General features: G+C 35.9%; 5 protein-coding genes, 2 long non-coding RNA genes and 1 pseudogene across 8 annotated transcripts; 3 read left to right on the forward strand and 5 right to left on the reverse strand.

Moving 5' to 3' along the window:
• The first annotated feature begins 3,303 nt into the window (after positions 1 to 3,303).
• Positions 3,304 to 5,792, forward strand: LOC113299861. Its single transcript, XR_003335228.1, has 2 exons — positions 3,304 to 4,986; positions 5,603 to 5,792. It is a non-coding gene; the product is annotated as an uncharacterized LOC113299861 (long non-coding RNA).
• Positions 5,793 to 21,472: 15,680 nt separating this feature from the next.
• LOC113296128 (zinc finger BED domain-containing protein RICESLEEPER 2-like) lies at positions 21,473 to 23,139 on the reverse strand. The gene is made up of 3 exons (XM_026544460.1): positions 23,003 to 23,139; positions 21,740 to 22,929; positions 21,473 to 21,558 (listed from the first exon to the last, which is right to left on the reverse strand). The coding sequence occupies exons 1-3, from the start codon at positions 23,137 to 23,139 to the stop codon at positions 21,473 to 21,475; spliced, it is 1,413 nt and encodes a 470-aa protein (XP_026400245.1).
• Positions 23,140 to 24,457: 1,318 nt separating this feature from the next.
• Positions 24,458 to 26,287, forward strand: LOC113299862. Its single transcript, XM_026548960.1, has 5 exons — positions 24,458 to 24,530; positions 24,818 to 24,957; positions 25,072 to 25,212; positions 25,307 to 25,439; positions 25,755 to 26,287. The coding sequence occupies exons 1-5, from the start codon at positions 24,524 to 24,526 to the stop codon at positions 25,946 to 25,948; spliced, it is 615 nt and encodes a 204-aa protein (XP_026404745.1). The 5' UTR covers positions 24,458 to 24,523; the 3' UTR covers positions 25,949 to 26,287.
• A 2,203-nt stretch (positions 26,288 to 28,490) lies between these two features.
• LOC113299863 (SNF1-related protein kinase catalytic subunit alpha KIN10-like) lies at positions 28,491 to 30,086 on the reverse strand. 2 transcript variants are annotated; one of them, XM_026548961.1, is made up of 4 exons: positions 29,925 to 30,083; positions 29,769 to 29,838; positions 29,058 to 29,249; positions 28,491 to 28,764 (listed from the first exon to the last, which is right to left on the reverse strand). In XM_026548961.1, exons 3-4 carry the CDS (start codon positions 29,242 to 29,244, stop codon positions 28,511 to 28,513), a joined length of 441 nt encoding a protein of 146 aa, XP_026404746.1. In that variant the 5' UTR covers positions 29,245 to 29,249; positions 29,769 to 29,838; positions 29,925 to 30,083; the 3' UTR covers positions 28,491 to 28,510. The 2 variants fall into 2 exon arrangements, with proteins under 2 accessions (XP_026404746.1, XP_026404747.1); XM_026548962.1 differs by lacking the exon at positions 29,769 to 29,838 and having other exon boundaries at positions 29,925 to 30,086.
• Positions 30,087 to 31,789: 1,703 nt separating this feature from the next.
• Positions 31,790 to 35,953, reverse strand: LOC113293501 (annotated as a pseudogene).
• A 6,782-nt stretch (positions 35,954 to 42,735) lies between these two features.
• Positions 42,736 to 44,518, reverse strand: LOC113296130 (pentatricopeptide repeat-containing protein At4g21300-like). Its single transcript, XM_026544461.1, has 2 exons — positions 43,069 to 44,518; positions 42,736 to 42,923 (listed from the first exon to the last, which is right to left on the reverse strand). The coding sequence occupies exons 1-2, from the start codon at positions 44,516 to 44,518 to the stop codon at positions 42,736 to 42,738; spliced, it is 1,638 nt and encodes a 545-aa protein (XP_026400246.1).
• Positions 44,519 to 44,533: 15 nt separating this feature from the next.
• LOC113296131 (putative pentatricopeptide repeat-containing protein At3g13770, mitochondrial) lies at positions 44,534 to 45,430 on the reverse strand. Its single transcript, XM_026544462.1, has one exon. It carries the CDS (start codon positions 45,428 to 45,430, stop codon positions 44,534 to 44,536), a length of 897 nt encoding a protein of 298 aa, XP_026400247.1.
• Positions 45,431 to 65,940: 20,510 nt separating this feature from the next.
• LOC113293502 lies at positions 65,941 to 71,112 on the forward strand. The gene is made up of 12 exons (XR_003332334.1): positions 65,941 to 66,209; positions 66,658 to 66,803; positions 66,985 to 67,034; positions 67,129 to 67,257; positions 67,378 to 67,416; positions 67,507 to 67,812; positions 68,339 to 70,140; positions 70,241 to 70,391; positions 70,466 to 70,539; positions 70,654 to 70,669; positions 70,803 to 70,908; positions 71,014 to 71,112. It is a non-coding gene; the product is annotated as an uncharacterized LOC113293502 (long non-coding RNA).
• The last annotated feature ends 977 nt before the right edge of the window (positions 71,113 to 72,089 follow it).

The raw sequence follows: 72,089 nt of genomic DNA on the forward strand, positions 1-72,089 counted from the left end.
TACAATGTTCATGAGCCAATTCAATCGAATCGAATCATCTTTGCTTCAACACAGACTTCTAAGGTCTGTCCATAGAGTCAGATCGCTACAAAACACAGACTTGTGAGGTCTTGAACGTGTTTGCCTGATCTGATACCAATTGAAAAAGCGGGGGTCTAACATCACCACCCAATATTTCGGTTAGCAATCTGTATGGACAAACTCCAATATACTTTTTATGATAATCAACTTGACAGTCAGACTCAATCAATAAAAAGATATATCAAAGAGTTTATATCTCAATCTCTCGATTTAATCTTACTCAAGCAAACTGCGAGTCTCGATTAAAGAAAGATAGACTTGGATGGTACCAAATACCAATATCCAAGGATCAATCAATATCAATCAAATCGTTAGGTCAGACTATCCAATTGATTGATCTAACGCACAACCTGTATTATTTCTATTATATAAACTAATATAATACGGAAAGACACCAGAAGTTTTGTTAACGAGGAAACCGCAAATGCAGAAAACCCCCGGGACCTAGTCTAGATTGAATACACACTGTATTAAGCCGCTACAGACACTAGCCTACTCCACGCTAACTTCAGACTGGACTGTAGTTGAACCCAAATCAGTCTCCATTGATCCAAGGTATAGTTGCACCCCTACGCCTCTGATCCCAGCATGATACTACCCACTTGATTACCTTAGCTGATCTCACCCACAATTAAGAGTTGCTACGACCCAAAATTGCAGGCTTTAGCAATAAACAAATCTGCTTCCCACAGAAAAGTCTATCAAAGGATAAATCTGTCTCCCACAGAAAAACCCTAAAGTTTTGTTTCGTCTTCTGATATGAAACCAAGGTGAACAGAAACCAATTGATAATCCAGTCTTATATTCCCGAAGAACAACCTAGATTAATCAATCACCTCACAACAATCTTAATCTATGGTAGCGAAACAAGATGTTGCGGAATCACAACTATGAGACGAAGATGTTTGTGATTACTCTATCGGAGAACTCTCACAATCCCAAGCCAATCAATCTGATTGTACTCGTATGATAGAAGATGCAAGATCAGATCACACAACTACGATAAAAGTAGTATTGGTTTGGCTTCACAATCCCAATGAAGTCTTTAAGTCGTTTAACCCGGTTTGAGAAAACAAAAACAGAAGGTTAAAAAAGAACCGACTCTAGCTTACAAACTAGTATCACACGAAAGGTGTGGGGATTAGTTTTGCACAATACTAGATGTCTCCTATATATAGTCTTCAAATCAGGGTTTGCAATCAATGTTAGCTTAGTAACAAAGCATTCAATATCCACCATTAGATGAAAACCTGATTTAGATTCAAGCTAATATTTCTCAACCGTTAGATCGAAAACTTAGCTTGTTATACGCTATTGGATTGAACTCTTCTAGGTTTGTTAACCGTACCCAAACGTGTGCATTGTTGGTTTGAACAGAATCAACCAAAAGGTTAGCCATATGAGAATTTCATATCAACCATGTTCTTCTTCACCATAACTAGTTCAAATGACTCAATTGAACTAGTTAAGAGGGTTGTTCAATTGCAAGGAATATCATGTACTACACAAGACACAATTGAAGCAAAGATGATTTGATTCACTCGAATCAGTTTATGAACTTTATAGGCACGGTTTGCAAACTGCATTCCTTAGTCTTATAAGTTTAAGTTCAGAAATCATCTTCAGATATATAACCTTCTCAAGTTCGCAGACTAGGTTCGCGGACTTAATCAATCGGGTAGAGTTCACAAACTCCAGCAGAAATTCTCGGGATGAGAACTACGCCGGTTCGCGGAATGGGTTCACGAACTTGGCTCACGCAAGTAGTTTGTCAACTCTAACAGAAATTCTCGGGTTTGAGAACTTCGGAAATTCACGGACCGAGTTCGCGGACTTGGCACTTGCCATCCGATTTCTCTTGATCTACAAAGTTCGCAAACTTTGGTTCAAGAAATAGGACTTATACATAAATGTGTTTCCACAACAATGTTTATGTCCACCATTGGTTATGTAATCTAAACTCTCATTTCAATCATTGAAACATTCTCAGAGAACGTTATATAGTTGTTATTATTTTTCGTCAGAGCAATTTTCAAAGTGATTGAAACATATCATGACTTTCATCACTCGGTAAAGATAAACTTGATTGAAGCAAAAATCTTACCAACACTTATTTCGAGATAGATAGGCGAGGTATACTCAGCTCGAAATACTAAATGTGTATGATTCAGTCTATATATATAGCATACGACTTCTTGTCTCAAAGAGTAGGAGATAGAGTAGATATACTTTTGAGTGATAGATAAGCTCAAGTCTTCACATACATTTTTGTCGAGAAGCTCCACCGGTTCCTTGAGTAGCTCTTATTCTTGTATGATGAATTGCCATGAAGTCCTTGAGCTCAACTACACTTTTTATCCTAGTCTGAGACTTAATTATAAAGGACTAGAAATCAAGACTTATAGCTTTGATCACTAACATTGACAAACTCTAACAGGTATATCTTACACTTTTGATACTAACATCGACCTTTCTGCTTATTCAGATGCTGATTGGGCGTGATGTGTAGAGGACAGAAAAAGTATATCAGGGGGGTTCTACTATGTAGGACTGAATCTTCTAGCTTGGCATGGCAAGAATTCTCAATCCCTGTACACATGTGAGGCAAAATATATTGTTGTTGGTTCATGTTGTACTCAACTTCTATGGATGAAACAAATGTTAGCTGATTATGGAGTTGATACTGGAATAATGAAAATCTTTTGTGATAACTCTAGTGTGATTCGAATCACTGAGAATCCCGTTGAGCACTCAAGAACGAAGCACATTGACATAAGGTACCATTTTATTCGTGATCTCTATGAAAATGGTATCATAAGTATGAAATTTGTGTCTTCCGAACAACATGTAAGGACCCTCGAGATCGTCAATGCTATTAGACCGGTCAAGTCTCAATTTAGCCGATAATAATTCTATTAGTTTAACACGAACGATAATTAGTAGGAAGTAATCTAAAAACGATCTAGTTACGAGACTAGTACCATCGGCTAGATCTCGAAAATTTATGCGAAATGGACTACTCGATCGTGCCAATCGGACACCGGGCGAAGAAGATATCATCGGATTTGTTTAAAGGGAAAAATAATCATTTTGCATCTCAGTCGACCTGGGATTCCCCTTAGCAAAGCAAGTTGGTGAAAACAGTGTTATCCTTGGTCTTATCCTCACCGACCGAGAAGATAAATTCATTCCCTTCTTCTTATCTCTTTATTTCTTCTTCTCCTCTTTCATTTTCTTATTCTCTCCTCGTCTGTTGCTGCCCGAGAGATGATTTGAGAATTTCATTGAGAAAATCAGTTTATGAGAAGGAGTAGATTAAGCAGTAGATGTTACTGATGTTATGAGGAGATGATGCTGATGTTTATCAAGTTTGGGAAAGAAGAAGCTGATGTTATTGATCAGAAATTAGGGTTTATAGAGGTGATTCAGGTTCTGAAGATTTATGAGAGGAAATTACAGCTATGATTGAATGAATAAACAAGGGTTAAGGTTTAAATTGAAGTTTTGGGGTTGTTCTGTAGTTGATTCGAGGATGAATAAATGAGTTAGGGTTCTTATGAACTGGAAGTTCGATTAGTGATGAATAAAAAGATTTAAGGAGTGGGTTTAGTCAATTGAGGAACTGGGTGAAGTTAATTGGATGTTACAGAGCTGTTTATGAAGAAATGAAGAATTAGGGTTACATGAGAAGAATTCTGAGAAGATTTAGAAGATGAAATTGAAGCTTTAAAATTTTGATTAGAGGTGGGTTTGACGTTAATTGGAGTATAGGTTGAAGAATACTTGAAGATTTACAGTTAAGGTTTTGAAATTGAGGTTTGAAGTTGTTGATGGAACTTAGGGTTTGGATTTAACTTCGGGGATTAGTTGATGAAAACAGAATGAGAAATATTGATGATTTGATCAATAGAACGAGGAGATTGTGGTTATTGGAAGATGAAGTAGTTATGATAATGAATTAGGAAATTAGGTTTGGTGTTGAAGAATAGGAATTGAGTTACTGAGAACAAAGGATGTGATGAAGGTTGTTGAGTGTTTGTTGAGTTGAATTGATGAGATGAGGATGGTTTTGAGATGATCTGCTGAATTGAATCAGAAACAAAGAAGGGTTTGATACAATTGTGGAGTGAATCTATTTTGAGGTAATAGTTCTTCTGATTTGATTATTGAAGTTATTTAACCTTTTCCATTGTATATAGAAGTAGACTTTGAAATTAAGATATGAGATGAACATTATGGTTATATAATGAGTTGTACTTGCGTTTTAAGATCATGCTAGTCATAGAGAATTGGTAAGTGCAGGAATGATACATGGAATGAGCTTTTAGTGATGAAATGATGTTGTTAAATCTGGTGGTGATGATATCAATGTTACAGGGGAGTAGATTATATTGGTGGTGGTTCTGTGGTTTTAAGTTTGAACTAAAGTTTGTATTGTGTCAGTGTTGAAGTTATAGGGATGAGTTGGTAATGGTGGCTGTAGATGTATGCTGAAGATGATGTTGTTCTATGGAGGTGCAGTTGACTGGATGAAGTTGTAGTTGTTGGAGTTGCTTGTGAGATGATGAAGTTGTAATGAGTTCAGCTGAAGTTAATTGTGCTGGAAGGAGCTGTAATATGTGAGGGTATATGGAATTATGTTGGGTATCAAGGATTGCTTGCAATGGTGGTGGTGTCGTTGCTAAATCTGGTGGTGGTAGTGAATCGGAATACTATTGAAGTGGTGGATGGTTTGGGTTTGGTAATGAAACTGAGTTTGAGTTCAGTTTGGTGAGTGTGTAGTCATTGAAATATTGTAAGTGATGATGTGGTAATTCATGGAAACAGTATGAGATGTGTAGTAAGTGATGATGATTGTAAGGAATAGCTATTAGCTCCAGTGGAGGCTTGCTACTGCATTTGCAGGTAGACTTTAGTTGTATTTGTTAATTGACTTTGAAGTTTGTTTGAAAGAAATTGTAGTTGTTGAATTGTATGAACTTGTGCAACCTTGAGTTTAGGCCTATTAATCATCCTAGTCAGTTTAGCTGACTCAATTGGTTAGCTTGACTCAATGAATCTTGACTGAGCTGAATCCTTTGACTGAGTTGACCATTGACCTAGACATTGACCTGACCTTGGACGCCGACTGTTAGTGGACCTTTGACCGTCAACGACTGTTAGTTGACCCAATTGGGCCATACCTTGTATAATGGGCTTGAGCTTGGGTTTAATTTTCCAACTTTGAGGTATTAGATACTTATTGTCTGAATTAGCTTTCGATTCCTTCTACAAGTCGTAGATGTTCATAAGACTTAGATATTTGACTATAGCGATTCCTTCTACAAGTCGTAGATGTTCATAAGACTTAGATATTTGACTATAGGACCAATTTAAATGAGTTAGTAACTATTAGATATGCTAAAAATAGAAAATGAAAAGGTATAGAATCGTAAATGGGCCTTGAACCGTTAGATAGCACTATATGATTTTTGTATGAGACATTTTGGGTAGAATCTTAGAATTCTTGTGTGATTAACAGTTAGTCTATATTAACAACGATCGATTCAAAGGATGAACCAATGGATCGTGGATCTCGAGGCAGGCTTGGCTTGTCATCAAAAGAGGTGGGAATACATTTGACTCTTTGTAATCATTGTTGTTTCTTTTACAAAAGTCTTTGTTTAATAAACTTATGCATTGTCAGTTTATGCATTCCATGTTTTATTTAAGTTGCACTATGATTATTCTGTTGATTCTGTTAAACTTTCCACGCTTTGAAAAGGACTTGAGTTTGTTTATCATATGAATTGTTATGGGAAATGAGAATTTCCACGTGTGATATATAGGATACACTCCTTCACATTTATATCTACATGAATTCAGCTTTTATTTCTTAGAGTGGGTCACCATGGTCTTGGTGATATCAATAGCTATTGAGTGTGGTTAACACGAATATTATACATTGTTTGGTGAAGGAGTTTGTTCATATACATGTTTGTTTATTTCGGTGCGGATAGGCTCTTTCACATTTATACCTACATGAATTCAGCTTTTATTTCTTAGAGTGGGTCACCATGGTCTTGGTGATATCAATATCTAATGAGTGTGGTTAGTACGAATATTATACATTGTTTGAAGAAAGAGCCTGTCCATATTCGTGTTTGTGTATCTCAGTGACTTGGTCACTATTAATGTCTGGGAAAACATTATTGTTTTTCTTAACCTTGCTTATGGTTACTTAGAAGTTAAATGTTAATTATTTCCACTTTCAGATTTCAGAGACAGATCAGAGTTGCGCAACGAAAGCTTCAAGTGTTAACTTCGTTAGATAGTTAACTTTGGCTATGTTTATTATGTTGCGTATTATAATTACAAACCAAATGAATATCGTATGTGTATCATTTGAGAGGATCTATTGTTGTATATATTTCTGAGCGGGGCTAGTTATTGGGTTAAGTTTTTGTAGCAGATTACTTAATTGAATGCTTAAGTAAATGATTAGATTCGTGGTGCCTCCTTAATTAGTTAATCTCTTGGATTAGTTAGCTGCTAGCTTAGGGGGCACTACACAACAATTGGCCGATATTCTTACTGAACCACTAGTGCTACGTTTCAACACTTGCGGCAGTCTATTGGTGTTGTTTTGGTTCATTAAAACGTTTTTATAACTCTTGCCCCTATGCTTATCTCTATCTTTTGGGCAGTTGAGTTTGAAACTCCAGTAGGTTTCGTCCAATTCAGTTTCTGTAGAGTTGTTTTTGTCTTCTCGTTGTCCTTTTGTTTCAAAATCCTTATTTACGATCGCTTTTGTTGATCTTTCGGGAATGACATCAAATGGGGGAGAGCTTTTGAACTTGTGCTTAATGGTAATATCTTGACGGGAGTGCGGTTGTGGAATATTAGAAGGGTTATCTTGTATCTTTAAACTCCTTGATGAATGCTATTAGCTTCGTCTATATGATTGCATCTAAATTAGATGGTATGTATATTTTCTTTATCTTTACCTTGTGACGAAAGTCGTGATATGTTTCAATCATCTTGAAAATTTCTCTGACGAAAAATGGTTTGTGAATAACAACTGTATAACATCCTCTGAGAATGTTTCAATGATTGAAATGAGAATTTAGATTACATAAACAATGATGGACATAAACATTATTGTGGAAACACATTTATGTATAAGTCCTATTTCTTGAACCAAAGTTTGCGAACTTTGTTGATCAAGAGAAACCGGAGAATGGCGTGAGCCAAGTCCGCGAACTGCCGAACTTCTCATCCCGAAAAATTCTGCTAGAGTTGACGAATTGTTGCGTCCGAGAACCCAGTCCGCGAACCGGCGGAAGGTCTTTGCCGAGATTATTTGCTGGAGTTTGTAAACTCTACTGGTTGCTTAAGTCCACGAACCTAGTCTGCAAACTTGAGAAAGGTTATATATCTGAAGATGATTTCTGAACTTAAACTTATAATGACTAAGGAATGCAATTTGCAAATCATGGCTATAAAGTTCATTAACCGATTCGAGTGAATCAAATCATCTTTGCTTCAATTGTGTCTTGTTTAGTACATGATATTTCCTTGCAATTGAACAACTCTCTTAACTAGTTCATCGGAGTCAGTTGAACTAGTTATAGTGAAGAAGAACATGGTTGATATGAAATCCTCATATTACTAACCTTTTGGTTGACTATTATTGAACCAACAATGCACACGTTTGGGTACGGTTAACAAACCTAGAAGCGTGCAGTTCAAGTATGTATAACAAGATAAGTTTTCGATCTAACGGTTGAGAAGTATTAGCTTGAATCTAAATCAGGTTTTCATCTAACGGTGGATATTGTTTGCTTTGTAACCAAGGCAAAACCTTGAAAGACTATGTATAGGAGACATATGGTATTGTGCAAAACTAATCCCCACACCTTACGTGTGATACTAGTTTGCATACTAGAGTCGATTCTCCTTTAACCCTCTGGTTTTCTTTTCTCAAACCGGGTTAACGACTTAAAGACTTCGTTGGGATTGTGAAGCCAGACCGATACTACTTTTATCGTAGTTATGTGATTTGATCTTGCATCTTCTATCGTACGAGTACAATCAGATTGATTGGCTTGAGATTTGATATCTCCGAGAGGCAAGATATAAAAAGTAATCACAAACACTTAGTCTCATCGTTTGTGATTCCGCAACATCTTGTTTCGCTACCATACAATAAAGATTTTTGTGAGGTGATTGATTAATCTAGGTTGTTATTCGGGAATATAATACCGGATTATCAATTGATTCATGTTCACTTTGATTATTATCAAAAGACGGAACAAAACTTTTAGGGTTTATCTGTGGGAGACAGATTGATCCTTTGATTGACTTGTCTGTGGGAGACAAATTTGTTTATTGTTAAAGCCTACGATTTTGGGTCGTACCAACTCTTAGTTGTGGGTGAGATCAGCTAAGGGAATCAAGTGCGCAGTATCCTGGTGGGATCAGAGGCGTAGGAGCATAACTGTACCTTGGATCAGTGGGAGATTGATTGAGGTTCAACTACAGTCCAGTCCGAAGTTAGCTTGGAGTAGGCTAGAGTCTGTAGCAGCTTAATATAGCGTGTGTTCAATCTGGACTAGGTCCCGGGGTTTTTTTGCATTTGCGGTTTCCAATATTTGTTACCTACTAAAAGTTGTTTTAAGCTACAAAGGGGAGGAGATGTTATCCATTATACTATTGAATTTAAAGGTCTAACAATGTACATATGAGTACATAAACTGAGTACGATTGGCGAACCCAGTTCGCGAACAATGTACATCTGAGTTTCTGAGTCAAGTAGGGTTGGCGAACCTGGTTCACAAACCGTAGCTTCATGTAAATGTACCTGTTACATTTTGTTCTATTTTTATATATTTTTTTTTGACATTACATGCGATTATAATCTGACTTACGCGGATATTATCAAATATTTTTGAGCACTAACTTTCCATAAGTGTCAGGCCATGAAACTAATAGTTCCAGACACAACCAAGTCATGTATTGTATTTGTTTACACTAAAGAAAATAGTCAACCAATTGTAGAAATTAAATTTAATGTGCATAATATGAAAATTAGGGAATGCAAAATAGCTTTAGAAACATCACACTCTACCATAATGTGTTGACAAATTTACTGCAATTACCACATAAAGCACAAAGGTTACTTTGGTGATTAGTAAACTTCACAATTCGATCAATATTTGGTGAGCACCTATGCAGGCGTTTTCATATGAAAATGTTGAATTTTCAGTTTACATTTGAGTCATTGGTGGAAGGATAAAGAGAAAGCTCACTATCTATAATAACTTTATAAGCTGACTTAACACTGAAACAATCATCTCTATTTTCTTTTTATCTTAATTTGTCTACTCCATATATCAGAAATCTGGTTAAAAATTACATTGTACATTTGAGAGTGTTTATTTTCCAAGATTTAGACTCATCATCAATGAGTTGATCAACTATTTGGATACTCATAGAATAGAATTTAAATTTAAATGATGAAGGAGAATCTCTTTCTGGAATCCCATTGTATTTCCAAGTTGAAATACATTTCCCATCGCATACTTCCAAACATAATGTTTTTGACTAGTTTTCGTACCTTTGACATATGCGGCTCCATATCCATAAACCATTGTTATTGCTATAAACATGTAAAGGATTAGAACTTTCGATGTACTTGGTAGCAAAATTCTTACCCATAACATCCCGTCGTTCACAAATTTTCAAACCAGTATAGCAAGGAGTTAGAATTTCCAACTCTCCTAGTAACAAGACTCTTGTCGGCTAGTTTCCTAGGCATGACAGCCTCACCATATCCATATATGTTTGCCCGAAAATGCTAAGTGTATCGAGGCCCGTAAAATCGGTGCTCGGTGTAAAACGTTCCGCCCAACACAGCTCGGCACACGAATTCGGCGTACTTCAGTGTCATGTGCCCTGTTGTGATTTGCCAACGATTTAAACGTGTTGTGCCGTGTTGTGTTTTACTAGTCAAAAATTAGGAACAACACACGAATAAATGTGTCGTGTTGTGCCGTGCTGGCACACGTGTTATAAACAATTTGAAACCACTTAATGGTATACATTAAGTCGGACATTATCACGAGAATCTAAATAGACAACACATCATTTAAATTTACTTCAGAAATTATTTCAAGTAAAGTTAACAAGTCTAAATAACAAGAAATAACTCATTAAATATAGAATTGGGCCTCTGTCATGTAAAGTAAATGATCTAGTCAAATATAAGTAACGACATTATAGCAACGGTATTGAAATATATTTTCCAAATGTTTAGGTATTATATGTGTTGTTATAAAAATAGGCCATTATAACAGCGATAAAATGTCAAAAACTAACTAGAATATATATTCTTTTGTGATATATACACAAAATGTAGCGTATTGTGCCGTGTTATATGGTGTACTTGTGCGTGCTATGAGGTGTTGTGCTGGGCCACATGTTTATCCGTGCCGCATACTGTGATGTGCTATTGTACCTCTTAGGCTAACCCAACACAACCCATGAAACTAACATGTTGGGTCATGCTGTGCTGAATCACGTGCTGGTCTGGGTTGTGCTCAGATTTTAGCGTGCTAGGCTGGATTGTGCTCGTGCTGGCACAACCCAATTTACACCTCTACTCTCACGTTATGACAAGCCTCGCCACCAAAATGTGGCCTTCGTGGGTGGTAGAGCCCTCATCCTATGTTTACCCCCTAATTACATCTTCTGTGAACGAACACCACCACTCATGGTCCCATTACTCCATGACTCGTCTTCTATTCTTCATCCACAACTGCTCTAATTTCTCTAAGTTTGTTAAACCCCTGATTTTGCGATTCGGTGCCCAAAAAAATGGTTTAGGGTTTTCAATCTCATCGAAGATCGCCACTCAATATATCCAAAGTCCCTCTAGGTGATTTTCTAAGGTTTTCTCTCTCTCTCTTTTTCTACGAAGCAATCAAACTGATAAAGAACAGTATTTGATTTTGTGATTAAATTTCGTTACTGAAATCGTGCTTTCTGACTTGGTTTTTTTATTTTTACGTTTTTAGTTGAGTTAAGGTAAGGAGTCCGTTTTAATTTCTTCCAATTTAGTTTTAATTAAGATTTTTCCATTGGACTAATATTTCTGTGGATTTTCCTAAAATTTTCAATTGATATGTGCAGTACAATTGATGATTACTAAATTGGATGCATTGTTCTTCTTAAGGGTTCTCCAGACCAGTTGCAGAAATATTTAATCCTTTGTGATGGCGTATCAAGTACAAGTAACTGATGCACTATCAGTAACATTTCCAAAACCTTGCCTGACCAATAATTTATATGTTGACAACACGTAACCACATGAGGTCCTATACCTCGTGTGGTTACAACTGAAGGAAATATTGCTGATGCTAAACTCGCCAAGTACTGTGTTGAGATTGAAAATTTGTTACAACCGAAGGAATAACACGAAACTGAAACAATAGTCCTAAGTTCTGCAACAGTTCACATCTACTTTAAATTAAATGTGGGTAGGTTAATGTTTAGTTTATCAATCTGTAGACTTTTGTTGCAATATAATTTTGTAGACATTTTCGATAATAAATGGAATTAGGTCTTTGTTTCTTTTCGATAGTTGATGGTTGATTTTCTTTTATTTTATTTTCAGGTTATGACTCGAACTGGAAATGCTAATTATTGGTCCAGCTGAATGAAATCCTTTGTGGTACGAGAACTGTCTCTCCGAATGATTAGTTAGCTGCTAGCTTATTTAGTTAATCTCTTGGATTAGTTAGCTGCTAGCTTAGGGGGCACTACACAACAATTGGCCGATATTCTTACCGAACCACTAGTGCTACGTTTCAACACTTGCGGCAGTCTATTGGTGTTGTTTTGGTTCATTAAAACGTTTTTATAACTCTTGCCCCTATGCTTATCTCTATCTTTTGGGCAGTTGAGTTTGAAACTCCAGTAGGTTTCGTCCAATTCAGTTTCTGTAGAGTTGTTTTTGTCTTCTCGGTGTCCTTTTGTTTCAAAATCCTTATTTAAGATCGCTTTTGTTGATCTTTCGGGAATGACATCGAATGGGGGAGAGCTTTTGAACTTGTGCTTAATGGTAATATCTTGACGGGAGTGCGGTTGTGGAATATTAGAAGGGTTATCTTGTATCTTTAAACTCCTTGATGAATGCTATTAGCTTCGTCTATATGATTGCATCTAAATTAGATGGTATGTATATTTTCTTTTAGTCATGAAATGTCTCTTACGAAAATTTCATTATGATCCCGTTCTTGTACCTTTGCCAATTTTATTGACAAAAAGGGGGAGAATTAATATGTAGTTCACACTACAAATACATATGGTTTTCGGATCATTGTATAAGGGGGAGTGGTTTCCATGTGAGATGGAGTATTGACTAAGGGAGAGTGATACATATCACCATAGTATTATTGTTGAAATTCTGATACAATTGGACTTTGACACTATGTAATAATACTATGACACTGTATAACAATGATCGAGACCGATGCTTTCTCATTGTTAAAGCTACGGATCTTCAACAACGGTGATATTAAACTTACGACCTTTGGCATCATTGGAGTACTTGGAAGTGACGAAGATTTCGAGGAATGTTGAAGATTAGACTATGGAATAGGAGCCACTAAAGTTTCTTTATCTTTTTTGTATTCCATATGTATTGATAGTTTTGTCACTAAAATCGAAAAAGAGGGAGATTGTTAGAGCATCGCTCGGTCAACCTCGCATGCGTTGCTATCTCAAGCATGTTTGTCTGATCAAAACTATAAGTCTTGATTTCTAGTCTATTATAGCTAAGTCTCGGACTAGGATAGAAAGTGTAGTTGAGCTCAAGGACTTCATGGCGGTTCATCATACAAGAAGAAGAACTACTCAAGGAATCGGAGGAACTTCTCGACAAAAAGGTATGTGAAGACTTGAACTTATCTGTCACTCAAAAGTCTATCTACTCTATCTCCTACTCTTTGAGACAAGAAGTCGTATGCTATATATACATAGACTTGGATTATACATATTTGGTATTTCGAGCCGAGTATACCTCGCTTATCTATATCTCGAAATATGTATTGGTAAGCTTTTCGCTTCGATCAAATTTATCTTTACCTTGTGACGAAAGTCATGATATGTTTCAATCATCTTGAAAATTTCTCTGACGAAAAATGGTTTGTGAATAACAACTGTATAACATCCTCTGAGAATGTTTCAATGATTGAAATAAGAATTTAGATTACATAAACAATGATGGACATAAACATTATTGTGGAAACACATTTATGTATAAGTCATATTTCTTGAACCAAAGTTTGCGAACTTTGTTGATCAAGAGAAACCGGAGAATGGCGTGAGCCAAGTCCGCGAACTGCCGAACTTCTCATCCCGAAAAATTCTGCTAGAGTTGACGAATTGCTGCGTCCGAGAACCCAGTCCGCGAACCGGCGGAAGGTCTTTGCCGAGATTATTTGCTGGAGTTTGTAAACTCTACTGGTTGCTTAAGTCCACGAACCTAGTCTGCGAACTTGAGAAAGGTTATATATCTGAAGATGATTTCTGAACTTAAACTTATAATGACTAAGGAATGCAGTTTGAAAATCATGGCTATAAAGTTCATTAACCGATTCGAGTGAATCAAATCATCTTTGCTTCAATTGTGTCTTGTTTAGTACATGATATTTCCTTGCAATTGAACAACTCTCTTAACTAGTTCATCTGAGTCATTTGAACTAGTTATGGTGAAGAAGAACATGGTTGATATGAAATGCTCATATTACTAACCTTTTGGTTGACTATTATTGAACCAACAATGCATACGTTTGGGTACGGTTAACAAACCTAGAAGCGTGCAGTTCAAGTATGTATAACAAGATAAGTTTTCGATCTAACGGTTGAGAAATATTAGCTTGAATCTAAATCAGGTTTTCATCTAACGGTGGATATTGTTTGCTTTGTAACCAAGGCAAAACCTTGAAAGACTATGTATAGGAGACATATGGTATTGTGCAAAACTAATCCCCACACCTTACGTGTGATACTAGTTTTCATACTAGAGTCGATTCTCCTTTAACCCTCTGGTTTTCTTTTCTCAAACCGGGTTAACGACTTAAAGACTTCGTTGGGATTGTGAAGCCAGACCGATACTACTTTTATCGTAGTTATGTGATTTGATCTTGCATCTTCTATCGTACGAGTACAATCAGATTGATGGCTGAGATTTGATATCTCGAGAGCAAGATATAAAAGTAATCACAAACACTTGTCTCATCGTTTGTGATTCCGCAACATCTTGTTTCGCTACCATACAATAAAGATTTTTGTGAGGGTGATGATTAATCTAGGTTGTTATTCGGGAATATAATACCGGATTATCAATTGATTCATGTTCACTTTGATTATTATCAAAAGACGGAACAAACTTTTAGGGTTTATCTGTGGGAGACAGATTGATCCTTGATTGACTTGTCTGTGGGAGACAAATTTGTCTATTGTTAAAGCCTACGATTTTGGGTCGTACCAACTCTTAGTTGTGGGTGAGATCAGCTAAGGGAATCAAGTGCGCAGTATCCTGTGGGATCAGAGGCGTAGGAGCATAACTGTACCTTGGATCAGTGGGAAGATTGAGAGTTCAACTACAGTCCAGTCCGAAGTTAGTTTGGAGTAGGCTAGAGTCTGTAGCAGCTTAATATAGCGTGTGTTCAATCTGGACTAGGTCCCGGGTTTTTTTTGCATTTGCGGTTTCCAATATTTGTTACCTACTAAAAGTTGTTTTAAGCTACAAAGGGGAGGAGATGTTTTCCATTATACTATTGAATTTAAAGGTCTAACAATGTACATATGAGTACATAAACTGAGTACGATTGGCGAACCCAGTTCGCGAACAATGTACATCTGAGTTTCTGAGTCAAGTAGGGTTGGCGAACCTGGTTCACAAACCGTAGCTTCCTGTAAATGTACCTGTTACATTTTGTTCTATTTATATATATTTTTTTTTGACATTACATGCGATTATAATCTGACTTACGCGGATATTATCAAATATTTTTGAGCACCTAACTTTCCATAAGTGTCAGGCCATGAAACTAATAGTTCCAGACACAACCAAGTCATGTATTGTATTTGTTTACACTAAAGAAAGTAGTCAACCAATTGTAGAAATTAAATTTAATGTGCATAATATGAAAATTAGGGAATGCAAAATAGATTTAGAAACATCACACTCTACCATAATGTGTTGACAAATTTACTGCAATTACCACATAAAGCACAAAGGTTACTTTGGTGATTAGTAAACTTTCACAATTCGATCAAGAGTTGGTGAGCACCTATGCAGGCGTTTTCATATGAAAATGTTGAATTTTCAGTTTACATTTGAGTCATTGGTGGAAGGATAAAGAGAAAGCTCACTATCTATAATAACTTTATAAGCTGACTTAACACTGAAACAATCATCTCTATTTTCTTTTTATCTTAATTTGTCTACTCCATATATCAGAAATCTGGTTAAAAATTACATTGTACATTTGAGAGTGTTTATTTTCCAAGATTTAGACTCATCATCAATGAGTTGATCAACTATTTGGATACTCATAGAATAGAATTTAAATTTAAATGATGAAGGAGAATCTCTTTCTGGAATCCCATTGTATTTCCAAGTTGAAATACATTTCCCATCGCATACTTCCAAACATAATGTTTTTGACTAGTTTTCGTACCTTTGACATATGCGGCTCCATATCCATAAACCATTGTTATTGCTATAAACATGTAAAGGATTAGAACTTTCGATGTACTTGGTAGCAAAATTCTTACCCATAACATCCCGTCGTTCACAAATTTTCAAACCAGTATAGCAAGGAGTTAGAATTTCCAACTCTCCTAGTAACAAGACTCTTGTCGGCTAGTTTCCTAGGCATGACAGCCTCACCATATCCATATATGTTTTCCCGAAAATTCTAAGTGTATCGAGGCCCGTAAAATCGGTGCTCGGTGTAAAACGTTCCGCCCAACACAGCTCGGCACACGAATTCGGCGTACTTCAGTGTCATGTGCCCTGTTGTGATTTGCCAACGATTTAAACGTGTTGTGCCGTGTTGTGTTTTACTAGTCAAAAATTAGGAACAACACACGAATAAATGTGTCGTGTTGTGCCGTGCTGGCACACGTGTTATAAACAATTTGAAACCACTTAATGGTATACATTAAGTCGGACATTATCACGAGAATCTAAATAGACAACACATCATTAAATTTACTTCAGAAATTATTTCAAGTAAAGTTAACAAGTCTAAATAACAAGAAATAACTGATTAAATATAGAATTGGGCCTCTGTCATGTAAAGTAAATGATCTAGTCAAATATAGGTAACGACATTATAGCAACGGTATTGAAATATATTTTCCAAATATTTAAGTATTATATGTGTTGTTATAAAAATAGGCCATTATAACAGCGATAAAATGTCAAAAACTAACTAGAATATATATTCTTTTGTGATATATACACAAAATATAGCGTATTGTGCCGTGTTATATGGTGTACTTGTGCGTGCTATGAGGTGTTGTGCTGGGCCACGTGTTTATCCGTGTCGCATACTGTGATGTGCTATTGTACCTCTTAGGCTAACCCAACACAACCCACGAAACTAACATGTTGGGTCATGCTGTGCTGAATCACGTGATGGTCTGGGTTGTGCTCAGATTTTAGCGTGCTAGGCAGGACTGTGCTCGTGCTGGCACGACCCAATTTACACCTCTACTCTCACGTTATGACAAGCCCCGCCACCAAAATGTGGCCTTCGTGGGTGGTAGAGCCCTCATCCTATGTTTACCCCCTAATTACATCTTCTGTGAACGAACACCACCACTCATGGTCCCATTACTCCATGACTCGTCTTCTATTCTTCATCCACAACTGCTCTAATTTCTCTAAGTTTGTTAAACCCCAGATTTTGCGATTCGGTGCCCAAAAAAATGGTTTAGGGTTTTCAATCTCATCGAAGATCGCCACTCAATATATCCAAAGTCCCTCTAGGTGATTTTCTAAGGTTTTCTCTCTCTCTCTTTTTCTACGAAGCAATCAAACTGATACAGAACAGTATTTGATTTTGTGATTAAATTTCGTTACTGAAATCGTGCTTTCTGACTTGGTTTTTTTATTTTTACGTTTTTAGTTGAGTTAAGGTAAGGAGTCCGTTTTAATTTCTTCCAATTTAGTTTTAATTAAGATTTTTCCATTGGACTAATATTTCTGTGGATTTTCCTAAAATTTTCAATTGATATGTGCAGTACAACTGATGATTACTAAATTGGATGCATTGTTCTTCTTAAGGGTTCTCCAGACCAGTTGCAGAAATATTTAATCCTTTGTGATGGCGTATCAAGTACAAGTAACTGATGCACTATCAGTAACATTTCCAAAACCTTGCCTGACCAATAATTTATATGTTGACAACACGTAACCACATGAGGTCCTACACCTCATGTGGTTACAACTGAAGGAAATATTGCTGATGCTAAACTCGCCAAGTACTGTGTTGAGATTGAAAATTTGTTACAACCGAAGGAATAACACGAAACTGAAACAATAGTCCTAAGTTTTGCAACAGTTCACATCTACTTTAAAGTAAATGTGGATAGGTTAATGTTTAGTTTATCAATCTGTAGACTTTTGTTGCAATATAATTTTGTAGACATTTTCGATAATAAATTGAATTAGGTCTTTGTTTCTTTTCGATAGTTGATGGTTGATTTTCTTTTATTTTATTTTCAGGTTATGACTCGAACTGGAAATGCTAATTATTGGTCCAGCTGAATGAAATCCTTTGTGGTACGAGAACTGTGTCTCCGAAATATAAGTATTGTTTGTTGATACTGGTTAAACTTAGTGTGGATGCCAAATTGTTAAGTATTACGTTTAGCAACATTAGATTGTTTTTTGAATATTTTATACTTCAATGACCAATGTTTTGTATGTTTCTAATGCAAGGCAATAGACCTTCGATGGTGTTTATGAATGCTCCGTTTATGGTAAAGAATCATTGGTTAATTAAAGATGTAAATGTGACAACAGATACTTTAAGATTAAATTTGACTGATTAAACATCATCAACATTTGGTGGAATCACGAGAAAACCTACATTTTAAGACGCTTAGCTAAATTCAGTTTTTACAGGTTAGTTTGTGATCTCTCTTTCAACCCAAGTGTCACCAGAACCTTGAATGGGTTAGCATTTCTCTTTGTTGTCACTTCCGGTAGTAACATTATTTTCGATCAAAAAACCCTAAAAACATTGATGGGAACTTGCTGAAAAGTGAAAAATTGGTTTATTCTTTTAAACTATGAATTAGATTAACATAGTAGTAGTCTTTGACGGGAACTTACTTTAACACACATAAGTTATAGATAAGCGTAACAATTGAGTAGTATATAGGATGGACAAATAGGATGACAATGGCAATCAGAAGTTTGGCCTAGAAAGGAGTCTGAGCCTCAGTGGTTCATTTTGGCCTTTCTCAAGTAACAATGAGATTGTATTGTCGCCTTACCCGGGGAAAACTTGAAATCTTAGAGCTGATTCAAGACAAATGTTGAACCATTATATTTTTTTTTTCTCCTGACACTTTCTAAAACGATGTACATGGATATAGGTGCTGTAAAAAATTATAGTCTGATGAAACTATGTTATGTACTATAATTGCTTCATGATTAAACTATCGAGCAAATCATATATGTTTTGTGAAGAACAGCTGCGACGGTGTTGATGTTGATTGGAACAGGAATGGCGCAAGCACTAATGATCTATCTAAAGGATGCAAGAATTGACGAGAGCAACACTGAGCCATGGGTGCAAGATTTGATGGAAGGTAAAATATGCTGACCTTACTGTTGAGGAGCGATTTTATGCTTTGTCTGGCGTGGCAACTCCCTTCCGCCCCTGTTATGTCCCCACCTATCTTTTCTGGTTGGATGATGAATGTTGTACAGGAACGAAAACGCTCTCAAGAAGCAAATGTGTGCGGAAGGCAACTGGGTAAGGCAGCTTAAAGAAGAGTACCGTACACAATGAAGTCTCAAAGTTTGTTTTTTTAAAGGAACCAAGACTGGTTTAAATACCAAAGATCAATGAGGCATCCGTGAAGTGGAAAGGAACCCCATGAAATTATCAGCAAAAACATTCATCTGCTGCTGCGAAACAATTTCTGTCACAATTCAAGTTTTAGATTACTCAGTGAGCAGAGGAGATGTACGTATGTATGTCCCTGCTACAATATTTTTGTTTTTTGTTTTTGTTTTGATACAATCTGCTACAAAATATTCTAATGGTGTTCAACAGATTAATAAAACGGGAAGTTGTAAAGATAGATTCGAAATAGTGGATTTTGGGGTTCATGGTTTTTACGAATTTATAGAAACTATTTTAGGGTTTAGAGCAACCACAGTCATGAGACGGACCAAATACCAAAAGCCAGACTAAAAGCCAAAAAAAATTGGTATTCTGGGTGTTCAAGCGCAATGGGGGACGACCAAAATTTGGTGAAGCGTAACTTATACGAACGCTTGGTGCAGACGGAACTTATACTCACGTTTCTTGACCGAGCGTTCTTTAAAATATGCGTCTGAATGAAACGGAGTTATTACGTGCGCCTGATTGAGGCGTAGGTATAGTTCACGCCTAACATGGGACGGCGATGGGAAGTGCGTCTACTGGGACGGAGAAGTTATGTGCGTCTGATACATACGGAGATAGAAAGTGTGTATGAATCGGGCGGACATAGAAGGTGCGTCTGGGTAGGGCGGATATGGAAGGTGCGTCTGGGTAGGGCGTACTTACTATCAACGCCTGAAATGGGGCGTATTTATTATCAACGCCTGAAATGGGGCGTATTTATTATCAACGCCTGAATGCTTATGCTTGGAGTGGAGTCAGTCAGACAGAAACAAGTTAACAAACACTCTCTTATTCAAACAGCAACAAGGAAAGAAAAAAGAACCTCTAATTTCCTCTTCTCTTCTTCACATCATTTGTTTCATTAAATGGAACCACCCATGAAAAAGCAAACTAAAACAATCTCTATGTCAACATTAATTGGATTTGATCAGATCTCAACAAAATCCGATAAAATCTCATCTGAAGATGTGAAAATTCTCACTTCTAATGGACTTAGAATCTTTGCTAACTCCATTCTATTGGTAATTAATTCTTCAACTCTAGTTTCTTAATTATTACAATTTCTCTAAAACATGCGTCTCACTCATACGCCCATAAAACATGCGTCTCACACAGACGTTAATAATACGTCCGTCTCCCGCATACGGTCATAATACATGCGCCCGGACCAGGCGCTTTTAGTAACTGCGTCCAAACCAGGCGTTTTTAATAACTGCGTCTGCTATGGGGCGTAGGTTTATCTACGTATGGCCCGGCGGTGTTTATAATAACGCCTAACTCAAACGCTCTATATACATCCGCCCCATTATCATACGTTATTTATACGTACGCCCGATGTGGAGCGTCCACTATACTTCCGTCTGAAATCATACGCCCACTATACTTCCGTCCCACTATTAATCATTTTAGTCTGGGTTGGCGACCACATTTGGTCGCAAACCCTAATTAACTGGACTAAATATGGTTTTAGTCAGTACCACTGCGGCTGAATTTGGGACCAAATTTGGGTATAGTCCCCAAATTTGGTCATGACTGTGGTTGCTCTTATAACGAGCAAAGCAAAGAGCTAAATCCTGGGTAAGGATGCAGTAGAGGTAGGGAAGGACTCCAATCAGACGAAGCGTATGGATCTGGGAGTGGAATTGTTAATCCAAACTTTAGATGAATTTTATGGGGCAGCCAATTTGCGGTGGTGCCGGGCTACCAATCAATAGACTCCACGTATGTAATAAGGATAGGATAGGATCCGGACTCAATTAGGAACCAAGATGTCTTTTTGTAGCTTGGAAACGAACGCCTCCATCTTTCCATCTTTCTCCTGTGCGAAAACCCATCTACCATATACCTAGGGATGGCAATGGGGCGGGTATGGGGCGGGGACCTTGAATCCCATCCCCTACCCGTTCAAAAAACCAAAACCCATCCCCTACCCGTTCCCCATAAGAATGGGGCGGGACGGGTATGGGGAATCCCCGTAGGGGATGGGTTTCTCATGGGTTACCATAACACTATAATAAATATTTAGAATTTTATAAATAATAATAGTTTAAAAATAATTATAATGTTTCAAACAATAATAATAACCCGTGCAGTGTATCTTAAAATTTTAAGTTTATCATAACTAAGCTAAAACTGAAAAATAAAGGAAACAATTGATCCACAGTGAAGAATCATGGTTCTTTTTACTTCTTAGTTCCTCATTGTTAACCATCTTCCTCCATGTTAATAATCTCATCATGGTCTTCTTCATTATCTTCCCAAAAAGTTCCCCGTTCTGATTTTAATTCACCTGTTGAAATATAAATAAAATGTATCATATATAACCGTAAATAAGTATTTAAATGTAAAAATTGCTTTAGTAACAAATATTCTTTTACCTTCCATCTTATCCCACAACCAATCTTGAGTGCACATCAGAGCTTCCAATGTTTTTGGATGAAGTCGATTACGTTAGATACTCACAAATCTACCTCCCGTGCTAAAAGCAGATTCTGAAGCAACTATAGACACTGGAATCGCTAAGATGTCTCTAGCCATACACTGCAAGACCGGATATTTGATTCCATTTGTCTTCCACCATGCTAGTATGTCAAAATCATTCGCCCTAGGTAAAAGACTTTCCTCCAAATAACATGTTAACTCTGACTTAACAGTACTAGTCTGAGTGCTATTAGAGACAAACATATCAAATTTATCCAAAGGATCTACATCATCATCTAAACCATACATCTCTGATCGAGAAGTGGATGAAAAATCACTTTGGCCAATAGATTTATCAGCAAATACTTTCAATTCATACTCTTTAGCCAAATCATAACATAAATTGCTTACTCGAGTCATTTCGAAGTCTGCAAAAGATGGACCATAAATTTGCGGGAAGTAAAACTGAATCAATTTCATCTTAAACCTTGGATCCAACATAATTGCTACTGCCATCATCCCATTGATCACCATCCAATACTCTTGAAACTTTTCTATCATACCTGATGCCATTTTTCTTATCACATCAAATTTAGATTTACTCCACTCGTTCAATGACAATCTAATCTCACAAATACTTGGAAAAAAAAGATTGGTTGTAGGATATTTTACTCCAGAAAACTTCTCCGTGAAGTTATAAAATATCTTCAATTTATCACACATCTCCCTTGCCAACGACCAATCTTCTTCACCGGGAAAATACTTATATTGTGGCTCTCGTTGCTTTAGGCGAGTGAAGACCCTTTGATACTTAATAACAATATTAAGCATCATATATGTAGAGTTCCATCTAGTCTCACAATCAAGGACTAGCTTATTTGTACATGCAATATTTAACTGACGGGCAGCCTCTTCGAATTTTTCAACTCGTTTTGGTGTTGCTTTCCAGTAAGAAACACTATTACGAATCAACTCGATTTCCCCTTTAATCCCTTCTAATCCTTGCTTGACTATGAGAGCTAGTATGTGCGCACAACAACGCATATGAAACAAATCTCCACCCAATAGTAATGAGTTACTTGACAAATTTTCCAAGGTATTTTTGATCATAAGATCATTAGTGGTGCAATTATCAACAGTAATAGTAGATATCTTACCATCAATATTCCAATCCAACAGACATTCCATCAATGCTTCCGAGAGGACCTCAGTTGTATGTGGACATGGAACATACATAAACCTAGTACATATAACACATGTATTAGCAATAGAAAAAACATCTACATAAAATATATAGGTATATGTATTCATACCTGATAATTTGGCTTTGTAGGATCCATGAATCATCGATAAAATGAGATGTAATGACCATGTATCCCTTCTTTTGTTTACTGGTCCACATATCAGTGGTTAATGCAATTTTTCCTTGATGTTTCTCTAAAAGCTGCATTATTTTAACTTTTTCTTCATCGTATATTTTGAAAATGTCATTTTTAATGGTGTTTCGGGATACCACCTTAAACAGTGGTTGGAGTGCATTTGAATATCTTCTGAATCCTTCATGCTCGATGATGGAAAGCGGGTATTCATGTAGAATTATCATCTAAGCGAGCTCCTTCCTGGCGACAGATTGATCAAAATTATATGTTGTAAGCTGGTTTCGCACATCTTTTTTTCTACTCGGAGTAAGTACCGCTTGTCTTATGTCTGTCTGTTTAAGTCGAGGACATCTTTTCATATGATCATGTAGATTCTTTGTCCCATGGTTGCTTTTTCCTCCTAGTATCTTGTTGCAATGATCGCAAACCGCTTTGTCTTCCCCTCTTATTTTCTTTTTTTTTTAAGTGACCCCAAACTATGGACCTCTTCCTCCCTGTTCTTGTTTTGGTAGCTTCATCCTCGGCATCGTCACCATCAGCTGCATTTGGCTGCGCAGTATCATTAGATTGAAGTTGGACGTCATTAGCTGGTGGAGGCGAAGTTGGAGTTGTCCGTACATGGTTTTCATATTGAGATTCTTCAGTTTCGTTTAGGATCGGTGTAATGATCATCTTGTTACGACTTTGGAATCACTGTAACTGTATACACATAAAGAATTAAGATAAAATAAATAGTAAAAGATTCATAATCAGAAAAAGACATTTTATGTATCCATCTCTAAAGATTCACATCATGACCATATACCCACTATGAACTGTGGAGTTAATAAGAAGACGAAACAGCCAACTATTAAATCAAAAATCATTTATGTTCTTATACAGTAAGAAAGAAATTACAAAAAAGTATCACTTGTTTTTTACAAATGTCAATGAATTCAACGAAACATGTGGTCTTATTTGAACATATAGATTCGAATGAGAAAACGTCGAAGCTTCCGTATGGAAATGGATTACAACATGATTTAATTAACATTCCATGATCAGTCATCAAAAATATAAATTGTATAGATTAGGGAGTTATGAGTTATACCTTACGAGCGCCTTTAACCCTAATAAGCATGAACATCGAAATAATAAACAAAAACGATATCTATATATTTTTATTAAACCCTGGATAACAGATATATATAATAGGTGTACGGAGCGGGTATGGGGTGGGGACCTTGAATCCCATCCCCGCATCAGTACTTCGGGGATTCCCTGTATCCCGCCCCGTTTCCCGTTTATACGGATAAAACCCTAACCCATAGGGGCGGATCCCCACGGGGATGGGTTTGGGTGGGGCAAATTGCCATCCCTACATATACCCACCAGGTGATCTCTCTCTTGTCTTGGTAAACCAGGTATGCAGACGATTACGTTAAAAGTTATCTTATTTTGTATCTCGTCCGATTGATGATCGGTAACTGATTTCTTTCTTTTCTTAATCGATTTTTTTTTTTTAGAGATTAGGGTTTGTTTCGAAATTTTTTTTTGTGTGTGGGGGGATTGTTCTTACGGATCCCTTAATAGATTATTAGTTTTTAGTTTTTCCCCCTTTTTCGAGATTAGGGTTTGTTTTGAAACCTTTTATTGTTATTTAGGAATTTTTATTGGGGGTTTTGTTCTTACGGATCCATAGATGTAAAATCTCAACCTATTTTTGTATAAATTTTCTTTTTTGTTTAATTTCTTCTTGTTGTTTTACAGACGATCGATCGGGAAGAGTAATAGTGGAAAAGATGAGCCGTTTAATCAGGAACGCATATAAGACGGTGGCCTACGGCTTGAAACACCATACAGTCAACCAGCGTCTCCTGCAGTCCGCATATAAATTTGATACCCACTATGTAATTTTATGAAACCTTAGCTAAATCAAACTTTTGTATCTGCCTTTTTTTTTTTTCCTCAGAATAATAGGGTTGTACTATAAGCTCAACTTGTTGTTGATTGTGTTCACTAAGGATGAATTGTCCAAAGTCGCAGCTGAAGTCAATGAGTTGACATGTCCAAAGAAGATAGAGGAGGCCATACGAGTCCTTCAAATGGGAAATGAGTCTGGTGCATTGCTTGACAAACTCATTGATGATTATACACATTTCAAGGTCTTCTTCTCCTTCCCTCTCTCCCTCTCCTTTCATCACATCAGTTTTTCTGTAATTGTTATTCACCAACTTGCTATTCTGTTGTCTTCTTCAGCTACATGAAGAACCAAATCTCACTGCAAGCAATATGCTCAGAGATATTGCTCTACCATGTTCAGCAGGCGCTGGGCTTACTTTCCTACTTGGGGTGATTGCATATGACAAAAAGATGAAGGAGGATTGCCAAGGCAAGTTATCATCCTTTTCCAATCCTGGGGAGTTGAATTCATTTCCGCTTAAAGTAGATATTAAGAAGCTGAAATTCCAACATAGCAATCTAAAAATATTAATTATTCACTAAAGATCTTGTTTTTATTTGCATATATAATATTTATGCATATATATACATGTATATCCTGGAACCCGCAGTGAATCAGTGATCTAAGTATCTAACGTACTGTTCGACTCATGATTATTGAAATTGATCACTATTTAACATCCTTAACTTAGTAAAGCTTTTCTTTTTAATAAAAAATTTCATTCTCTTTTAATGATTATTGCAGAACTTGAAAGGCAACTGTCAACACTTGAAAGGGAACATTCAGCACTTGAAAGGGAACTAAGGGAACTGTCAACACTTGGAAGGGAACAGTCAACACTTGAAAGGGATAGATCAGCACTTGAAAGGGATATATCAGCACTTAAAAGGGATATATCAGCACTTAAAAATGAACTGTCAGCTGGAAGTGCCAACTAGCTTCAAGGTCAACTTCCGTAAGTTAAACAGAGCGGACAAACCACTTGAGAGTACTGTGATGATCCTCTTAGATAAATTGCTTGTTATGTGTGGGCATGTATCTTATAACTTTATGGCCTGTTCTGTGTGGTTTAGGATTATAAACCTATAGTTAGATTTATGAATAGCTAATGTTGAGCTTTTCTACAGAGCTTATAACTTTTTAAGTCGTGTTTCAAGTGGTTTAGAACTTAGTATGGTTGTTATTAGTTTTATATCCCGTTTATTGTGGTTTAGGGTTATAAAACTGTATTTATATCTACTAATTACTTACAGAAATTGGGTGTGTTTGTTTCAGAAGTGATTGTGAGTCTTTGTCTGCTAATTAGAACATAGTAAACACATACACTTCTTTGCGTATTTTGCATCTACACCCTTGGGTATATTCAGATGCAAAGTACATGCACTTTGGGAGACTCTGGTTAGCTAGCTAAAAACCAGCATTGTGTTATGGATTGGATTGAAATGATCCTCGGATGGTCAAGAGTCTAGCTGGAGCCTTGTGGGCTGTTTTGCTATTATGTTCAGGATGATGGCTCCTTGGTTTCAGCTTCGACTAAAAGAAATATTATATTGTAAAACGCCCTAGAGGTACAGCTGAATCTGCTTCCATATTAAGGGTAACCATCTTGATGCATTCACTTCTTTATTGGATAGATGGAGAAACGTTGTCCTTTGCAGTACAGATGTCTTTCTAGTAAAATATATGGAAAAGTTATTATCACTGTGACTTGAACCCACTAACGAACCATCTGTTACTGTATTTGAGCATTTCACTAAACTTTGCTGTCACCACTCACTTGTCATGCTACAGAACATATCTGGGTGAAAAATTAGTTTGCGATGCAATAGTTAAACCAGTTCTCAGTGTAATAATGTTTTATTTATTTATTTTGATCGGCGGTTGTATACAAGTTAACAAAAGTCTTGTCCAGGTAGATATGAATGCTTAAGATTAATTTTTGCTGCAAGTGCTTGTTTATCTGGTACTGCAGCTATTTTATTTTTGTAAAACTTTTGGTCCCCTAAATGATAGTTACGGCTGTAACTGCAAGGATAGCATCATTACGCTCCTGCAGGTCTATGCGAGTGGAAAGTAAATTTTTTGCCTATTTGGTTGTACTTAGCTGAAGTGAAGATAAGGATGTTGAATGACCTCTAGGAACGAATTCACATCTTAGCTAGCAGTGTCCTGATTGTTGTTGATAGCTCTTCCATTGATTGGGGTCTAGAATGAGAACGTGGTCAGCTTGCATTTTGGAATGCTGACTGTTGCTTTCACCAATTGCTCATTTTATGTTTAATTCGCTATTGAATGTGAAGTGCATTTACAACCAAATCTATTGAGCTTCTTTTGAAGTTTTTCAGTCGGCCTTCTGTAGGATGAAAAAATGCTTCTTGTCCGTCACGAGGAGTGTCCAGAGAATTTAAAATCAGTTTTTCAGTTTTATCAATTTCATGAAATTGATAAAACCATGGAAACAGAGAAAAACTAGGAATCGATCAACTTAATGAAAATTTTCATTCAGATATAAAAAAAATTCATTCAGATATAAAAAAATTTCATTCAGATATAAAACCATTGAATCTATCTATCATTTCTATTTTCACATTTCTATTTTCATTTCTATCCTAATACCATGGAAACAGAGAATAAACTAGGAACAAAACAGCTTCAGAATTTTGGGTGGAGAAGACAGAACCTCCGTCGGGTTTAATGAATCTAAAACTTGAACCCGATCTGTGTTACCGTATCCGAATCATCTTCAACAAGATTTCTAAGAAACACCAAGATAAAAACTAAAATCTAAACATGTAGTTCCACGCCTCCACCAAAATCACCAAAAAACAAACAAAACAGATGGTAATATTTCTTTTTCAAAATTTTGTTTAGGCACTGGCTCACTCGACAATTGTTGGGTTGGAACGAGATCTTCGGAGAAAACTAAAGATAAATGATTTTCAGTATTTATGGAGAAGAAAGAAAGAAGGGAATGTGGAGAGGACCAAAGGTAAGTTGGAGGGCAGAAGAACTAGATAAGTTTCACAAATGAAGCCACTCGTTACCAATGTGTGTGTGTGATTCTACCTTTATTTTCTTGTTGCGGTATACGTATTTAAGCTTCAATTACTGCTCTTTTTGATGTACATTGCCTTAATTTTGAGATCCACATCTAATCTAAGGAGCTATAAATATTATATATAGGGTGATCGGATCAACTTGGATGCACAAATTGACAACTTCGCGGAAACAAGACAATACATTATCTCAACTGTCAAGAATGCCAATCGTTTACCAAAGGCTTCATCCAAAAGATTACTTGGGGAAGCTCTTTTCTTTGTTGTAATGGGTTCTAATGATTTCATTATCAACTACTTCAGTCCGATTCCCTCAATACGTACGCAAAAGGTTACCCCGGAAATGTTCGTTGACTCAATGATTTCTAGATTCAGACTTCAATTAACCGAAAGATGAATGTTACTCCCTTTATTTATTTTTCGCTTTTCAATCCCGAAGTAATTCTACCAATCCCTTAATCCCAGAGTGACACAACATAAACAATTCTGAACCAAAAGTACCAGTATCTCTACCTGCTGAAAAAAGTTTCGGGCTTCATCCTCCTGCAACCTACCCTTCTCTACGATGTAATCAAACAGCTCTCCAGATTTCACATACTCCATTACAACATTTATGTCACTGGGGGTCTCTATGACCTCATAAAGTCTTATAATGTGAGGGTGCATGAACAACCTCAGTATTTTGATTTCTCGTCTAACTGCAAGGTAACAAGCACAATAGAACCATCTCAGTAGCCTCTAACAAGGAATATAACTTCAACTAAACGAAATTCATGAAGCATCCCCCTTGTTTCTGTTGCCTACAGAATTACTTCGGGAATTTTGAGTGGAATATGACACTTGATAAGCGATGAGCTATATAGCCCAAGATCTAATAAACATATGAATAACTACCAAATTGGTAGAGTTTGGCATTCAATAAAAATAAAATCTCTTGGCTATAGCAGCTAGAAGGACAAACAAGACATCAGCGCAAGTTTCTACATCTCACCTTTTTCCTCCATTTCCAAGCTCCTTATTTTCAGCCGATTAAGAATTTTAATGGCAACTTTGTGTCCAGTCAGTGCATGCTCTGCAATTTTCACTTTACCAAACAAACCAATTCCTAAAGTTTTCCCAAGTTTATAATTCGGTAAAAACACATCAGCGCCAGCGTTCCCTCTACTAGAACCATCCATTTTTCCTGTAGTAGAAACAAGACAAGTAAAACAATTTAGGACATGCATCATAGAAACATAACAAAGAAAAATCTGTATCAACTACGCAGTAGACATTTGCAGTGTCTAAGTTTCTATGTGAATCAGAAATGCCCACTCTAGCCGCACTAGTGGAACAAATGAAGAGGACTAACTTTGTCTGAAGTACGATCATTTGAAATCACATAGATATTACATATAGGCAGAAACTAGCAACCACAACAAGCTGACTTCTTATCCTAAAAACAGAAAATTCAATTCCTTCTAAGACCTAGAAATCAGTGGTGGAATAGACTCTTAATCGGAACCGAAAATCATAAGCAGAGTTAAACTTTGCTGCCAGGATGAAATCAAATTTATCACAAAAACATACAAAATTTACTCGATTAAGATCCTACTTACTTCAGCTCAAAATGAACAATCAGCTACAGTTACATTTAAATGGATACAGCTTTAATCTCTTAAAAGCGTAGACAAAATCAGAACATCGGGCTGAGGATTCTAACCTGGTTATAGTCAAGATGTTTCAATAACAGATTGGATCTTCAACTGAGTTGGCTTAAAAAGATGATAAACCTAAAATAAGTAAGATAAATTGAAGTCAATTTCAAATGTAAATATCGAATTTGAAACCCTAATTAGAGAAAGATTTGAGTATGTACCCAGTGGCGGGAATCAGAGTGATTTGGTAGTTATCGTCGTCATGGTTAAGATTCGAAGAAAGAGGGTAACCAATCACCACCAGATCGAGGAAAGAAGTTCTAGTGGAAACCAAGGGGCTTTATGATACGAGTTCGAGTTTGACAAGGACTTGCAAGCATGTAGTTACATTTTCGACTTTTTAGAAAGCAAAGAAAAATAAAAAGCAGCTTTTCTTTTTCTCTTTTCTTTTGAAGCAAAAAGCTGGAAGTTATTTTGGATGCACGAAAGAATGGCGTGAAATTCAACAACATTTAGAAGTCGGTTTGGGAATAATTAAAAATCAAAAGTCAGTTTGTGAATAATTTTTCATAATGATTTTTAGAAGTAGAAAAGTCAGTTTTGGGCGATGTAAAATAGTTTTTTCTTTTTTTTTGAAACAAAATAGTTCATCTTTTTACTTTTACTTCTGATATCCAAATGCGCTATAAAAAGATGTACAAGCAAACTTTTTGCTTCTTAGAAGTATTTCTAGTCATGTGACTGAAACACTTTTATTTCTGTTGTCAAAAAAATTATGTGTTTGGATGGATTTTAAGAAGTAATTTTTTAAAAGAACTAGTCATAAAAATCCAAGGTGACCAAACTTGTGGTACAAAAAACCCGTTTAAATGTTGGGATCCATTAAAACTCCATCTTAAACAAAATTGATACAAAAAGCCAATTTTTTAAAACTTGATACAAAAACCTCAAATTTCAAAATTGACTTCATTAAATTTTATGATTGAAACCAAATATGGTTTCATCATATTTTTTGGGTTTTTTGTGTTACTTTTGTTTTTTTTGGGTTTTTGTGGATGGATAGTGACACCTTTGAGATTGTAACTCGCGGACCGTTTTTTAAATCAAAATATTAAATAAAAAATTAGAAGTTAAGAATAAAACTTCAGAACAATTTTTAGAAGCAAAAATGTAACATTTCTATTAACAAACAATTATTTTTTGTTTCTGACTTCTGAAAACCGGATACTCTTCTGCTTCTAGTTGTCAAACTTAGGGATGAGCATGGGCCGGTATGGACCGGTTTTCGCCTCATCCGTATCCAATCCATTGCATTATGGATCTCAAATTTGGCATCCGCATCCAATCCATATCCAATGGATGCACGGATGAACGGATTGGATGCGGATAATCCAATGGATTTGTTTTAGTTAAAAAATTTAGTAAAGAAAATAAAGCTAATACAAATGACTCCTTATAAAACCTACATATCATATATCTTATATATGTATACAAATATAAAAATGTCATATACAACACACCAAGTAAACATTTTAAATATTATTAAATGATCCATGGTATTTTCTAGAACTATATAAATATCATTAATTTAACGGATATGGATGTCTAACGGATTTTCAAGGTTGCATCCGGACCCGATCCACTATCTGTTGGATTTCAAAAATTCCATCCGCATCTAACCCATTAGCCAACGGTCCGGACATACAGCCGCAGATGAACGGTTGGTCCCGGTTAAATCCGCGGATTACGGGTCAAACGCTCACCCCTAGTCAAACTACCTTCGATTATGGTGTTTTGCAACGGGTACTGTGATCACTGAGTCTAGGGCTCATGCCCAGGCCCAACCTTTTTCATTTTACAAATACATGTTTTTTTGTTTTTTTGCAAGGAGCAAAAACAAAATCCATAGCTAAAACAAGATTAAGTTCTAATAAGTCACAATTTCTCGTTAATCCAAAACATACATTTGCCAAAATGAGTGGTGGCTTAAAATTGAGCTTTCCAGTTCCCCAAAATCTGTGGGGACTGGGGAGTAGCATCCGGCTAGCTTTAGAACCAAGGTTCAGCGAAAGATAAGACAAAACAATTATAAAACGATCTGCAGAACTATTTCAAGTTTGCAGTAGATAAACACGCATTTTAGAGCAGTAAAAGAATTGCAAGCTGCCAGGGACCTGTCTTCACTGAAAGCTGAAATCAGGCCTCAACAATAAACCCTAGGTGTGGTTACAAGTGAGATTGTATAATCGAATGAATAATTATAGCTATAGGAAAATTATAAAGAGCAATTAAAAATGCAACTACGTCCTGTAATGCAGGTCCGTCCAGGAATATCAACTGAAGTCACTTGGTTTGCCAATCTTTATATTCTGTTCATTCAAGAAACTTGTAACGGCTTTTTTTTGCCAGCTCTTGAAACTCCTGCACCCAACATTCAGAATAAAAAGTGGTCAATGTATGCTTACAACATGTCATTGTCACCCAGCTGGCCAGGTTACGCTGCTGAACATTATGCGCATTTCTATATTGTCACTCGAATAAGACTGACACATATAGAGTCCCTAAGTTTGGACACAGGGTATGGCAATTCCCTTTGATTATTACAAACTGAATACCATACAGCTCCCATGAAAAGCTTCTTAGGGTCAATTCTCCCAAAATTCACATAACAATCTATTCTAGAAACTGCAGCAAAACCAGTTAAAGCAGACAGATACTTACTTTTGATCTAGATGAGCCATAATTTCTCCGCCAGGGAAAGCTGAACAAGTAGCATCATATGAGACTTTGATGGCTTGTTTCCAAGTTCCACCAATACCATTTACCTCTTTTCCTTCATTTGTTTGTTTTGGATCTTCCATTGGCAAAGAATATCCAGATAGCATCCTACCCAAACACTGTCCTCTTTCCTGAACATTTTCAATGGCACAGGCATTTCATCAGTATTAGACGATTTTTACCCTAGCTCAATAATTAGTACTATCTTCTTCTTTTTTCAATCAAAGGAGTTTATTGAGCTACATCACTAATATGAGAGTTCAATCTTTCTCAATCCATTCTGGTTTTAAAAGTACAGCAGCTTGTGCATATATAACTTACAGAACAATGTCCATATGTCTGGGTACATAATGTCCACCTCCTAGCCCAAGAAGCACCTTCTTTTTATCGTTACTTCTGTATCAGTTACCAAGAATAAGGATTTAATCTACACAATTGTTGTAACTTTAAAACAGGAAGGAATCCTAGAGAGAGTAAAGAAACGGAGCTGTAACCCAATTCCGGAAAGTGTAAAGTTCAGTCTCATAGTAAACAAGGACCCAACAAAAGCACGAAAGTACAAGTTTTCCCATACTTGTTCCAATTTCCAATATCACCAGCTCCACCAAGGCCCAGTCCTTCCCACACTAACTAAAAGCACAAAAGAAATTTATTAGTTTCAGAAATGGTCAAAGACTTCAATAGCTAGTAGGAGAGCTGTGGGAAACATAAAGGCTTGACTGAAGATGTGACAAATGATAATGTTCAAAAACCATCCAGATCAGTGCTTATAAAAAGGAAACTATTGGAGTCCAAAAAGAGCGCTGATGGAAACATAGGCCAGTGAACCTGCTCATAGTGTAGACACTACATAAACTAAAAATAGATACTCAACTTGAGCAATGGCCTGAGCAGCATCTTGCCTCTTCCAGTACTCCTCCGTACTACCTTTCAATCAAATGAAACAGGAATCAGGCAATCAGTTAAACTGGTAGAGCTTTAAATCAGTTCATTTGTAAGCCATTTGTTCACATTTCCAACAAGTTACTAATGTTCTACTGTATAGACATACAATAAGAGTTGTCAATTACCATCATATAGATAGTAAAGGTTGGAAATTCAAAGAAGATTACGCAAACACAACTACACAGAAAGAAAGTGACCAATCTAGACCCCAATATGATAGATAAACAATAACAAAACAAAAAAATGGATCAGCAAGAATTTGTAGAAAAGAACAAAATGAATATGGTGATGACAAGGAGAGGTTACCAATCTCCACGAACATGGTTGGCGAATTGATCTCAGGTCCATGATGAGTAGCCTCCATAGTGATCTACAACCAAGGAAACAACAATAAGAAGAATGATGCATAATGCTGCAAACAAATTTCAGTACATTACAATGAAGTTTGAAATAGATTTAAGCAGAAAGTGTGTCCCCTGTCACATTATCAGATTATCTACAGGTGAGAAAATTAAGCACCTTCTGTAGATTGGTTATAGGCAATATAACAAGAAGGGTTACATTTTAAAGAGATCCCCATTATTTAGCTTGCAACTAAAATTGAGATTCAAATTAGTTTTACTTAAAGGCTAGAGCTATTTTCTGCACACAATACTGAAGTATCCTAGTAGTAATCTGTTCACATCTCGTTGAATCAAGTTAATATAGAGCCGTAATCTATTTAGTTCTCAGAAAGAGCTAACCAATTAAATTTTTCTACTACAAGTGCCAAAAGTAAGGTGTTTGGATTCCTATGTCACTGAACAACAAAAGTAAACACAGAAGAGAGTATCCAACAGCATTAATACTAACATAATGTTTGAATGACGAGTTATAGTGTTAGAGGACAATATAGAAATGATCAGTAATACACCAGTCAATGTATACAACTAATATAGTGTTATTTCATGCCCATGCCTTAAGGTTAAGCCCTAGTAAAAACAGAAATGCTTGACATTTAAATTTGATAATCCTACAGCTCTACCACCACCAAGATTTGATGTGCTGACATTTGGTGTAATGAGTAAGTAACATTACAGTCTCCCCCTCCATGGAATAAGTCTGGGACAACACCAAACAATCTTTCAAGTATTTAAAGCAGACGATAAAGACCGCGGGAGCCTCTACAGGTTGCACCATATTGAAATCCTCGGGTTGGAACTACTCGAATCCCTTCCGAGTCCCCATATATTGACGAGAATTTGTGTGCGGCATATTCTTGTTATATGATATGCACCTGAGCCTAGCTGTCATATAAACATCTTCTTCATACTAATTTAGCTTTCTCCAACATCTCAATTTTTTCAATCCCACGTTCAAATACTAGCTCCGCAACTATTTGTGTTTTACAATCTTAACTGATCCTTTTCAAGAAAAAGACCCCTCAAGAAGAATCGTAAATAGTTTGGAATCATTTGAAGACAGTTTATAAAGACTTGATCTCATGACAGATAGATCATGCATCTCTCACGAAAAACCAACACCCCGTGATCCAACAATAACTGGCTCACAAACTTTTAAGTTTTAACCATGCTCCGCAGATTATCCGCACATTCCTGATGTCATGTTTCTATTGACAAGGTTCAGCTACATTAAATGCATGTGATGTTCGGGTTAACTACTTACTCATATTTACTGGCATAAAACTGAGTTCTGGGTTATGTTCCAGGCAATTGATAAAATTTAAGACATTGTTTAAGACATATATGTATGTAAGCAGTCAGATACCTCAAATTCAGGAATTAGATTATGCTCCTGTGCAATTTTCTTCAAAAGCCTCAACCACGAAGCAATCCGTGGATTCGGAGGTGCCGCCCATCCTGGCCTACCTCCAGAATTCGACACTTCACCTTCGCGTAAATGCGGTATGCCTACATTCATCCAATACATTTTCAATCAGTATCTACAAATTCTACATAACAATAGAATCAAAATTGAAAAACGAATTACATAAATACACATTACCAATGGTATGAACAGTTAGGGCAGGACGATTAGAAACAGCAGTATGTTTACTAAGAAATATAACGTCGTCGACAACTTCCCCAGTCGATTCTTCCCAACGCTTATCGAAATGATCCTCAGATACAATGCTATTATCATGTTTTAATAATCTCACTTGCCCATTTACATAACTCGGAATATCCTACACAAAATTTTCTAAACGCAATTGATTATTATTGCATCATCAGAGTTTATAAACTGAAATTATACGAAATACAAAATCAAAGATTGGGATTACGAAACCTGCCTTTAAGGGAGGACCAGGATGCCAACCGGGCATGGATAACAAAGCAGAAGCAGGGCCAATGGAAGCTGGATCAATCGTTGTCGCTACTACCAGTGTCACCATGTTCCTGCTTCTACTTGACGATAACTGGCGAAAGAAACCGACAAACGCCAGGATGATTTGCTAATTTAGTTTAGAAATTGAGAACTAATAACTGACAGAATCAACTGAAAGAATCTGAGAATACCATCAAGGTCTAAAAGACAACTAAACTAATCTAATCTGCGGGTGGATTTGGGTTTAACAATTAGAGTCTGTTGGTGGGCGAGTTGGGCTTAGAAAAGAGGTCAAGCGTTGGGAGATTGGGAGATAGTCTAGGGATGAACATTTTATCCGTAAATCCGTGGATTTAATCGGGACCAACCGTATTTTTGCGGATGGATGTGCGGACCGTTTGCTAATGGGTTGGACGCGGATGAGATTTTTGAAATCCAACGGATAATGGATTGGGATCGGATGCAACTTTGAAAATCCGTTGGACATCCATATCCGTTAGATTAAACGCATTTATATAATTTCTGGAAAATATATAGATAGTTTTGAAATTTTTAAGGTGTTTACTTGGAATGTTGTCCTTGGCACTTCATCTATATTTATATACATGCATAAAATGTGTAGCTTCTATAAGAAGTCATCTATATATGATTTATTTTTTCATTATAAACTTTAACTTACACAAATCCATTGGATTATCTGCACCCAATCCGTTCATCCGTGCATCCATTGGATGCAAATCCGTTGGATGTTGGATTGGATGTGGATGCCAAATTTGAAATCCGTAGTGAATTGGATTGGATGCGGATAAGACAAAAATCGGTTCATACCGGCCCATGCTCACCCCTAGATAGAGAGGGAGAAAAAAACCTCCTGCCTTTGGATACCAGAAGCAAAAAAAAGTTCGAAGTAACAAAATTTTGTTTCGTAAAAAGTTAAGTTTTTTGCTTTTAGAAATCATTTTAAAATCGTATAAAATCGTATATCCAATCTAATTTCTGAAATTTTTGCTTCCAAAAGCCAAAAAACAGTTCCGTATGAAGTAACTTTTTAGCTTCTAAAAGCAGAAAAATCGTAGGTCATACACTTCTAAACTTCTTCTTCTATAAGTGAGAAAAAGAAAAGTACTAAAGTGACATCAATCATTTTAGGGATTTAAACATGTATGTAAAGAACCAAAAAATTTATTCACCCCAAGATAAAATTCACAGTCTATCTGATAGTAATATGGTTGTAGCGCAAATATTGTCAAACTGAGTTGGGAATAGTTACTCTCCCAAAAATCCAAAACCACATGACATGATCCTTTGCTTAAAGAGCATATAAATAAATAAAATGATATTAATCATGTCTTAAAATCATATTTAAAAAATGTTTTCTAGGAAAACCTATTATACGGGCTCCAAGAATATGGTTTTGAGAGCTCTTGTGGATTCAACTATCCTAAATATGGATAAGGGGGACCTAATTTATTATCAAAAATACAAAAATTGTAGAAGTTTGTTGTATGAAGAGACAAAACACTAAAGCATAAAAGAGACAAAAGAAAATGAGGAGAATGAGATGTATTTTCTCATTAGCTTTTACTCTTTAAATACATGGGATAAAGAGAAGGTAGAAGCACATGTGTTGATTGAGTTAGAGGAAATGCTATATGTGTCTAGCATGGAAAGAAGTTGCACATGCATAGTGACACATGGGGGTGGTCAACCACACCACCAATAATATTCCTACAACGCTTCCCCTTGGATGACCACCATTGTAAACTAACTGCTTTGTCAAAACCTTTCCAGAAAACATATGTTGATGAAAAACTGGTCAAAGGAGAAAGACACTTGAGCTTCTGAAATGGCGTCGCTTGTCAGGACTCTTCTCCTTTGTAGAACCGTGTCAGGAAAAATATTTCGCACAAAAACCTGAACACTTGTAAGGAGAAGAATAACCTCAAACGAAGTTGTATCTCTAGTGTTTTTGTTGTCTCATCAAAAACCTTGTCGAGTAACAAAACCCTGTGGGAAAAAGTAACGTCGGTGAAGGAAAATAGTACAACACACTTTGATGTCATCAGTGCATCGTTAGATATCCCCCTGATGTCGACATCTCCCCATGATTTACATTTATGGTATTATTGTTGTCTCATTAAAAACCTTGTCGAGTAACGAAACCATGTGGGGAAAAATAACCTCGAAAAAGGGAAAAAAGAGTTCAACATACCATTAAAAGCTCCCCCGGCCCTGATGTAGGACAATTTCTTTAGTCTATAACGGTCATGGGAGTTTTAGAAAATTCCTTTAGTCTTACGCATGCAATTACGGGATTCAGACAATTCCTTTAGTCATGTACTTTTCACATGTAGTCATGGAAGTTCGGACAATTTCTTTAGCCCTATACTTCTCACATGTTTTTCAAATGTGGACTTAGGTAATGACTTAGTAAATAAGTCTCCTACATTTTCTTCAGAATTTACTTTACTGACTTGAATGTTTAGAAGACATTGTTGTTGCTGATTGTAAAAGAACTTCGGTGACATATGTTTCGTATTATCACCCTCAATGTACCCTTGCATCATATATTCGATGCAAGCTGCATTATCTTCATAAATGAAAGTTGGATTTTCTTTGGTAGAACTCAAACCACATGTACCTCGAATATGTGTAATGATATACCTTAACCAAATACATTCACGAACCGACTCATGTAGGGCAATGATCTCATAGTGGTTCGTGGAGTTAGCCACAAGGGTTTGCTTGTTCGATATCCAGGATATCGTTGTATTCCCTATGGTGAACACATATCCAGTTTGGGATCGACTTTTGTGTGGGTCTGAGGGGTACCCAACATCAGCAAAACCAACCAAAACTTTAGTTGAGTTCGATGTAAGGAGTCGCAATTACATTAGTAGATCTTCGTTCGTCTTCATAGGGATAAAACAAACCCAAGTCAATGGTTCCCTTTAGGTATCTAAAGATATTATTTATACCGTTCCAATGACTCTGCATTGGCCCTGAGCTATATCTAGCTAACAATTTCACTGAGAACGATATATCTAGTCGAGTACATTGTGCATATTGTACTTAGATAGGGATATTCAGCTCCTAATACATCTTCGTCATCTTACTTTGGAAGAAATGGATCTTTATGTACATATAAAGTTCGACCAACCATGGGAGTGCTAGCATGGTGCACTTTGTCCTATTAAATTTTATGAGTATCTTTTGGACTTATGCAGACTGGTGGATTAATATTCCTCAAGCTCGATGTTCTAGTTCAAGTCCTAGACACATCCGAATTTTCCCAAGATCTTTCATCTCAAATTCGGATTTCAAATAGCTTGCGGTTTCTCTTATTTCATATAGAGTACCTACTATGTTCATGTCGTCGACATAGACAGCTATAATTGCAAATACGGAACTTGTTTTCTTTATAAACACTCAGGGGCACAATTCATTATTTGTATATCCCTTCCCAATCAAATAATCACTTAAACGGGTATACCACATCCGCCCGGATTGCTTTAATCCGTAAAGTGAGCGTTTCAACTGAATTGCAAACGCACTCCATGGTTTAGACTTACTTGATTTGGGCAATGAAAGTCCATATGGCACTTTCATGAATATCTCTGTATCAAGATCCCCATAAAGATATGCGGTAACCATATCCATAAGTTGCATTTCAAGTCCTTCTGAAACTACTAAGCTGACTAAATAATGGAACGCTATGACGTCCATTACAAGAGAGTACGTTTCTTCGTAATCAATCCCAGGGCGTTGTGAGAAACCTTGCGCCACAAGGCGAGCATTATATCTCAAGACTTCGTTCTTCTCATTACACTTTCTGACAAATACCCATCTATGTCCTACAGGATTTACACCTGGTGGGGTTAGCACTACCGCACCAAATACCTGTTTTTTTGCCAGTGGGTTTAGTTCATCCTGGATTGCATCTCTCCATTGATGCCAATCTGCTATCTTTTGGAATTCTGCAATAGAGCGTGGTTCGATATCATCGTGCTCTATAATCTCTCGAGCAACAATATCTGCGAATATATCATCAATATGCGTGGATGATCTTTCCATTAACACATATGCGCTTTCACAATCCATAGAGACTTCTTTGTTCTCTGGAATCAATTCAAACTTCGGGTCGCCCCCCAATAATGATTCATGGACATAACTGTAATCAGAGACAATCTCATGATATGGATTATCTGTATTGATGATATATGGATCAGTTTGTGCCTTACTCGCCCTTTTCTTCCTTGGCTGAGTATCGATCGAACCAAGTGGTCACCCCCTCTTCCTTTTAGGGGACGCGGCCAACCTTGGTACCTATATCTACGGTACCTTTTCCCTTGTCGGGAATTTCCAACCTTGCAGACACGTTTGCAGCTGGTATATGTGATCTCGTCACTTTAGCGATATCAGTAAATGAATTAGGCATTGAATCTGCCACATTCTGAAAATCGATAATTTTTTTCACTTCACTTTCACATTGTGAAGTGCGGGGATCAAGATGAGACAACATGGGAACACACCACGACAATTCATGTCGTTCTCTTTGGAAGTCGCTTTCCATACCTCCCCCTAACGACGGGAAGTTTGTCTCATCAAAGTGACAATCCGAAAATCTAGCGGTACAGAGATCGCCTGTTAAAGGTTCTAAGTAGCGGATAATTGTTGGGGATTCATATCCAACATAAATACCTACTCGTCTTTGTGGACCCATCTTAGTACGTTGTGGGGGCGTAATAGGCACGTATACGGCACAACCAAATATGTGTAAATGTGAAATATCAAGCTCATATCCAGTTACAGAATACGGGAAGATATAATTCACTTTATTCATGCAATTTTGATTACTACATTGATTGAAACATAAAATAACATGCCGGCTAATAACAACTATGAACACAGTAGATACAAGAATTTCCACATAATTAGTCGGCAAGGTCCATAACCCATACAATTTCGGCTAAAAAACAGCCGGCAGGGTGGTATTCAAATACCATTCCGACTTTAGGCATCATGAACCACTATTTTCAAAACAAACCGCCGGCATGGTATTTGAATTATAACCCACCGACTAAAAAATAACATATATCGCCGACAAACTCTTAGATTGAAAACCTTGCCAACTCTGTAAAAATCAGTTACAGGTATTCAAAAGCCGGCAAGATCTTCAACTTAAGAGCTTGCCGACAAACCCTACATATGAAAAGTCGGAATGGTCGTGGAACAAACACCTTGCCAACTAAATAACTGCAAATTCACAAATTTGATTTTTCTGACCTATTTTGACATGCAAACATGAAATTGAAGTACCGGAGGGAGTTTAAGTAGGCCCTTACTTTCTTAATCGCGTCATTTCTTCGGTTTCAGCGGGGTTGATTTCTTCTTCTTCGACTGTTTTTTTCTTCACTTTCTTTTGAACTTAATTTGCAATTCCAAGGTTATATTCATTGGGTTTTCTATTTGCTCCTTTCATACGACTAGGCCTCGGCCGTGGTGGCTCCATGTTTGAAGATTGATCGGAATTTTTGAATCGACGATGACGACGAATTAATCGACGAGTTTTCAATGGTCGGGGTGGAGAAGCTGATAAGGTAGAGGTGGAGGAGAAGAAGATGAAACTAAAAAAAAATGGAAACTGATTTAGGATAATAAAAATTATAATGAGTAAGCGTAGTTTAGTAACTTCACCCATTAAGACTCCTCGTTGGCCCTTAAAAAAATCCACTTAAAATTGGGTATACCCCAATTAATTTAGGTATACCCTAATCAAGCCAGGTTCTAAAAACTGGGCCAAGATTGTCAAATTGAATTAGGAAGAGAACTCTTCCCAACATAATAGACATGAACCACGACTTGTTGGACTCACAGCACATGCTCATTTTCAGTAAAATCACATTTTTATAAAATATTCATTGTTTATTTTATAAAATATTCACCTACATTGACATTTCTTCAAAATTCATTGCATCGATCAGGATAGAGAGTGACACAGAGAGAGCTTGACTTGAGAGACTGTCAAAAAGGTATTGGCTTTTCATTCTCTTTTATAATGCTACGAAATATTAGTCGCACGTCGACCAAAATCTAAACTTGGACTTGGTGTATATAAACGGGAACATTGTGCTGATTGGCATCGACCTACTCGTACAGGCTCTGTAGTATAGTGTGCTCAAGGGGGTTAGCCCTTAGCCTTACCCGCCAATTGCCATCCGGACGATTTTTATTGTTCTACTATGCGCACGTCGAATGTGAACCTTTTTAATCATGTTGCTGATTCCATATCAAAACAACTAGGAAAAATAAGCAGGAATTCAGCCATGATGTTAGGCATGTTGAGCTGTTGTTATTCAGGCTTATTGAGTCAGACAATTTTTGGTAATAAAATTCTTTGTTATCCAAAAAAAAAAAAAAAAAATTGGAGCGAACTGAAAATCGATAAATTATGAAGGATCACCCAAAGCTATGCACAAAAGTAGTAAAATCTATAAATAATTAGACCAGGAGAAAAAAGCGGATGATTCTTAACGAGGCAACCCCAGGTCTTGCACACGCTCCTAAACCTTACCCTGGATTTCATTGGTAACCTTTCGATGATACATATCGTAGCCTTTTGTGGAAGTCTACCGAGCCACTTGTTTGTAAATCTAGGCTCAGAAAGTTTGGTACACCAGATCCAGCACACGCACCTGCAGATTCACATGGAATTAAGCGGTAATTTCATAAAGATCTCATCTCTAATCTCTTCTGGAAGACTTGAGATCGACATGGCCTGAAGACTGGATTTTTGCTCTTCTTCTTGTATGGAATTAGGCTTTGCTGCAGCAACACGATACCTTTTGTGCTCCATCACCAAAAATAGTTAATCAAGGAAGGTAGAATCCAACTCAAAACGTTTCAAACTGAGACAGCAAACCGAGGGGTTGATGAGTTTTATATAACCGGGGTTCCCCGTAAAATGTCCAGAAGATCACCAAATCAACCATAAGCAAGCTCGAGACGGCAAAGACTTGGCATTGTATCAGCTACAACCATCGCTTCTCCATAATTAATCTTTGCAGCAGGTAGTTTTCCAGCCACTCCCCACTCTGATGGTGGCATGTTCCTCCTCAAGGAAGTTAGAGACTTGCGATTACTTCCTAGAATTTCAAGTCTCTGCAAGTAACCTGCAACCGAGTTGCTGATGTCGAAGAGTGTGTCAACTTTGCAAAGGACGTGACATGCTTCTCGGCCATTTTACTCGTTACTCCCCTCAGTGGGATCTGTAGACCATTTAATTGAACAGATTCAGACTCTATCATACATTCATACTATAACCAGGTTGTCGGACCAAAGATTTTGCTTTTGCAATCTCTCTAATTCTGGCTGCTGCACCCCATTCACCAGCTTCTGCGTATAAATTTGCCAACAGAACGTACGTAGCTGAGTTATTAGGATCTAAATCCAGTAGTTCCCTCCCAACAATGTCACCGACCTCCACATTTCCGTAAATTCTGCAAGAAGATAGTAAAGCATCCAATGCAGAAGTTCTTTCTCTAGGAGGCAAATGCTGAACAAGACCATAAGCTTCTTCGAGCCGACCTGACCGACTTAATAAATAAATAGCGCAACTATAGTGTTCTGTATTTGGAGTAACAGAATGTTTCTCTGCCATGGACTGAAAAATAAGCCATCCTTCTTCCACATATCCTCCATGACTGCAAGCAGAGAGGATTGAGGTGAACGTTATATCATCCGGTTGAAAACCTTCCTTCAACATCTGATTAAACAGGTCAAGTGCTTCTAAACATTTACCATGCATCCCAAAAGCAGAAATCATGGTGTTCCATGAAATTTGACTCTTCTTTACTATAGACTTGAACAAGTATTCAGCAAAATCTATGCCTCCGCATTTTGCATAAGTTGTTAACAGGGAATTAATGATCAGTAGTTCTTTGTCCAATAGATTCCTGTATATGTGCCCATGAACCTCTTTTGCTAGCAATAAACAACCAAGCCGTGAAACGGCCTGGAGCAAACTTACTAAGGTGACTAAATCAGGCTGGAGTTTTTCTTCTTGCATTAACCGGAATAACATCAGTGCATCGCTGGCATACGCATTTTGTGCGTAACTCGTAATCATCCACGTCCATGAAATCAAGTCTCTCCTTGTTATCCTGTTGAAGATTTTCCTAGCAATCTCAATTAGCCCGAATTTCGCGTACATGGAAAGAAGCTGATTTGCTATATCGACATTTGATCCCATCCCTCGCCTGACTATGTAAGCATGGACTTCCTTGCCGATTCTGATTTCTCTAAGGTCCGCAGACAGAGAAAGAAGATTAAGAATGGTCGCAGTGTCAGGTTTTATACCTGCTTTAATCATCCCACAGATTGTTTCTAAAGCTTTGTCAGTAAACCCAGCTTGGAGATACCCTGAAACCATCACATTAAACATAATTACGTCCTGTGCTTCAATCTCATCAAACAGTATCCTTCCCTGGTTTGTTCTATTGCACTTGGAATACATTTCAATCAATGCAGTGGTTGCAACTAAATCCAGTTGAACTTCTCTTCGGATTATATATGCATGGATGCTTTTGCCTTGACGGAGGAACTTCATATCACCACAACTCGAAAGCAAGTTCGCAAGGGTGATCCTATCAGGCAATATATCCTCCTTCGACATCGTCTGAAACAGCTCGAAAGCTTCCAACAGTTGACCCATTTGAACATGAGCAGCAATCAACACATTCCAGGAACCAACACATCTCTTATTCATTCTATTAAACACGGATCACGACATTTTCAAATCTCTGCATTTACTATACATGTCCATAAGACTAGTCTCAAGTATCTCATCAAAAGAATCAATTTTCCTTCTAATAGCATACCCATGAACCGCTCGACCCTCTTTGTACGCTTCTACATTAGCCGCAGCTTGCAGCAAACTAACCAAAGTCACCTTGTTAGGATCCAACCCATCTTCTTTCTGCATAAGTCTAGCAACTTCAAAAGCTTCATAACCATAATAACTATCAGAAACTTGTGCAGCATACCCGGTAACCATTGCTGTATAAACAACAACATCTCTTTCAGATATTTCATCAAACACTTGTCTCGCATCCGTAATACATCCATACTTCGAGTAAAACCCAATCAGTGTAGAACCCACAAATCCATTTCTTTGTAAATTATATTTCACAGCATCCACATGAATCCCTCTACCAAATTGTAATGATCCAATCACAATACAAGTTTTCAAACCAAATGTGATTGATGAACTATCTATACTAGAATGTTTCTTGAAATCACAATACAACTTCAAAACTTCATTATGATGACCAGTTCTGAAATACCCAACTAAGGTTGAATTCCAAAGAGATTGGCTTTTGTTTGCAATTGTGTTGAAAACCCTTTTTGATTCAGTTAAGTTATCAAACTTTGCATAACAAACTAATAGTTTAGAACTCAAGAAGACATGGTTTTTTAAACCTGAAGTTATAATGTGAGCATGAACTTTTTTCAGAGAATTTATATCTTTACAGGATTCTCCTTTTAAGTATGAGACAAGTTTATCTGAAAGCAAGCGTTCTGGATGATGTTTTTCGGTAGAAGAATAATGGAGAACTTTGATCAGAGTAGATGCGAAATTGGATAACCAAATGACAAAATAAGCATCTTCGTTTTTCATGAACGCACTTTTGGGGACTTCTCGGGGAGTAGACCATTTATGGTCATGGGATATAGGGTGCCCTCTTAGGGCATCACTATTTTACTTTTTGATATGTGCCGTGTTGCCCTCACACATATGAGCCTAATTTTTTAGATTTTTGTTAGAGAGAGCAAAATATGATCGGACAAGAGTAAAAATGGTACTCAATTGGACCGATCCAAACTATTTGAGTGAGTTGGACTATAATATTCTTGCTTAAACGCCAACTTTCTACGATGACAATCATTTTTTTCAGTTATTTATCAGGAATTATCCTTGCTAGTATTAATTTTGGGATTAATTCGCATCACTCTTTTTCTTTTTTGAAGGGAGAGTTGCGAAACGAGAAAGAAATCATCGTCGCCTTATCTCGTTGTATGATAGTTATTTTTATGATTTTGGAAGATCTATTGGAGATGTATGCTTTGTTTAATTTGGCATCATTTTTTATTTATTTAAGTTAACGGTTTGACGATGTTTGTATCACCAACAATTGACAATAGTAATTAGGTTACTCATTTATCTATCAGCCTTAATTTCTCAGTAAATAGAATGATGGTATAGTGAGTAAAATACAATGATTCAGTCTTCGAGGGTGATCTCTGATACTCAACTATAATTCTAACCTAGTCCGAGATTTGACTTAGTAGACTAGAAATCAAGATATAGTTTTGACCATCTAAGACTTACAACAAGCTTGAGATAACAATACTTGTGGGTTCAACCGAGTAACGCTCTACAATCTCCCCCTTTGTCAAATTTAGTGACAAAACTATTCAACACATATGGATAAAATAAATAAACTTTTCAGTTTAACACACTATACTGGATTTCCTTGGTTCACACACGTCTTGAATTTTTCGTACTTCAAGTTCTTCTAATGTTCTGCGTGTATTCGTTCAACACTTTGTTGTTGAAGGTCTGTAGCAATAAAAACTTATGAAAATACACTTTTACAGAATGAGGTAAACACACTCTATTCAATGGTCGTTATACAGAAACATAGTATTGTTACCTTCCTCAAAATTCAATTGCACCACAATTTTGGAGCAGTATTACGGTGATATGTTCTCCCCCTTAGTAAATACATACTACTTTTGCAAAATAGGTAAAACCTATAGTTAATAATTCACTCCCCTTTACATGATGTCATATGTAACGTAGTAAATTAGTACTTATTACTTATCCCCCTTTTTGTCAACAAAATTGGCAAAGGAGAAAAATCGGGATAATCATGAATTAATCAAAAAAGTTTTAAGACTAGGGAAAAGATACCAACCTTTAGTTTAGACGATTTCAACCAAGAAATCTCGATTTGCGTCATGGAGACATAAGGCAAAAGCATCTCTTATAATTCCACATCCACACTCCCCAAAAAGATATTACCATTAAGCACAAGTTCAAAAGAACTCTCCCCGTTTATGTCATTCCCGAAAGAATGACAATGTGACCTTTACTCTAATCACAAGAGAAGGATTTTCTTGGACTTTAAATTTATTCGCCAGTTACGAACAAAATAAATTTGTACTCAATATTTTTCTCTCTTATTACCAGTTACGAACAAAGAAGTTAAAAATAACGATATTTTTGTGAGAAAAATCATCAACACAAACTATTCTCTTCTCCAGTTGCGAATAAGAGAACAATTAATGCGATATAACTCAACATAAGAATTATAACTTCTCTAGTCATGTACGAACGTAGAGATTAAAGTTCACCACTTATTCCTTGGTGGTGACACAATCAAGGAAGTAAGTCGATCCCTAAAGAACATCTTACGGAATCCTGTTGTATTTTATTCACAAAAAGTGTAATCGTGGAGAGAATAAAATTAAACTGCAATTCTCAAAATAGTTTACTCCTCTTTTGCAAGAGTGAAAGAGTTTAACCTTTGAAAAAATATGAGATATATGTCCTCATCACCAAAGAATGATGGCAAAGAACAAATATCACAAAATAAGCAATACAGATATATAATCCGTGAAGAATTAGGTATTGCAAGTCTTCTTCCAAAATAAATTTTAATTAGTAAACTTTAAACATGCAAGATGATAATATTTGGAATAACTAATGTAACACATATAAACTACTCTAAAAACTAGTGTTCCTCCTTAAACAATAAGAACAAAATTCCTACAAGGAGTTAACTAGTGAAAATATCTTTGAATAAAGCTTGATCATTCCCGACCTTTTCGTAATCAACTGACATTAGAACATAAGGTTTATGGAGAAGAGCATTAAATCCTTCAAACATGTTCGATTGTCGTTTGAAAAGTGCTTTTTGAAAAGAGCATTAGATCCTTCTTTGTCTTCTTAAGCTCTTGAAGAATATTTGCTGATTTGAGCAGTTTGCCCTAGGTTTTTTCACGTTTTTTCTTTTTCTCTCAAAAAGTGAATCTTTTCCTTAGGAAAAGAATTCTCAACACTTTTTGTTGTGGAATTACCAACCATAGACGTAGAAGGTACACCAGAAGATATCACACCTGAGGGCACCATAGCTCAAAATTTTGGGTATGCAAAAACTCATGTAAAACAAAAATAGATCTTCAAGTTACTTTAAGTTTTTGAAGTGTTTTACATGATATAAATGGATCATCAAAGTTTAAGAAGTAAATATTCTTTAACCATTTTGAAAAATCCTTTTACTTTTTAGCGGGTGTGATTTTTTTTTTTTGGGATGAGTCATTCAGATATCTTTGATCACATGATTTTATTTGTCAATTTTCCATATCATTGTTGAATTTTGTGTGGATTGTGTTACATAGCAAAGTTCGTACATTTGACTAATACATGTGAAACTAATTTTTTGTTTATGTTTTCCTAGGTATTGTCTCGGTACATTGTGTTGCATAGCAAACCTCATATATATAACTTGCGTATCATACATGTGAAACTAAACAAAATTTAACTAATATTTGTATTTCTTAGGTAATACATTGTGATGTTTGTTGTGCGTAATTATGTTTTCTCCTAGATAGATAGTATATAACAATTGATCGTTTCAAGGAAGACCTTTATATAAGAATAACCTCCATATAAGAATAATTTCTCGTGATCCCTAGGATATTCTTATATAGAGGTTCTATTGTATGACTACTCTCATTAAAATTAATTGTTTCATCCAGAAGTGCTAAGCTTGAACTTTCTTTTTCTTATTAATCATAAAAATCAGAAGTTTCGTCAAGAGTTGCAGCAAGACCCTTGTTGCAGTGTACTTTCGTCGGTTTGGACACTCATTAGAAAAATGACCAAAACCTCTACACTTGAAGCATTGTGGCATCACTCTCATCATCATCCTTTTTAGGGATAATACGATCGTGGGGTTTGGCTGATAATGATGGACATTCTCTTGAGAACCATTTATTCTTCTTTTTGATAAGATCTCTGAACTATCTTGTAATAAGAAAAACCAAATTTTCAAGATCTTCATCTGAAAGTTCGCTAACAAGCACTTTCTCATAGATACCAACACTTTCACTTGTTTTTAAGTGTTTTGAACGCATAACTTTATCATATTTAGTTTGATATTCATGATCATAGATCTTTAACTTTCCAACAAGTGTGCTTCTGGAAAGTGTAGTAAGATCGTTTCCTTTCATGATAACATGTTTCTTAGACTCGTATCGAGCTGGCAAAGATCTCGGAATTTTCATCTCAATATCCCATTCAGTTATGGTCTTTCCTAATGAATAAATAACAAGCATTCACTATTTATGATAATTTGTGATTAAATTCCTTCATCGGACGTACAAAGGTTTTTCTAGGCAGAAGTTAGGTTTTGAAGCACGGATTTCTTATGTGCGGAATCCCTTCAAATACGGTTTTTAAGATATCCCAAGAATCTTGATCTAGTACACGTAGACACATGATGTTGAAGATCTTGACTTATAGCGTGGACAATGGTGTTCAATCCACCAGAGTTGCATTTAGCATCTTTGATGTCTTTATCGTCATATGTTTTATGCCTTTAGAAACAATAGAAGTTCCTTATGCAACTATTGGAGCATTTTATCCTCTTATAATTAGAACCCATATCTGAAAGTCACGAGCTTGTAAGAAGGAACGCATAACAGTTTTCCACCACAAGTAATTTGTGCCATCAAAAGCTGGCGGTACGTTAATATAGGTTGCACTCTTGTCCTTAACATAGATCGCTTCAAACAAAGACTTGTTAGGTCAACATTGTTTGCCTGCTGTGATTGAAAACGCAGGGGATACCAAATACATCCAACTTTTTTGTTCGAAAACTTGTATAGACAAAACTTAATACAATAACAAGTAGACCAACTAAATTATCCTTGAAAATATGCATATAAAGTTTATATCTCAACCTTTACTCAATCAGTATGTATATAAACAAAAGGTCTGTGAACCTGATTGTTAAGCAAAGTACTTGGACGATCTCAATCAATATCCAAGATCAATATAGTCGTTCCAAATAACTCAATCGGAATTATGCCAAGTGATTAAACTTGTTATCTATCTTCAAGATACAAATTCTACAAGAAACTAGTCTCGTAATGGATTAAAATTAAGCAGACGTATTTACTTAGATTGAATAAGTTCAAACCTGTCTGAATCCAATTATAAAGATAAAAAAAATATAACGCGGAAAAGGAAAAACACAAGACAACAAAACTTTTTCTAACGAGGAAACCGCAATAGCAGAAAAACCCGGGACCTTGTCCAGATTGAACACCACACGTATTAAGCCACTACACACACTAGCATACTATCATACTTTGAACTAAAAATTGAAGTAATGTAATGAGCCTCCCTATAATTAGTTTAGAACGAATCCATCCTCCAAGAGATTCAGTTACATTCGCGCTTCTTACGTCTCTTGAATCTTGCAAGGTTCTACGCACTTGATTCCATTAGATGACATCCTTTACAGCCTAAGAGTTGCTTCAGCCGAAGTGAAGACTTTTCATACCAATTTTCCTCTAATAGGTAAGTTTATTTGATTTCAGTTTATATCAAAGATCAAGGTATGGAAATCTGTTTGCAATAGAAAAATCTAGCAAACCTCACAAATCCGGAACTTAAGACTCCCAAAGAACAACCTAGATTCTTAACCACCTCTCAAAAAAAATCTTCAAAAGATCAACTAAGATCAGTCTTTAGATATTTATCTTGATGAATCACAAAGTTTGAGATGAAGAGAACTTTGTGATTACTATCTATCTTTGCCTAAAAGAAATTACGAGAACTCGATAACAGAAAAGGAAGATCAGGATTCACGAACTATCAGGGTAAAGATAGTCGGACCTAGATTCACGAATCCCCAAAGTGAATTTTTTTAGTCGTAGACCTAATTATGTTTCTCATAGAAAACCTTGGTCAATAGAGGATGACTCTAGAATCAACTAGGGCACAGAGTATCAGTGATTGAATTTCCCAGTTGACAGAGATGTTATATTTATACTTTTCAAATACCAGGGTTAGCTTAGAATTGAAGATAAGATAACTTGAGAATCAATCAAGCACTTTAGGTTTTCAAAATAATAAAAGAGTATACACATAGGTACATTTATGGAACTGTGTATAATGACTATTCTGTTTGGCAAGTTATCCAAATAACCGAAATCTATTTGATGTTCATTTAAATACCTAAGAAATTAATCATGATTCACATACATAAGTGTTTAAGTGATCAATGAAGTCTTAGAAGTGTTTAAAATAGTTCTAGCAATGATAAATATATTAAAATAATAAGTCATTAAGTATCTGCTAAATATTATCGGGACAGTTAGTATAACGGTTCGCCAACCGTAGGGCTTGTTAACGAGTCAGGGTGCTACGGTTCGTGAACCAAGTTCGCCAAACCATCTAGACTACCGCACTCATTTGACCGCAGTTCATGAACTGGATTCGCCAATTGCTAGCCTATTTATCCAACTTATAAAATTCAGTTCACCACGGTTCGCCAACCGGGTTCATGAACTGTTCCCAATTGAACTTGCGGTTTGCGAACTTGTTCGCTAACCTTCGTGTATTTCTATATCTCATATATTTATGGTTTAAAAACTGGTTCGCCAACCCACCCTGGGTAGAAATATCAGTATGTTCATATTTCTCTCTTATGATGTTTGAGACATTCCCAAGTGATATATGATCATTTGCATGGGAAATTTTCAATTAACCACAAATTAATTCATATAATTAATATTGTTGAGGAACTTTGAACATCTAATTGCTAAATCATATTTCAAGATTTTTCACAAGACAAGTTTGACTCGAAATTTCTTCTTTGTAATTGTAATATAAGTCATACGACATGGTCTTAATAGATATAATGATGGTAGAGTGAGTAAAATAAAATTATTCAGTCTTCACATACCTGATACAAAATTTCTCCAAATGTCTTCGTCGATCTTCAGTTTTCAAGAGTGATCTCTGATACTCAACTACAATTTTAGCCTAATCGTAGACTTGACTTAGTATACTAGAAATCAAGATATAATTTTGATCACCTAATTGACAACAAGATTGAGATATCAACACTTGTGGGTTTAATTGAGCAATGCCCTAACAATATTTACTTGTCCATTTGCTTGATAGATAGTAACCTATACACCCGCAATTCACTCCTCCTTAGACATTGCTACGAGAAGCCTATGTTATAATAGAATACTTCTAAATAATTTTCCCCCTTTGTTAAATAATTGACAAAGGTGAGACAAAATCTTAATAAACTACACAAAAGAGTTATCATGACTAAAGATAACTCACCAACCTTTTAAGACTATTTCGCTAAGTTTCGCAGCGTAGTATCTACATCTAGGAGATACAAAGGTACAGTCATGTCCTACAATTCCACAAGATAACTCCCCCAAAAATATACCAATTAAGCACAAATTCAAATTGAACTCTTCCCCATTTAATGTCATTCTCGAGTGAGAAACATGAGAAACCTTTTTCTAAAAAATAGAGAAGGATTTATTGGACATTGACAAATTTACATCCCAAGTCTCTCTTTTTCGCCAGTTATGAACAAAGAATTTAAAAATAATGGTCTTAATGTTAGAGGCATTAAGAAACATCATTTTCCTGAGACAAGTAACATCAAAAAAAAATATTCTCTAGGCCAGTTACAAACAAAGAGCATAATTTGATTGATATGACTCAAATAAGAATTATATCTTCCCTATCCATGTACACACATAGATATTAAATTCTTAATTGTATTCCCTTTTGGTTACGGATTAAGAGAGTTAAAACATTGACTAAGACCATCTTATGGAATCCAGTAATATATTCACAAAGTGATCGTAGGGAGATTACTATTGCGATTCTCAAAATATATAGTTTACTCCACCTTTAGACCCATGAGAACATATGGGATATTCGTTCTAATCACCAGAAATATGATATTAATGAACAAATCTCACAAAACAAGCAATACACAAAATAATCGTTAAAGATGATGTATTTCAATCATCATCAATGTAAAATTTAACTAAATAAACTTCAATGATTGATAAATCTGAAGTAGTTAATGTAGAAACATAAATAACCACTTCAAAAGCTAGTTTTTCCTCTTTAAACCAATAAAAATAAATTCTTGCAAGGAGTTAACTAGAATAAGAGATACTAATAATGATTATTTATCGTCAAGATCCTAATTAGTTTTTAGGAATTTTAGTCCACGAACTCTATTGGGAAAATCTCCTTATTAAGAAGTTTATTGACATGAGATTTCATGAGAACAAGGTCAGAAGAAACCCTTTTTTAACTCCGTTCTTAACATGTCTTGACCCTTCAAAGCTTCAACAAGTTTAATTTTAACTTCCTCAAATTTTTTTAAAAAGGCGTAGAAAATATTAGCAGTATTAAGAAAAATTTACTTGGAGATAATTCTCCATAGTATCAAAAACATCAACTTCATCTTCAGTCAGAGTTCTTTTCTTCTCTCCTTTTGACCGATTACCGTTGAAATTATTATGAAGAGCTTTTTCCATATTTTCGTGAGATATGATACGTAACATGGGATGGGAGACATGCTTTATTGCAGGAATGAATCAAATCCATCCAATGGTATATAAAAGTAAACTCAACAAGGTATTTTCAAAAAATATAAAGTCGGGGCATATAGTCGGTTTCGTGGCTAAATTTTAACTCGATAAATTAATAATTTTGCTAAAATAATAATTTTTTTCCCAAGGCTATTAATATATTGAAGTTTTATTGTATATACATGCCAGTCTTGAACCATATGCAAGTGCAAAGGCACCATTTTTTGACTTATCCAATACAACTTGTTAAGCTCCATCTTGAATTGATCTTCAATGGAATCAACATTGTAATAAGGTGTTAGAGCATAGCTCGGTTGAACTCACCAAGCATTGGTATCTCAAGTTTGGTTGTCATATTTTAGTGTGTCAAAACTCATCTAAATTCGCTTGATTGTATACTAGAGTCAACTTCGTTTAGGTTAGACTAGAAAGTCTATGAATGTTGAGACATACAAGTATTACTCCGAAGACCCGAAGAATGTGAAGTAGAAGCGAACTACAACGACGACATCATTCTTCCTCTTGAGGTTAGTAATGTTGACTTGAACTGTTTCATTCCTAACATATATTTCAAGTCGTGCTATATTGAAAACAAAACTGCGAAGATGTATATAATGTACATATTGTATAATACTCTAGTGATGTGACATGGTCATATTTGTATGACCATAGTATTATGGAATCAAACTACGAAGTATAACGTTTATCTTTTGAACTTCGTAGATATGACATCGACATAATCTTGTATATATTATTATGATTATGTGAATGGGTTATGGTGAAGAATTCATTCTAGGAAACAATGTTTTACATTCTTTTAAATGAAGTACATTCATGAACTTGTTTTATGAATCGAAAGGGAAATCATTAGGCTTATTGGTACGGATATTCATTGCAAATCTTTGGATTACCAATATGTATATGTTGGTAGAACCGATCGTAACTATGTTATGTATCTTGGTATAACTAATCATAATGCCTGAATTATGATTTGGTATGACTAGTTTTTATTAATTGCTGTAGCCGATCCTAAGTAATCACCATGAGATGGTATGATCGATATTTGTAATTGGTGTGACCGATCCTAGTAATTGGTGTAATCGATCCTAGTAATTGGTGTGACCGATCATAGAGTATCGTGTAACCGATCCTTGTAATTGGTGTAACCGATCCTGGTAACTGGTGTGACCGATCACAAGAAATACCATGGGAATATGGTAACGGGTCCTGGTAACTTGTGTGACCGATCACAAGTATTTTTATATTGAGGAATAACCGATCCTAGTTATTGGTAGAAACGATTGAACCCATGTATGTGATTTGATATTTGATCAATCACATAGTTATCTTGGAATACAGGTCAACCAATTCTAAACTTGTGTGGATGTGTGGTATAACCGATTTCAAGAATGTAAACCCATGTAAATATGAATAAGGATTTACGGTGAAAAGATGTCAACATACTTTGAACACGTACAATAACTCTTATCATTTATTGTTCAAAGATATTCCTTAGCACTGAAGGAGATCATGTCCCGAAATAAATTGAGAATCTTTTAATTAAGGTTTTTGGTTTTATATGCTTTAATTCCCAGCACTTAAATGCATATATCTAGAGAATAAAAATTAGTAATATGCATTTACTAATTGGAGATTTTCTATTGAGAGATTTCGAAAATTTTGGAAAAAGCATTTATTGGGAATTAGAAAACCGAATTTTTCTATTAATTGCATATCTTGAGAGTATTTTCGGATTTGGAAATTGCTTGTTGTCCATTATCCATACATCATTGGTCTATAAATACCTATGTTTGCATTTCTAGCAAACTATCCTAAAAGCCAAGACAAACTTCATAATTATTTGTTGTTGCCGGTGGAGCTAGCCGTCTATTCGGAGAGCAGGTGAAATCTCTTACGACCGCTCGTTTAAAGACTTTTGTAGGATCAATAAGCTCTAGGAGTACCGTTGGTGGGAAATTAGATAATTGCAGTGTTGGTAGTTTTCGATTGATTTGGTTGACTAACGGTTGTTAAAACTTTGATTGCACCTAGTTTGTTTATTCTTGAGAATCTTCTCTTCTGATATAAGATTCACTCAAACTAGATCGATGTATCGGATTATGGTTTTTGATTATCGTTGTTGTAAATAGGATTTGAACTCTAAGATTTGTGAAGATTAAATTTACAGTTTTAATAAAATTATATACAAAAATATTAACAAAGTGGGCGAGAGGTAACCAAGACACTAGATTCCACTATTACGCAAAACTGAATGATAAATAATCCAAAACTCCAATTATCTTTTAAGTCCGCTATTTCTTAATTCACATATAATCAGGAAAATTCTCAAATATTAATTGTATCCCCTAAGCATAGATTATCTAAAAAAAATATAACCTATCTAATTGAATCACAACTAATGAAGAGAATTATGCAAACAATTAAAAAAACTCTGCAAAAGCAGTGATTGAGTGAATTATAAATTATAAATTAGAGAAAATAGTTACCCATTTATGTTGCGTAAATAGCTTCCTCCATTGCCTTGGTTACGAGGGAATTATCTCATCATAGTAAAAATGCTCTCAAAATAATTATTTATGGCTCAAAAATGGTTCACAATGATGAAATGGAGAGAAAATGGTGAAAATCGGGTGTTTGCAACGTTTATAATCGTTGCATAACACCGTTACAAAGAACGATAAATATGAAATGCAATAGTCTTTGGAAAACTACGACCCACGGTTAATTGTCACTGTTGATAAACGACGGTTCACTGGAGTCTAATGTTTTTCGTGTTCTTGAGTTGCAGCATGATTATGATTTTCGATTGTGGTTGTAGTAAATAGGATTCGAACTCAAAGATTTGTGAAGATTAAATTTAAAGGTTTAATAAAAATATATACAAAAATATTAACAAAGTGCGCGAGAGGTAACCAAGACACTAGATTCCACTATTACGCAAAATTGAATGATAAATATTTCAAAACTCTATTCAATTCTTAAGTCGTCTTTTATCTTTAATTCTATCAATCATACAAATTCTCAAATGTTATTTGTAAACCTTAAGCATAGATTATCAAGAGATTAAACCAAGCACAACCTATCAAACTGAATAACAAATAATTAAGACAATCATTCAAACAATTTAAAACTCTGCAAAAGCAGCGATTAGGTGAATTATATAATTAAATGAAATAGTTACCCATTTATGTTGCGTGAATAGCTTCCTCCATTGCCTTGGTTACGAGGGAATTAGCTCATCATGGTAAACATGCTCTCAAAATAATTATTTATTGCTCAAATGGTATTTACAAAGAAGAGAAAATTATTAAAGCACTGATTTTCTTTTCTCTCCTCCTCCCCCCAAAAAAACTCTCCCAAATGTGCTCTCTAGCTCTCTATTTATACACACAAATACACATCACTCAAATATATTCTTCCATAACTCCAAAATATTCTTCTTTTTAATCAAAAATATCTTCAAGAATTTTTCCTTCTCTTTATTCTATATATTTCTTTATTAAACTCATATCTTCTTTAATTCGCAGAATAAAATCCAAGATAAAATCTTCTAAGGATATCTTTCTTGTTTAATACAAGATAACTTCCTTTTTCTTCAAAATTTCATGTTTGTAAGGCAAGAAGATATTATTATCTTAAAGATAATAAATCCTTTACCGTTGAAACGAAATTTCCCGCCAATTTTTCTTTTCAAAACAAGGAAGAAGATGGAGTCTCCTTAACCAGTGATGGGGTGTGGTTAGAAGTTGGCTCCATGGGGTGCAAATAGTAATTTTTGGGCGTAAATAATAATTTTTCTGGGATGTTTTCAGTACTTTTTCTAGGTTCCTCCGGCGCATTTCTGGGGTGCCTTTATTACTCTATCCTGGGGTGTAAAACATCACTTTTCGAGCCAAAATCGCCGCAAGAGCTTATTTCTCTAAAAACATCTACAAAAACACAAAATAACATAATAAGTACTTAATCGAGTCTAACAATACATAATATTGAGAACAAAATAGACACATAAATGAGTCTATCAAATACCCCCAAACTTATTATTTGCTAGTCCCCGAACAAATTTATTCTAGAAAATAAAAATCATTTGAACCCATAGGTGGCCCTAGTGGCGGAGTGTTTTCTCCGAAGGGTTTACCAGAGTTGTACCCACAAAACCTTTATACTCCAAACCCTAGCTACCTACGCAGAACCTTGGAAGGCACTAAAGAATCTCCTTGGTTGGCATACAATCATTGACTATAGGAGGAAGTACCCTGATGCGAAATTCCAATTGGTGTATACGAGTTTGCACTCAAGCATACTAAAATTCATATAAAGTGACAGAGCTCTACTCAGATAGTTTCTGGACATCATAACCCGGAGTCAGCCAATCACATGGATAGATTAAGAAAATGGATGTAAAGAAAAACGTAGATGATGTTAACTAAGGTGAACCTATCCTAATGGACTGAGATATTGGTCTGGACTAATATCAACACACTGGCATATACAGGGGAACCAGTGGTCGATAATCCTAGCTCTAGGTCAACCAACTGTCATATACAAGGGTTCCAGTGGTTGACTTTATTGAATTTATTCCGGTTGGTCTAATGGTTTGGTCTCAAAATATTTTTTTTTGTGTATCTCAGTCACTCTATTTCACCCTAGTAATGGTAAAAAGGTAAAAAGAAAAAAAAGTGATCAGGATTCTTTCGATGTTTCCATCACGAGATATGGAAAAACTATCATGTTTTTTTATTATTATTATTCTAACACATGAGCTCTGTTCTTTTATGAATAGACTCTTTAGATGTTTCCATATAATCAGATTGGTTCCTCAACTCCTACAACCAAGACGTTCCGATCCACTTAGATTGGTTAGTGCAAACCTTAATAGGAATAAATTTCTAGGCTCTGGAGTTTAATAATTGCAACTAAAAAGTTTCTCTCATACCCCCAAACTTAAATCTAACATTATCCTCAATGTTCTAAAGATAATATTAAAAGCATGAACAAGGAGAAACAGTTACCATTTGAAGCAAAAGAGTTAAGGAAAGATATTACCATGTTGCATGAGCACGGGATACCTCCCAAGAAGTGCTAAGTTTAAAGTCTTAAGCCAGACTTAGGAAAGGATTAGTCAACTCGAACCATAAAGTAACAGTCGAAATAACTGCGGGTCTTCAAAACCAAAAAGAGTTGACCAAAGGAAACTGCAATGAACCAAGAAAGTGAACAAGACTAGCATACCCTTACCTAGTTTTCTGATTAAGAAATTTATATCTAATTGTGATTCAGGTTCAGGTTCTATGAAAGGGTCTAAATAGAAAATTTTCATTGGCTGCGTTTCTTCATAGGTGGGGTCCGAATCATTAGGTCCTAAAGTCTGGAAAAACTCAAATATGATCTTAGAAGCGCACAATAATAACCTAAATAACTGAGGATCCTCTAAGTCAATAAGATTTGACTTACATAATTGACCACAATGAGAGTAGTGGTCATTCTTAAGCAAATGTGTCGATTCTAATTTCCTAAAGCATTTAGGTTTAGTCTCATAACTTAATATTCGACACATTTGAAATATAAACGTTCCCACAATTGGAAGAAAACTATTTGGTGGGAAAACAAAGTCAATCTGGGGATCATAGCCTGGGCAAACCACATCAACCAGAGGATGGATTTCTAACGACTGAACTTCTTCCTGGACATCATTAGGTTCGGGAAAACGAGTATGAAGGTAATCTTGTAAAATGGTCAAGGCAGAGATATCAAGTCCTAAGTTAGGGGACTTTCTGAGAGTTAAAGGTAAGGCACTAGGAAGGTGATAATCACCCCCAAACATAGAGTTTTCAGTGTCTCTAGCTAGACTAGTCACAATCTCCCTAATTTCTGGATAATTAGATTCTTGAAAATGGTCAATTGATTCTTCTAAGTTATTATGAGGTAGTACATCTTTACTCATCTCTATGGGTCTATCTTCTTCGTCTACGACTATTGTCTCTAAGTCGCTAGACTTTAAACAACATTTTCGGAATAAACCCGTTCCTCTAAACCACTATTGGCTTCGTAATCAAAAGGAAAAACTACATCGTCTAAAACGGTGGTATCCCTAATCAAATCCCCGTCCTTTTGAATAGGTGAATAATCATTAAAATTATTTGGATTTGAACTAGAAATAATGTAATTATTATAAGGCTCATTTGGATTAACAAATTCCTGATCACTATGCCTACATATCATCTATACTAGTGTTGCCAATTATAACCTTGTCATCTTGTTTATGCAAATAAATATCATCATTTTCAAAGGTACTATTGGAAACGCTGTATTGGAAATTATTTTGAGCAGTTCTTTCCTGGTCCTCTAACAAAATCTTTTGAATCGACTCCTATGACTTCCTTATGTTATCGTGACTCGACTCACATGACTTCCTTATGGTATCGTGTATAGAAGGTTCACTCATGGGTGCATTTTGTTTATTCATTTCTAACACAAACCTATTTGTATTCTCAGTTAATTGTTTGAGAGACTCTTTTAGAGGGAGAACAGGTTCGGAAGGATCATAATAGGGACTAGTTTTCAACATTTTCATCATATTGTCCAAAGACGAGGAACTATAACTATAACACTCCTTATTTTCTTGCTCGTAAGCATGTGGATAATAATTGGGCTCACTATGGTATGAACCATAACCTTGAAAAGGTTGGCGTTCCCAACTACTATTCCCACCATGGTCATAAAACTGATGATGCCCATAATCAAATTCAGGTCGATATTCATTGTATTGGCTTCTATCATACCAGTTCGACATTCTTAATTGCAAGGGAATTCTACACAATCACAAACAATGCTGACTCGACCAAATCAAACCTAAAAATTTCTAGCAAACAAAAAGCATGATGACTCCACTTAGATTGTTTCTAGACCAGCTTCTAATCCTTCGAAAGGGAATTCATTACAATTTAAGCAAACTCCTCTGGAATCAATCCGAGTTAAAGTAAGTTGAATCGAGGCGAGGGAAGCTCAATGGAGCTTTGATACCCAAAGCCTCACCGTTTCAAGGCGGCGCAGTCACGCACTCAACTCACAGAAACCATCAAGAACTTTGAAGTATGCTTACAAGAGTAACCAATATTTTTTGAATGACTTTCCTGTTAAGCTCGTTACCCTATAGGTCTCTTTCTAGTCAAAATTTTAGGCTTAGGTTCGCGTTTGGTTTCGTTTTCCTAAGGCGGGCAAGAAGGGAACGGTGATGAAATCCGAACCCTTATCTTGTATGGCCAGTTCTTGCCCTTTACTAGGAAATTAAAACAGTCGGTTCAGTCCTCAACAAATATTCACCTTAAGGCAGACAGAAAACCCGCTTACAGGGGATTCGCGGGTGATTCGAAAGACTTACCTCCCGTACCAGATGGGTGAAGAACCGTTGTAGTCGACTCGGGCCATTGACTCCGGTGTCAGTGTGCGAACCCGAGGGGCCGAGACGATATCGTAATCGTCGTCCTTCCCTGAAAACAGTTTATATTTAAAAAAAAATTTATATATAACCCATCCGTATGGTTTAAAAAAAATAATTAAAAATAATATCCCGATTGTCCAGTCCAAAGAAAAAAAAAATAGGATCAGTGCCCTCACCATGACAGGGTACTAGGATCGGTTTCCATGAGTTGTTTGTGACAGATCACAACACTAAACTGTTTTTCGACATAACTTTTGCATACGATGTCCGAATTCAGTGATTTTTGGCTCGTTTTAATCGTAAAAACAAGAGATACACATATATAATAAGAATATATCAACATCATAAACTAAAAATTACCTTTTCTATCAGAACCCAAATATAGATAGAGAAAGTATGAGTATAGAAGAAAAGAAATCTCCCTAAAGATGCTAATCAGTCAAATAATAACTGAGAGATCATGTGCTCATTTTTTCATGTGCTTCCTCACATTTAAAAAGATTGAGCACCAAGGTGAGCATGCACATTCCAACACAACTAGGTTGTGTTGAGTTGATCCTTGTTTTATTCGTCACGAGTGACTAAGACCGAATCATCATTCTTGACCTCTTGCTTGGTTTGTTTTCTCTTGTTCCATCTTTTGTTTTTCTTCTTTGACTTGTGATGAAGAGTGTCATTATCAAAATTTTCACTAGTATAAGAGATTTCAGACATTATTGTACCCAACAATTAACAACTGAGAGTCATTCTTGTGACTAACTTTTGGTCCCTTATTGCCTATGGAGGACTTAGGGACCCATTTAGAGTTGGGTTTCACAGTCTAATCTTTCTCCTTCATAATACCATTAGGATCATTGTCCTTTTAAATATTTTTCGAAACACTACCATTTCTCCAACTTGGAACATCAAATCTTATTTTTGCATTTAAAACGTCGTCTCTCTTTCTATAATTGGGTATATTATGTGATGACCTTGTCGATGGATATGCAAAATTTGAACTATCATTATAATAATTATTTTGCCTAAACTTAGGACAATAACGATCTGAGTTCTTATGAGCAGAAAACTTAACCGATTCATTTGATACAAAAGAAAGTGTATCTTGCATCTTACGAACTTTGCATCCCCATTGCAAGTGTCCTTTATTACCACAATAATAACAATGATTAGTATAAATATACGAAGTATGGTTTTTGATGTTACCTTTTTTTGGATCCTTTTTCATTGGATCTTGACGATTTTTCTTCTTCTTTTTCTTCTTCTTCTTATCCTTGTTCAACATTGTTGCCTTCTTGACAGACTTCTCTTCTTTACAAGAAATATGAGCATCTTTTTCATCAGTGGAAGCCTATGATTGAGAAGAATTTGTAGCCTTAACAAATTTTACCTCTTTACTAATATTTGAAGCATTTATTCCCTTATATCCCAATCCTCGTGTATCACGATGATTTCTACTTGCTTATAACATTGAGGTTAACTTGTTTGAGCTTTCGTTGGATTTTTTCAGTTCCAAATTTTCTTATTCCAACATCTTGATTTTATCAAGAACACCGGCTAGATCAGCCTCAAGGTGTTTTTCTCGTGAGAGATATACACCTTCTTTCTCTTCAAAACTCTTTTTTTGAGAGTTAATCCTTGCATCAAATTCAACAAGTTTCTCTTCCAATAAGTGAATTTTTTTTCAAGAGCAACATCACGCTCTTTCTCTAACAATTTTGTTTGAGAGAGACTAGCACTGGATTTTTCTTCAATACCCTGTACTTGTCGAGAATTAAACATAGCTTCCGATTCAGCACGTTTCTTTTCCGACAGAAACAGTTTTCTTCGAAGATTTTCACATTCTAATTTCTTAGAATTTAGATCGTTTGTACGATCTTTAAGAAGATATTCACGGTTTTTGAAACCAATATAATAACCTTGAAAAACCTTCTTCAGTTTCTTGTCCTCACGACAAAGATGAGTCATAAAACCAAGAAAATCCGAAGTTCTAAGCTTTTCATTTTTCAAAGGTTCCAACAGTTTATAATATTATAAGATATCCTATTCTACTTCTTGTTCAAAATCTGAGTCATCATCATTAGAAATTTCATCTAGCCTTTCTTGTAGACTTATGTCGTCATCGGTTTCTACATTATTAACAAGATCAACTTTTTTAGTAGAGACTCTGGTGATGATATCTTCAGATATTGACTCGTAGATGCCATCATCAAGTGTTAATTCAGAACTCTTGATGTCTTGCTTTATGTTAACTGAATCATTCATTAGATTCATTTTTTATAGGTTGGATCGCACCAAACACATATTGTTAGATCTTTTCGTGTTTGCCTGCTCTGATACCAATTGAAAAGGCGAGGGTATCCAAATATACCTCAAGCTAAAACTTTTCCTACCTATAAGTCCTTTCTCCGAAATTGATTACATATGGACTGAGTCGAGACAATACAGCTAATCGTTTCACACTTCGTGCGATCGTCTATGGATACAAGATTGAGACAATACAATAACGAAGTATGTTTACTTGATACAAAGGTTCAGACTTTACCAAACACAATAGGATTGTTATCAAGTAAATAGGAATTAAATTTTGTGTAATTTACTTTAATTATAATAAAACAATTATAATGCGGAAAATAAAAGTAAATGACACAGCAAGATTTTGTTAACGAGGAAACCGTAAATGTAGAAAAACCCCAGGACCTAGTACAGAATTGAGTACTCTCAGGATTAAGACACTACACAAAATTACACTAACTTCGTATAGTTGAGACCAATTAATTAACCCTATTGTTCACCTAGTTCCGTCTGTATTCCCACACCTCCAACTTATGAATAAATCACGTACTTGGATCAATCCCTTTTGTTCGTATTCCAAACAGTAAAGGAACAAGAAATATGTTTGTTATCAACTCTATTCAACAAAGTGATATGAGTCGGACAAAGGCTCTTCCGTTTATCTTAATAAAAACTCCTTCGTCAGGTCTAGATCTATCTTATGTTCAATCACCCAAAGGTAGTTGTTTAAGATTAAGCCGACAACACCTTTAATCCTAAGAACCGTGTTGATGCCGATCTACACAATTAATCAATCCAATCTACCACAAGGATAAACCGATTATTAATTGGATCCTCTTTTACCAAAACAAGTATTATGCACACCAAAGATTATAAAACCCAAGTCACATCTTCAATATCTTCTTTTTCTTCAAATATTCTTAAATCTTCAACAAAAACCTGCACACAGTTACTTGAATCTCTTGTGATCAATCACGCACAGAACAGAGTCTATTAACAATGGATTATCACAAGATCGTCTTTAGAACTAACAACAGTCTAAAATCTCTGCCGAAACTCTGAACTAGTTTGAGTGAATCTTATATCAGAAGACAAGATTCTCAAGAATAAACAAACTAGGTGCAATCATATTTCAACCACCGTTAGTCAATCAAATCAATCGAAAACAAAGATAAACCGCAATTATCTAGTTTCCCACCAACGGGTCGCGCTAGTGCTTCTCAATCCCAAAGAAGACTTTAAACTGAGCGGCCCTAAGAGATTTCGCCTAATTAGGTTACTCTCCTCTCCAAATAGGCGGCTACACCAGTAATAATAACAAAAGAGTAAATCTTTTGTTACGAAGGATTGGTTTGCTAGAAAGGCAAAATTTGTGTATTTATAGACAAAGAAGTTTGGACACCAAGGAATTTCCAAAACCGAAAATATTCTCAAGATATTCATAAAAGCACAGATTCGGTTTTCATAATTCTTGGAAATGCTCTGTCCAAAAATAACGATCGAAATCTCTCGGAAAATCTAATTAGTAAATGCACATTACTAATTCTGTAATTTCTCTACAAAATGAAATTAATAACCTTAATTAAAAGATTATTAACTTACTTATGTTTCGATCCTTGGATTCTCTTCCCTTAGCCGTTAAGGAATATCTTTGAACAATTTTAAAAATAAATATTCACAACACGTGTTCAAAGTTTGTCGACATCTTAACTTTGTAAGTTCTATTTCACACTTACAACCTTGAAACCGATTTTCCACATTTCCAAACAAGTTTAGAATTGGTTCATCTGACTTTCAAGAACTATGTGATTAATCAAACCAACATTCAATCACAATCATGGGTTTACGGTTCTACCAAAACAAGTATCGGTTCTACCTCCATGTGAGTACTGTGCATAGTCACACTAGCTTCCCAAAGATTTGGTTGAATAGGTACTAGGATCGGTTCCCACATATATATGGTATCTAACTTATATGTGTTGGACATGTCCATAGGATCGATTTCCCTTTTTGCTATAAACCTTGCTGCAACCCATACAAGGATCGGTTCCCTTTGATGTACTGCACCCCTTACAATGATCGGTTCCCTTTCCCTTTCAAGGATCGGTTCCCTTTCCCTTACTATGCCAGACATACATAATCCGATCATACCACAGGTGATCACTTAAGATCAGCTTTACTAATAAAAGTTATACTAATACATAAGTCAGGCCTTTGTGAATAGTTCTACCAAGAACACAACAAGTTGTGAGCGGTTATACTCTATCACACATATTGGTTGTTCGTAAGATATGCAATGAATAACGAAACCAATAACACCTGGCAATTTCTTTTCGGTCCACAAACAAGTTTATGAACTTACTTCCTTAGAACACATGTAAACATTGTTCCCTAGGATGAAATCCTCACCTCATACCGTACATGATTACAATAGCATTCAAATGATTATGGCGATGTCTTATCTACAAAGTTTAATGGTTAAGCAATAAACCTCGTATTGTATTCCTTGATACTATATATACTACACCATATCCTGGTTTTAGCAACATTTGTTTTTCGGAGGGGCGAAACGGATATAGATGTTAAAATAAATTAATGGTGCAACGTATGGTCAACACCAACATTCGTTGCACAAGAAATGTTTTTTTGTAATATCCAATATGTTCTTATTTTTCTTTATTTTATTTTTATCAGAAAAAATAAGATAGCTCGTTTTTCTTTCTCTCTCTATTATTCGGAAGGAAGTTTTTTTCGAAGAGAAGTGAAGTAGTGAACCTCTCTTTCTAAACCAGATCTTCTTAGTTTTTAGGTTTTTCTGAAATCAAAACCTCCATTTTGATAACCGTTAATATAATCAAAGCCTATATTCTAGAAATCTCGATCTATTCTCTAAAATCTTAAAGATTTCCTAAACCTAGAAAATCATTTTTTTTTCTGGAATCCAAAATCAATTCATCTGATAGTTGATTGTGTTGGTGATTATCATCAGGTATAAAACATTATCTAGTACTGTTGTTGTTTATTTTGATTTTGTTGGTTTTCTATTGATTTATTGTTTGATTTTGACCTAACTCTGTGAATAGTATCTTACTTTGTTAGGGTTTTTATTTTGGAGTCTTACTGTGTAGATTTTGGTGATTCTTTTTCTGGATTTTGTAATTTAAAGCACGAGTATGTTTTGATCTCATTTTAAGGTGTTTCTTGAAGTTGTTTTGGTGTAATATCTCACGGTAGTTGAGGGTTTTATTTTGGAACCTTTTTGTACAGATTTTGGTGTTTTTTCTGTTTGTAATATGTAATTTTGATGATTGGGTATGTTTTGATTCCATTTTAATGATTTATTGAAGTTGTGATGTAAAATCTCTTGTAAAAATGGATGATTTGCATTCAAAATGGCAGGATATGCACATCTTTAACCTTGTTTGTTATTTACTCAGTGGCAGGACATAGTTTAAGAGGCTTATTGATACTTGTTGTGATATTCGAGGTGTTTGTGTTGCTGGTATTGAGGGAGAACCTCTTAACCTATATGAGCATGTTGGAGAAGCAATAGGTTTTGCTGCATGGCTAATGTTCTTCGCTCGTAAGTCTTTATCAAATTTATCTCATCGCAGTGTGGTTGTGTGGTATTAATCCTTATATTATTTATGAAAATTTTGGGGTGTTTCTTTCTGGAAAATTTGATTACGAATTCCCAAATATTCTCCTTAGTTGAATCAATGTGCATGTGATGTCGTTGATATATTTTACCACAATGTTTTTAGGTACACTCCAATATTCCGGTTCCCTGGGTTACTTTCATTTATTGGTTAAGGTACATATATAACGTATAATTGTAAGCTATTGTATTCTCCTTTAATTCGCATTAAAAGTATTCACTGACTGGTCGTTTCCATAAAATTGTGCAGATTTATCCAAAGGGAAAATGAGCCAGCATCTGGCGTGTATAAAACCAGACGATATGCTCTAAGGAGGTTCGATGAGAAGAGAGTTACATCAAGAAACTTATAGGATTTGGCTCTAATAGATTTTCCGAGGTTTCCTCTCATATTTTTATTCCTCATCTTGATATTCTTTCGGTCAAGTTTTACTAAATAATTTCTTTTGTCTTAATTTGCCATTTATTCGAAATTCATTTATAGTTTTTACGTGTGCAGATTTTTGAAGAAATCGAAGACATGGCTCCTGAGATACAGGTTAATAACAACCTTTAACTGCTGATATATGTGATATGTCAAATGTTGAAGGAAAGTTTCAAAATTTGTTTCCATTTTATGTTTCTTTAGGTGTTATCTGTGAATAATGCACGTCTTTTCAGCAGTCCAAAGGCTTGTAAAGTTTGACAGCTATTTCACATTCAGGATGAGGAGACTGAGCTTGCAGATGTGGCTGCTGTTAGTGCAAGATACAACTTAAGAATCATGGAAAGATGATTGCTAAGCAATGAGTAGAGGATGGATGAAGGGTGTACTGACAGTTGAAGAACCAAAGAGCTCTGAGAACAGCCTCTGGATGCAATTTGACTGTGGTTAAATTTCCCCATACTTCGTTACAGACGGTGAAGAACTGTGAAGTGCTGAAAAAGAATCGAGGTACCTTGTTTGCTATTAGTGAAATCCTGCACCTGCATACCATCTGTGTTAGCTGTTTAAGTTTGAGTATTGCAGAAATTCAGACACTTCTGGGTTACCTAGATGCAGATACTTTAATAATGAACAAAAAAATAATTAATGGCTCAGGATGTAGTTAAACCCATGTTATCTAAGAGATATAAACTGGGAAGGGAAGCAATGAGCAAGGCCAAAACAATTCACGAGTCTCTTCAAGTCTTAGCTACTGCACCAGCCAAAGTGCTGATTTTTTTTAGTTATGGGTACTCCAAAGAATTATGAATCTGGTTGTAGTTATGGGTACTCCAAGCATGTCATTGTTAACTATGATTTGTTCATGTTTAAAAACCTCCAATAGTCAAGCAGTCATTTATTCATGCCTCGGAATTTTGAATCTTTTTGTTTTCTTCCTGTCATGCTGATATATTTTCCTTTTAATGCTTCCTTTGGATTCTCTGAATTATTCAATTGAGTTTGAATTATAATTATACTTTCTTTCACTTTGCAGGATTTGAATCAATCATTGTTTTTGGAGTTAAAAGAGAGTTCTTATTCTCTTGATATTTCTTGTCAGGGAACCAGGAGTTACACGTGTTTTTGAGAAGAAAAGGAAGTCAGGTCTCTTTAGAAACCAAATCCGTGAGAAGAGGAGGTCGGTCTTTCCCCAGTGAGCTGCTATGCTAGTTCTGTTGCCACCAGCCAAGGGTTCGACGGTTATTTATCAGAGATCAACAACTCCACTTAAAACCAACCAAGGGGTACAGATTTCAATGGAGATTTGGGTCAAATGCTGGAGTTAAGAATCAGTCGAGAGAAGCTGTTGAAGACATGGATTTGGGATGAATCAGTAGCTTGAGTTTGTGTGGTGGTTGTAACTCAATATTGCAGGATGAATTGGGTGCTAAGTGATGAACATCTGCTGGAGTTTCAAGATTAATTGAACCATAGAATGTAATTGTGCTGTCGGTGGTTAAATGAGGACCAAATGTGAACACATGTGAATGTTAAATGGTTTCTGAATTATGGGTTTACTGTGAATTGAATTTGCAGGTGTTTAGTGATTTTAAAAGCTATAGAACTTCAATGCTACAACAAGATGAGAATGGTACATCAGCTGTTCGATAAAAGGCCTGAATCGTCTTGTTGTCAACCAACAGTCTCTCCGCAAGGGTTGTTGCTGCAATGGTTTATGTGGCTGCTTGCAATATTCTGGTGTCTGCACTGGATTGAGCTGAGTCTTAGAAGTTGGTAAGAAGGAAGAGGGTTATTGGCAGTTGATACAGAGAACGGCAACTGAGCTGAAATGGGTTTTTGAATCTGAAAAGTGCGGTTTGGTTTGAGCTTGTTCTGTGAAGTCAAATCAAAAAAGGAAGTGGTATGAGTGTTAAAGTTGATGTGTGATGCTGTCTGAGCTGTGATTCAAACTTGTGGCAGTCTGATGGAGTTTACTAAAACTCAGTTGAGAAGAGAGCAAGATAGACAAGGACAAGGAAGTTTATGTCATTGATATCATGGGTTTGTAAATGGAAGCAAAGTTACTGGAATTTGCGGGGGTTTTGGTTGAGTTTTGAGATTGTGTTGCTGCCATGAGACGGTGGATTGTTTGCCATGGTGCAGGTGGTCTGTCTAACGGAGTTTGGAGCTGGTTTTGAAGGCAAGGAGGGAACATAAGTTAACCTTGGCTGGAATATGGAGTTGCTAGGAGGTCCATAAGCTGATCACTAACCAAGTGTTGCCGTAACTGAAGCAGTATGCCCTAGTCTGTGCAGCTATTATCCATGGTCTTGTGAGCATCGAATGATTTGTGTTTGGCATAAGGTAGGACGTGATTTAGAAGGCTACAGGTTATGAAGATTTGGGTACCAGCTAGTCTGGATATTAGATAGAGATGTTGCTGATAGTTTTGGGTTGGTGAATGGTTGAGATTTTTCTGCGTGGATATTGTGTGTATGTTTGGAATTGTGGTTTAGCCATCCTATTCGAACTTGCAGGAGAAAGAAGCTATATAAGCATGAAGAAAAATACAGAGGAAACCTACCTTGACATCACCGTTTTGATGTTTGCAAAGTGCTTGATAGAGATCCTGAAAGAGCTTGCCTGCACCTGTTCTACACAGCAGCAACTTGTTTGCTGCCTGGGTTTAATCTCAACTTTTCTTTCTTTTAATCATCTTTAATCCGTATATCTTATTTTTGAGAACAATTATTATTTTGAGTAGCTAAAACTATCTTTGATTGAGGACAATTTCGAAGCCCGGAATACGGATTATTAACTGATATGCAATAGCAACGGAAAGCATGAACTTGCAGGGTACGAGAGTTGAAACCTTTTTATCCTAAACTTTATGTTTGTTTTCATCTTGACCTTGCAAAAAAAGATTCTAACTCTAAAAATATTTCTATTTCATCAGAAACATTCAGACATCGATGGAAGACCTTGAAAAACTTTATGTGGGAAAAGTTGGAGAAAAATTTCATATACAACATGAATAGGTTCTTGCTTGAAAATTTGTTCAGAACTGTGATGATGAATTTTTGACGTTCGAGTTGGATTACAATAAGGTTATTGAACTCTCACCTACTAATTTGTTCATTTAACTATATCTAATGGTTAGAAGCATTCTATCCATGCGCAGGGTAGTTGTTCTACAAACTAAAAACGCAAGGAAAGCAAGTGAAGATATTTTATCGACTTATTCTATACCTACAGGTAGTTGTCTTCTGATCTCAAGACATGAAAACATTTGAGTACCCAAGTTCTTATTTTTGTCGAATTTGGATTCGGCTGTCTTGCAGCCTATTTAAGAATATACTTCCTCTGCAGATATCAGTTTTGCTAGGTACGATCCTCGAGATGGATGGAATATTGGAACCTATAATTTTGCTTCGTCTATGGTTGTGTTTTTTATTTTTCCTTAAGTTGCATAGCATATTTAAGACAAGGTCCGTTGATGTTTACCAAATCTTTGTCAGAATTCACATTGCACACTCGTTGAATGGAGAGATTGCGTTGTCTTACTTCTGTAGAAATAGCCTTTAATTCTGAACATGAAATCCTGTCTCGGCATATATAATTCTGGTGAGAGCAAATGAAATTCTTTGAAAGAGGATCAGTTTATCAATCTTTGACTGTACATGTTTTTTTTCTCCTATAATTTGATCAAATGTTGTCATCTGCCTGCAGCTATTCATCGAAGAATTTAGTAGTGGAGCTTCAGCAGGCTTGGGTTGCTCTTGCCGTATAGCATTCTACCTGAGAATTTTATTCGATCACATCGACTCTGCAGGTATAGCAAATTCTACACCAAATTCTTTCACCTGTTCTTTCACAAAATTGGCCATGCATACTTCACATAAGTGGTAGCTTCTTTTAGTTCAGAATTGGATTCTAATTCTGTCTTGTACTTTGCAGGATTGAGTTATTGTTCTTCTACCAGTGGTAGTGTTTGGAATGGAAAAAACTTCTCAGAATGTAACAACTGAAGGTTAGGGTTTTCATAGTTTCAAATTCAGAAACTTGTGTTTATAGCATTTGGGATTTTCCATAAGTTGTTTAATATTGTATGGGTTTATGATAATTAAGTTCATCTATCTACTTTGTTGATGTATGAATCGTTCTTGATGGATTTGTGATGATCTATAATTATTCTCGACGGATTTTTATGATATTGAGGTTCCATCGTAAATTGGGATTCTAGTTCATCTAAAATGATATATGCATGCAGGTGCAGACTCTATTTATATTCAGGTGCAGAAATCTGAAATGAGCTACGTATATAAACGTAGGCCCTGAAATGAGCAACGGATTAACTGCAACCAAACAAATAAAACATTGAATGAAAACTGAAGTGGGCCCACAAAAGTGTTATTCTATTAAAAATAACCGTGCACAAATTAGAAAATAATATGTGCAACGTATAAAATGAGTTGCACTACCCATGCGCAACGCCGTTTTGCCAACAGTTATAGAAGTTGCACAAATTATGCGCAACGTTTATAAACGTCACAAAAGAGTGTTTTGGTGTAGTATGTCTATCTAGAGTTCAAATATGCTTCACAGTTATGTTTTCAATATGCACGACTTGAAAGATACGTTAGGGAATGAAACAGTTCAAGTCAAATATCACTAATCACAAGGATGATTGTTGTCGTTGTAGCTCCTTGCTTCTTCACATCTTCAAGACTTCGCAATACTTGTAATGTCTCATATCCTAATACTTTCAAGCTAACCTATACGAAGTTGACTCTAGTACATAATCA

This window comes from Papaver somniferum, chromosome 7 (genome assembly GCF_003573695.1).
Source record: "Papaver somniferum cultivar HN1 chromosome 7, ASM357369v1, whole genome shotgun sequence".
NCBI lineage: Eukaryota > Viridiplantae > Streptophyta > Magnoliopsida > Ranunculales > Papaveraceae > Papaver > Papaver somniferum.

Coding starts and splice junctions, on each gene's coding strand:
- LOC113299862 (XM_026548960.1), top strand. Junction 25,213..25,306: donor ATGATTATACACATTTCAAG/GTCTTCTTCTCC, acceptor TGTCTTCTTCAG/CTACATGAAGAACCAAATCT. Junction 25,440..25,754: donor GATGAAGGAGGATTGCCAAG/GCAAGTTATCAT, acceptor TGATTATTGCAG/AACTTGAAAGGCAACTGTCA.
- LOC113296131 (XM_026544462.1), bottom strand. CDS start 45,430: ATGAAAAACGAAGATGCTTATTTTGTCATTTGGTTATCCAATTTCGCA.
- LOC113296130 (XM_026544461.1), bottom strand. CDS start 44,518: ATGAATAAGAGATGTGTTGGTTCCTGGAATGTGTTGATTGCTGCTCAT. Junction 42,924..43,068: donor GGTCCGACAACCTGGTTATA/GTATGAATGTAT, acceptor ACTCGGTTGCAG/GTTACTTGCAGAGACTTGAA.
- LOC113299863 (XM_026548962.1), bottom strand. CDS start 29,244: ATGGATGGTTCTAGTAGAGGGAACGCTGGCGCTGATGTGTTTTTACCG. Junction 28,765..29,057: donor CTTGGAAATGGAGGAAAAAG/GTGAGATGTAGA, acceptor GTTACCTTGCAG/TTAGACGAGAAATCAAAATA.
- LOC113296128 (XM_026544460.1), bottom strand. CDS start 23,139: ATGCAGCTTTTAGAGAAACATCAAGGAAAAATTGCATTAACCACTGAT. Junction 22,930..23,002: donor CTACAAAGCCAAATTATCAG/GTATGAATACAT, acceptor TATATGTACTAG/GTTTATGTATGTTCCATGTC. Junction 21,559..21,739: donor ATCTGCTTTTAGCACGGGAG/GTAGATTTGTGA, acceptor ATATTTCAACAG/GTGAATTAAAATCAGAACGG.